The 72,089-nt window shown below is 35.3% G+C and overlaps 2 protein-coding genes and 1 long non-coding RNA gene across 5 annotated transcripts; all 3 read left to right on the top strand.

The window, feature by feature from the left end:
* The first annotated feature begins 46,094 nt into the window (after positions 1-46,094).
* On the top strand, positions 46,095-47,450 carry LOC132638384 (abscisic acid receptor PYL2-like). Its single transcript, XM_060355288.1, has 2 exons — positions 46,095-46,582; positions 46,811-47,450. The coding sequence occupies exons 1-2, from the start codon at positions 46,360-46,362 to the stop codon at positions 47,149-47,151; spliced, it is 564 nt and encodes a 187-aa protein (XP_060211271.1). The 5' UTR covers positions 46,095-46,359; the 3' UTR covers positions 47,152-47,450.
* An 8,204-nt stretch (positions 47,451-55,654) lies between these two features.
* On the top strand, positions 55,655-59,434 carry LOC132638383 (uncharacterized). 3 transcript variants are annotated; one of them, XR_009581705.1, is made up of 4 exons: positions 55,655-55,958; positions 57,164-57,248; positions 58,377-58,453; positions 58,932-59,434. It is a non-coding gene; the product is annotated as an uncharacterized LOC132638383 (long non-coding RNA). The 3 variants fall into 3 exon arrangements; XR_009581704.1 differs by lacking the exon at positions 55,655-55,958 and adding an exon at positions 58,583-58,690 and having other exon boundaries at positions 56,998-57,248; XR_009581703.1 differs by lacking the exon at positions 55,655-55,958 and having other exon boundaries at positions 56,998-57,248.
* Positions 59,435-64,349: 4,915 nt separating this feature from the next.
* Positions 64,350-66,320, top strand: LOC132637416 (uncharacterized). Its single transcript, XM_060354505.1, has one exon. It carries the CDS (start codon positions 64,350-64,352, stop codon positions 66,318-66,320), a length of 1,971 nt encoding a protein of 656 aa, XP_060210488.1.
* Positions 66,321-72,089: the final 5,769 nt, after the last annotated feature.

The following is a 72,089-nucleotide window of genomic DNA, read 5'->3' as shown; positions in this document are numbered from 1 at the left end:
ACCTTTTCCTCCATCACAATCTTGTCAACTTACTGGAGTAATGTCAAGGCTCCATCTATAGTTGACATCCTTCTTCTCGGCTGCCTGTTACAGTATTTTCAATGCTCTGGATGCGATCGGCTCATTTTTTCTGACCGCCTACCATAGTACGGTTCAAGCTCTGAGCCTATGATTGGTCCCTTCTTGGATAATTTTCAAAGCCCCGTACCTACGATTGGCACACGCTTCTGCCGTCTGTCGGAGTACCTGCAAAACTCTGCCTTCAATCGACACCTCCTCTTATATCTTATTGCAAGAACTATGCACACCTGATTCTCTTCTTTGATGAGATAAGTAGGCAGCCCTTTTGGGTTCGGTATTCATTATTAAAAAAAAAACAGAAAAAAAAAGTCCGAAAATTATTTGAAAATTAAAAAAGAAAAATCTTTGTTCTTATCTCTCTGAATGAACTACGCGCACCTGATTCTCATCAAACATGAGATACGTAGGCAACCCTTCTCGGGTTCGGTACCCCTTATTCAAAAAATACAAAAACAAAAAAAAAATATTTAGATTCATATCTTTGATTTGGTTGGTACCAACATAGTTAGGAATGTGCATAGGAAAGAAACAAGTAACAATCAATCTGATGGAGAGGACTGACTTCGTGGTAAACCATAGATTCTTTTAGTACCTCTCATTCACACTTTAAGTGACACTTGAAAAATTCTCTTGCATGCTTGTAAGATAAGAACAAAACCAACCTCATTGTTTCATGTGCATTGTGTGGTGAGATTTAGATAGCGTTCAATTGCATTGCATTGTGATCTAGAACTTGGCCTGAATGTCTGTTGAGGCGAAATTATGAGTAACACTCGGAATAGGAAAGGATCGTAGGCCTTCTTTGACCCGTTTGAGCCTTTCTAGCCTACCAAATGACATTATCCCTAGAATTCCCCCTTTGAGCCTAAAGCCTTTTCTTTGGCAACCACATCATAAGCCTATACCATTTCTGAGTGCTTACATGCACTATTCCTCTCTTGGCCCAACCTCCCTGAGCTAGTGTACTAGAAATGTGCAATCGCAGATAAAGATCCAAGCTAAAGTTTCCAATGACAAAAAGATACAAAAGTCCCATAAAAATAAAGACGAACAACGACTTCCAAAGCGAGAAGGAGCCAAAAAAAACATCATTCAGGATCTCGGGCATACAACCCGTCATTCCTCTTTATTTTTCACATTCCGGCATACAACCCGAAATTAACATCAGGACTTCGGGCATACAACCCAGGTTCATTCTCTTAATCCCCGAAGAGTCTCGGCATACAACCCGAACTCCAAAAAAAAATGAAAAAGGGCTCCAACTTGCAAAAGAAGTCGCACAAGTACAAAAGAAAGGGACAACTAAATGAAGCAAATCAGCGTCAGAGCACACAAATACCAAGCACAGACATAGTGCAAGGCTCAGGGAAGGATTAGTCACTCCTTACCCAAATGATATCCTACCTTTTTCCCAAGCCTACATTAAAAATCCATAATAAGCCTTACATGATCCTATGCCAAGGGTTTTCACATTAGTGGATACTTACATGACGACCAAGCTTATGGTATCACAATTGCATGCATTAAACATCTTTCTGAGTATGAGTGTACTTCTCTAGACGTCCAAAGGTTCAAAAATACTGAATTTGTGTGAAAAAGGGACTTTCTTTCTGGTGAGGGCACTTGAAACATGAGGATAGGTATAGTTCAAAACCTTTTCTTGAAGCAAGATGAACAAATCTTGTCAATACTTAGGTATGTCTGAGGTACCACTTGAAGCTGTAGGAATTATCCCGAAGTCAATCTCGGTTAGCTGGGAAGAAATTGATAGAATTCTTATGCGCAAAACTAATTGTTGGTACCAACTGAAGTCAAGACGTGATTCTCTTCACTTCTTCATTTTCCAATATTCTTTAAAACAAAAACAATGAAAAATACATCAAAAAAAAAAAAAAAAAAAAGCACCCACCTTCTAATGCGGGTATTTCATTTCCAGAACATTTTTACAGGCACCCACCTTCTAATACGGATATTTCATTTCAAGTACATTTTTACAGGTGCCCACCTTCTAATGTGGGTATTTTAATTTCAGTCAGGCGTCCACCTTCTAATGCGGGTATTTTAAATTTCAGTTCAGGCGCCCACCTTCTAATGCGGGTATTTTAATTCCAGTTCAGGCGCCCACCTTCTAATGCGGGTATTTTAATTTCAGTCAAGGCGCCCACCTTCTAATGCGGGTATTTTAATTTCAGTCAGGCGCCCACCTTCTAATACGGGTATTTTAATTTCAGTCAGGCGCCCACCTTCTAATGCGGGTATTTTACTTTCAGTCAGGCACCCACCTTCAAATACGGGTATTTTAATTTTTTTACAGGCGCCCACCTTCAAACGTCTGACTTCTTTCTCCGTACATATCCTTTTAGCAATTCTTTGTCGAGCCAAAATAGGCTACACGTCAACGTCTTCGTCCGAAAACTCTTTCATCGTCTCCTGTTGAAGAGGGACAAGCTGTTGACACCTAATTTTGGCTCGACGTGCTTAAAATTAACGTTTTGGGGGGTCCTGATTCGTAAAAGAGTGTGAAATACATTTTTTACACATTTTTCAACAATTTATTGATGATTATCCTTATTTTAGAAATTTTAATAATTTATTGTCATTTTTCAAGAATCATTATTTTGCACATGTACAACGTAATACTACCATTTTTGTGCAATTAATAATTGTTTCTTAATTTTATAGCAATACATTTTCATATATTACACATTAATATTTATATTTTATACTTACGTTATTATTTATACATGTATTAATTAACTATATTTTAGTACAGTCCGACAGTGCAGAGAAAATCGGAGCAAGTAATTTTTAAACACAAAGAAATAATTCGATCAAGTCAAGGTCTCGTCACCTTTTAGAAAGTTGACATTTGAGGTGATGGGTTGGGTTCTTGATCCATTGGTTAATGTATCTTTACACATGGGTCAAAAGGGGTAAGGGGACAAGGGGGGAGTTCTTTTATTTTTTGGACAAAAGAGGGCGTTCATTGATATTATAAGAAAAGGTGGGGGTTAAATTTTATTTTTCATCCTTTGTCTTCATCTTCATTTACACACATGCACACAACATTTTGCAAACATTTTCTCTTCCCTTCACCTCCCCCTCATCCGCTGCCAGCCCCTCCACGCCGGAGCTCTGAGCTCCGGCGAACCCCAACAACAGCAACCAAACACCACCACGCCACCCTTCCCCCATTTTTCCCCACGAATCACCACATCACCCCCCACGACGATCCAAACCACCCCCGCTGCCCCACTTCGTCTCCCTCACTCCTCTTTCCAGCCGCCTCTCCGTCACATTCTCTGGCGAACTCACGTCGCCGGAGCAATCCAAAACAGTCCCACCTGCTCGCCATTACTCCCTCCGTCCAACCTCCAAACACAGCCAACCACAACGACACCAACCACCCCGCCGTCTTCCTTCTCTTCCCCCCTTTTTTTCTTCACGCAGGAACTCCCACCATCTCCAACACCCCCATGGCTTCCCCTTCACGGTGGACTCCAAACCACCTCCACCACCATCCGTGAACCCCCACAACTCCCTCTTCCTCTCCAACCCACAGCTGCCGACCACCACCCCACTGCCCAGCGCAACCACCACAACGCACACCACAAACAAACAACACCCCAACACAGCCCCTTACTCTCATTTTCTCTAGGAAACGCTCAATTCCCTCTGTTCACCACTTCCGATCTGACCGGAAAATGCCATTAAACCCAATATATTGGGCTCTGTGTTTTTTAATTCTTGTTTTACTGTCAATATTTTGATTATTTCTATTACGTATTATTTTCGAGACAGATTTGTTATGCTCTTTTATTTATTTTGGATTTGTTGTGCTGCTTTTAAGTTCATCCATGACCTGTTGGGTTGATTTTATGCCACTGTTAAAACTTCTCCGGCTTGGTTAATGCCGTCCATCACTGCCTCGAGATGTGTTACTACTCGTTGGATTTCTTGACTGTTTTCTTTGACATTGTTTTATTGCATTTTTGGACTACTTGACAACGTACATTTTATATTGTTCCGTTTACACCAATACATATTTAGTTAAGTCAAATCTACATTTTGATGTTAGGTAAATACTAGGTCGCCCATTTATAAATCTTTTATTCTTTAAAGGCATTTTGTCTTTTCACTCATTTTTTATCCACAATTCCTTATATTTATTTTTTACCAAATACTTTTTTACAATTATTTTGTTCCTTATTATTTTGATAGGATATTCATTAAACAAACGCTCTTTTTAACTAAACGGTAGAAACAAGTTAAATAAACTTTACTTTGCTGAATAATTTTGTTATATAAACTCTTTACACCAATGAATATTCGTAGATTATTTTTTTACTTTCTTTATGCATTAATATACCTAGTTAAACAATTCTTTAGACATTTTATATTTGATATACACTTTTTTGTACTTGAAATATTTTCTTTATATGTTTAATATACATACATTACACATAGACACACATTCTTTACATACTTATTTTACATACTCTTATATTTTTATACACCTTCTATATTATTGTATATATTCTTTACACCAACTGATATACCTTTGTGCCAATAGATATACACTTGTTTTTACTAACAAATACACTACCATACGAACGAGGTATATTTTCTTTACACTCCTTTCTACATTCATATCGATATACATTCTTCATAAACTCTTGATACTTGATATACATATTTTTTTTTATACACTGTATACACTTGGCATATTATCACCTAGTATAGCTTTTCATGAAATCACAACATTTTGAAAACAAGTAATAGTAATGATAAACAGATAAATAATCCCCCTCTAGTGTTCAGTTAAACTAAGTTTAAGGACTGTCTTCGGACAGGCTCTGAGGGATGCTTAATACCTTCCCCTCGGGGTAAATAAAACCCTTATCTAGAATTTTATAGGTTTCGTGGACTAAAATGGCGTAGACACAAATACATATAGGTTTCCTATTTTTCCTTAAAAATTAGGTGGCGACTCTAACCCTTTCAAAACCAGTTAGAAGAACCGTGAAGTTGCAAATTATCTTGGACCCAGTTCAAAATAAGGCGTAACACCATCTATGGATATAACTGGCCTGCAATGAGCAAAACCATCAATGCATGGTTTGAAGGTCCAAAACATAAAATTGAAATATTACCGGCCACACAAGGTTGGGTGTCGAGCTTCCACTCTACAACAGTACTAGGATTGAATTTTTGAAGAGCTGCCATATACCTCAGCAACTGCTAGAAATAGCCCTCTCATGTACCATAAATCATCTCAAAAGTGCACCTATGCCCGAGATATCCCTTTCTCTTGCTTATCGTTTTATGATATACTCTCTCAACGTTTCTAATGAAATCATTGATGGGGAACTTGGACAAGTTTAAACAAAGCAATGATAATTTAATTGATGTCAAAATTATAATGAACTTGGTCCAATAGGTTACCTTGGGATTTCGGCAATGTCAGCAAGTAACACTTGACCAATCATATTTGTATCTAAATTAAAATGATCTGCTCGATTCTCTTATAACAAGTGTGACGTGGGTGGAATTTTGTGATAATCCACGTACTATCATGAGTAACAATAACCCGACGCATCCATTGACGATCTTAATCCCGTCGTCTGCAAACCAGTCTCCACATCTTTCGGGTTGAATCATCAACCCTAAACTCCCTCATTTCCTTGAAGCTATAAATTTTGACGACCCTTTGCAATGCCTTTTTGGATTCAATCATCATGCCTTTTGCAAGATGAACTTCATGATTTATAAGATCGATCGGTTCTTTTCATAATTTTTGGTTAATTGGCTCATCTCCTTTGGTGAAAACAAAGGAATTAGCACGACCTTGAAGATTGTCAAGATATGGAATCACGTGAGAATGCCACTGAATTAGGTTTTCTGCCATCTGTTCGTGCTGGTGAATTGGGCTTCCTGCCAGCGGTTCTTGCTGGTGTGGCCCGCTTTGCATCTTTTCTACTAATTGTTGTTCCTACCTATGAGGATGAACATCAACCTCATTATCTGATATATTTACGTCATCATCGTCGGATAGCTCTGCATTTGGTATATCATCGCTATCACTCGATGATGTTTCTATATGATTTGGATAATCATCACCATCTAGTAAAGACCTCTTCCTACACGAAAAATATGTAACATATTTTAAATACCAACATCAATATATATATGGATTATTTAATATCAAGGTGATGAACCTACCGATAATGATCAATATTGTCATTGTTTGAAGAAAGATCAACTACACCGAAATCAAGGTTTGGTACCACTAGCGAGTTTTGTGAATAATTTTCACTACAGAGGCAGTTCAAGTATTGTAAATACTAAACATCAAAACACTTATATTATTTAATTAATAAAAATATGCCTACCTGTAATAATCAACTGCACCGAACTGAGAGGATTGCCCACTATTACTCATATCAGGTGTAAAACCCCTAAAAAGATACAAAAAAATATTACTATTACCATACGTATAATAAACATGTGCTACTACACAAAATAATAATTAAAGGATATTTTCCAATTTTCCCCGTAATTTTGATTAAATTGCTGGCTTAGAGTTTCCAGCAGCACTTGACCACTCAAAATGTCCCCATAAGGACTCAGTCCGTATAAGTGTTACCATGAGTAGACTGGACTTGAGAGACTTCCTGATGAGTCCTGGCCAAGACTTCACTACGACTGTGAGGTATCTTTTCAACATACATTTCAAGAACATTGAGGGTGATTAACCCTCTATATTCTTCCGGCGCCCTCAAATATTCGCTCAAAGACTCATCATCAATGATATTCCACTCCCCATAAAGCACTAAACCTTGCGGTGCAATAGATATTGGATATCTGTCTATTACAGATAATCCATACTCACGATTACTTTTCATTCTTTTGTTTATGGCATTGATTAATGTTTCGTAGTCCAAGGTAGTTGGAAACTTAACATGGTATTGTGGTTTAATACTATAACGAACAATATTGTTATCATGAAGAGTTTCTCCATCCCAAATTAAAGAAACCTTAACAGTTGAAGGAGGAGAGGCCATTTTTTTTATGAACTTTGGAGTTGTTTTTTTTTTTTTTTCAAGAACTTGAAAAAAGATTAATTAAACTTATGAAATGGATGAGTCTTTACCTCATTCAAAATTCATATTAAATAGAAAAAACGTGAGCTAAAAGTGAACATTTAAAAAACGTGTGCTACTAAATAATACTACCTATTGCGCAGAAATTTCTTGCGCAAAAGATAGTATTGTAACTTTTTTTTTTAAGTGGTTATTTTGGATCAAAATGCCACTTTGTGGGTCAATTAAGTTGCGGGCTCCCAAAATAACCAAGGCGATAAACTGTTTTTGTCTCTTTAACTCAATTGTTATGTTTTGTTTTCTCTATGAAAACAAAGTAAAATAAAACAACAAAAAACACAAAAGATTATCGTGCCATTGTCCCAAAATCATATCTTCAAAAACCAAATCCAAACTCGAACAAGGGGAAAAAAAGAACTAGTCCCAAAACAACGACAAATTAAAACCAAGTTTGTTTTTAATTCGACTCCCATCTTTTCTTTAGTAATTGGCTTAGACACCAACAACTGAGGATGTTGAAACTTGTAACTTTGAAACTGCATCAACTAAATAACGTCGATCAACCTAGACGACGGTGGATGTGGCTCAATTTATTACTGTAGTTTGGTATTGGAATTAAACTCGTCCTGGATTTGGGCTTTTATGAAAAGCTCTTTAGGCCTACGTTAGTTGGACCTCTATGACCCATTTATATTTTGGACTTGAAGGCAACTTACAAATGTATTAGCGATTGTTATTGAAGTCCAGACCTGCTTCGCTCGACATAAGTTCTGTAACATTTATCTTTAAAAACTAAACTTTTGCTTCGCTAGGCATAAGTTATGTTGGAATTAACTTATGCAGCATAAGTTGGGTGGTATTTTTCAGATTTTGTTGAGTGTTGAAAGTTCTGCTATGTCCAGCATAACTTATGAGATATTATGATATATATGCCGAGCAAAATCTAAACTTATGCTACACGAAAAGTACTGAAGGACAAAAATTAAAGACCACCTGAAATAGGCGCATTTGTGCGAATGACCCATTTATAATTTTACATAAATGAACCACCCAAAGTAACTTTTAACATCCAGCATAACCGAACATGTTTTAGTCCTGGTCTAGCCAACAAAATGTTTGAATTGAATTCCATGAAAGTTGTATTGCATCAGCCCGACCCCGTAGCCAAATCTCTTTGAATGTAACCTTTTTACTTTGGGATAAATATTCATTTGATCGGACTCCCAACTTATTACCCGATTTAACTCTAATCTCACACTTTAGCTTATGGGCACAACCTTTTCTCTTCCTTATAATCTTCTCATTTTTCTTCGTTTGTTGCAGGAGCTTAGGTGGTCTGTCAGTCGGTCTTATTTGTCGAAAATTAAAGTGATGAATTTATCATATTTCATAACAGAGTTTCTGGTCCCATTATGTGTCTTGTTTGGCATCGTTTTCTTGCTTTACTGGTGGGTTATTTCTCATATACGAAGTGATACTTAGAACGTATAAGCTCAATTTCTTTGCCGCGAATATAAATGGATATGTTGAACCGCTCATTGAAGAATAAGGCATAAAATATTGCAAGCTAACTCTTATCGTTGATGTCTTCAACACGATATTCTTCTTGCTCGGTGCTCTATTGCCTCCTTGCAATGAAAATTGTTAAACATTCTTCTTATTCTTCTTTTTGTGTTTGTTGAGGGGAATGGAGATTGTGTTGTTGATGGATGTTCTAAGTTGAGTTTGTATGTTAATGTATTTTTAAGGGAGCAATGAGGTCTATATGATATTATATATTTTGCACACCGTGAATAATTATGTATATCAGTGTATATATTTTGTATATTCATGCATAACCATGTATATTCATTTATATATTAACAGTTATACATGATTATACATGAGTATATAATTGATAATTATGTATATTAGTGTATATATTTTGTATATTCATGCATAACCATGTATATTCGTTTATATACTAACAGTTATACATGAGTATATACAATTATACAATACAATATCTCGAGACTCCCTGAACTTGAAACATTTTATTCCGTGTGTCCCTAAATTATTTTTGGTGATAATAAACTCCATATACTTGGCTATTCGGTAGCTTTCAGTCCCATTGGTTGCTAACATGGCAAAGAGATTAGAGACGTGAGGTAGATGAGAAATCGCTAGATCATCTTTCAAGTGGACTATTTTTCAATCGCTAACTACGTATAAGTTATATACAATAGTTTATTTGTTATAATTGTGTATTACTCCTTAATGAGCCTATTTGGATGGGCTTTAAAAAAGTAGGTTATAAGCTGAAAACAACTTATAAGCTAAAAATAAAATAAAAAAATTGGGGTAGTAGATAAGCTAAGCCAAATGGGCCAAATTATTTTTTTTGGACTTATTTAAGCACAAAATGGCTTATAAGCTGGCCAGCCAAACACTCAAAAAAGTTGAAAACAACTTATAAGTTGTTTTCAGCAACTTATAAGCCAATCCAAACGGGCTCATAATATACCATACATAGTTTACCTCTAACTTTGTATTGTTCTTATTTATCTTTTGAACCAATGATTATTTATTCCAATTGTATTATTTTTTTTTTCTAGCAAATTTTGCATAAAATTCTTAAAACTTCATAGTTTAAATATTCTTTTTAGCCAAAATGATGGATTTTCAACTATTTACATTTTTTTTAAATAGCAACTTCAGCTGCAATGACAATTTGTTTCAACTATGTGTTCCTTCTTTTTTGGCGAAATATGTAAGGAAAACTTGGGTGAAACTCTATTGTGTGCATCCGAATTAAAAAAGATTAGCCTAAATAATGGAGTTCCCAACATGTTTTGTATTTACAAATTTGGCTTTTCCAAAAAATTAAATGAATTTAATAAGGTAAAAAATATACTCTTTGATTATAAAAAATACCACGTGGACATACTATATCTATGTGGCAGCGAGTGCATCACACTTTTTTAGGCTGAAGTCCTCGTGAGCGTGAAACTACCAAATAGCCAAATATTAAGGGGTGGGGGGGGGGGGGGGGGTACTTATGACCAAAGATTAGTTGTACACTAAATAAAAAGTGTCAAGTTAGGGTCTCAAAGTAGTATGACTACATGTAATTAGACGAGTTTTTTTTTTTTTTTTTTGGCTTCATGTAGTGTATATTCACTGTGTAATAGTGCATATCTAATGTACTATAGTTATAATTAATGTATATTTATGTATAACAATGTATAGAAGGTGTTCAATATTTTGAGTCTTTCAAGTGAAATAAGTATTTTCACTTACAAAATCATAAAATTTGGTAAAAAAAAGATTCAGGTAAAAGAAAGATTCTCAATTTTCTTATTTTCATGTTTGTGGAGAGTGAATATATATAAGTATTTTGTTTTTTATCTACAACTTCTTCTTTGTCCGAAAGATTGTAGCTCATATGGTTACATGTTTTTCATTTGTGTTGATCGTCAAATTGAGTTTGCTTAGAGTATGTCTTTAAATTTATGGGAACAACAAAAAGTGATAATGAGAAAAACGGTCGAGAATAAATGTGTATAGGGTTGGCTTGGAAAATGCAAAAGTAAAAATATATTTACATACTTGGTCGGACAGCTTCCCATTTCAGTACCGATTGACCATATTTCATTATATATCCCTACGAGTCATAAAAATTAATACATACAGTAGCTAATAAAATGTCACCGAGATCTTCCACCGATTGAATAGGCAAACATCAGTGTTTAAGGTCAACGACAATCCTCCCAGCAACAAGCCATCACCAATCAAAAAATAAAAAATTACTTACAGTTGATCCTCAACAGAAAGAATTGACCTTTGCCAGTTGCCAGCGCAATTCACATTTCATGATTCCCCAGTTCACTCATTTTTATTTTCCAGATTTGTAGCTTCATTCCTTTTTCCTCCTTCATTCTGTTTCATAATCAAATTTCATTTACCTCTGTGTTAAATATTAGTATACAAGTTGAAGTGATGAACAACCAAGTTGAGTTTTTTGAAGTTAAAGAATGAAAAATTCATCTTTGAGCATGCAAAGAGAAGTCATAGTTTTTTGTGAAGTGAAGCTTTTTGTTACTGTATTCCATCATTTTCTGGTGAAGCTTCATCTCTTTTCATGCCAAGATTTGTATAGTGAGTGAAGATTTGGGTGACAGAGAGGAGAGGTAATTCAAATTTGGGAATTTTGGTTTGAATTGACAAAAAGGCCCTCACTTCTAATGAGTTGGGCATTTAAGGAAATTAAAAGATGGGGAGAGTCATGTAGTAAGTTAACAAGACCATACATATATATATATATATATATATATATATATATATATATATATAAATCTCGTATGACTCATAATACTGAACTGCTATGATCAATTTCCACTCCCGTTTCTTTAACTATCTAGAAGCTAAAACAACTTATTTACCTTTTTGTACCCGCAGACAAGTTAAATATTATGATTGTCGTCATTATAGTGTCAAGCTCAACTCTCACCCATAGATTCATTGCAACTAAACAATTTTCTGAGTCAAAGATGCTGCGATTGTCAACTCCACTACATGACATCTGTCAAATCTATTCCACTATTGAACTATTTCAATTTCTTTCGAGTCCTTCTGGATCTCATAGTTAACTCAACTCATACCAACATGTCATAGTGTTCTGGTAGCACTTGTTCTCTTAAAACTCAATACATACTATACTTTTGGTACCTACAGAAACTATTTTCATATGCTCCCTGCTATGACATTAATATGAATGCTGCTGTGAACTCTTGGCTTCTTGATTTCTTAAAGACTAACCATAAATTGTCTACATCAAAGACTCCCCCAAAACACTTGTAGTGACCTTAATAGGTTTAGAAAAGCTACTTTCAAAACATCTTACTTTCTTGTGATGTATCAAGTCAGACTTCTATTATCTTCTTCAGAAAAACATCACATTCGTCTCGAAGTATTTTCTTTGGAACTGTAATAGGTGGGACGGTTAAGAGTCAAAACTCTATTATAGTATCCAGGACACAATTATATTCACCGCACAGGCTCTTCTCAAACATTCCCTAAAATTCCTCTTCTTACTCGATGATGCATAAAAGTCCTCATATTCCATGTCTTACTAAATTTGTAATGGCAATCACGCTCTGTTGTGCTAAGTCTCACATTCCATGCCTTACTAGTTATCACTGAAGGTACTCCCTGATATGATGAGTCTCTCACTCCACACTTTGTTGGCTGTAAAGGATAACCAACTTGTGTTGGTAACTATGGCCTGTTATGCTGACCTGTCGTTTAATACATGTCTAATTGTGATTGCATGGCCCATTGCACTAAGCCTTGGATCAACTTACTGCTGCAGATGATGAAAAGTATGTCCTTAGGCTAATATGGTTGTAAGGTCAATCTTGCTATGCTCTCCATCTAGCGGCATGAATTACTATATACGTCTTACACTATAAGTGCGGCGCTGATCCCTACATTTTATGCTCTCAATCTGGTGCTAGGATTATTTATTACCTGCACATGCTATATCAAGTGTTGCATAGGCTATCTCGTTTTACATTGTTGGTGCATCCTCGTGCTACCATGAAACATCAACCTATATGCCTTACACATCCCAAAGCAAATGCCTGGCGCATGTTCGTGCTCAGAAAAATAAATCACAATAAAGAACCTCATCAGGCATGATATCAACTAACGGTCGTATACTCAACAAGTGCACATAGCCAGCTAAAACACCTCTCTAAGGCACACTTTTAAAATGCGAATACTCGAAGGTTTAGAATCTCTACTGCCCAATAGTCTGGAACTCTCTCACGAACTCATATTGAACTTGTTGTAGCTATAGGTCAATCAGAAGATCCCACTATGACAATCATGATGATTGCAATGTCAATATCATATCTCTATATATAACATACTCGCTCCCTGAACTGACCTATTTTTTCTCGATGACTTGTAGTAGTCAATTATCATGTTTGGCTATGAGACTATGGTCTTAGTCTATGATTGTGCTGGAAAGTCCACTCTTTTTTTTTTTTTTTTTAATCTCTACTTGCACTTAGAAAAATTTACTAGATTATGCCTACTTTGTCTCAAGTATTAACTGTATGACCATAGTTCTTGTTTTGCATGTGGCCTTACTAAATGTGCTATTGATTGTGTAGACATAATTGTCACTTAACTGACTCTAGCTCTGCTTCCACTTCCAGAGACATATTGAGATGCTATCATTCGAACTCAAGTTAAATCTTCTGAGTCTCCTAGGTCTGTATTAGTACCTTGTACATATAAATAACTTCTTCTACCCATGGAGGCTAATAATCAACTCAAGATGTCCTCTGTATCTGGGCCTGTCCTTTAGCTTTGTCTCTTACATCTTGGAACGTCCTTGTAACACATTCTTAGTCACTAGCATTTGGATAGCTGAGTATGTTCCTGCCTCGGGTAGGGAAGAACATGAAGTGTATCACCTTCCTTACTTCAAGCTTTGTAGCAAGAGTGGGGAATGAAAGAAAGGAAACTTTCCTAAAATGTCTGTGTAGTCCCTCATTTATATGCGACATAGCCATAACCAAGACTGTACCAAGACACTGCTCCATGACTCCAACAAATTTGAAAATCTATGCTTTGATATCAAATTTATTACAACCCAAATCGGGATCTAGGTCGCGACAAGCTGAGGCAGATGGAGCACTATAATTTGGGGTTCAATTGAACCCCAAACTTTCGATGCGGGGTATAAATTTATGTGTAAAAATTTATTAAAATTACAATAAATAGTAGATATGAACTCATAACTTTAAAAAATACTATAGTTTAGTGCTAAAAATTTAAGAAGTTGAATCCCTAGCATTTAAATCCTAGATCCGCCTCTGGCGACAAGACACTCAACAAGCCACTATCTATTAGGCGAACCTTAGCTATAGCATGCTCAAGATGTAGAGAAGAAAGAAATACTACTTTTCAATAGAAATAATTGAGGAAACGTAACACAAAGTAGAGAAAGCCAACACATACAACCCAAACTGAGACTAAGTCGTGAAGCACTAGAATCTGAGTAAAGTTGATTTAAGACGCAACTCGATAAAGGAAATAAACTAAAAATAAAAGATGGAATTTAAAACCACCTCCGTTGTCTAGTGGTGGCTTACCTCGACTTGATAGGACTGACAACTAGATTGAGTCACCGGTCAGCAACTAAATCCCCGCCTACTGTACCTGCGTACGCGTAGTAACTGTGAGTCTAATTAAAGACCTAGCAATATCATCGACTCGCTTTCCCAATCTGTCACTGGGGAAAATCTTTAAAAATTGCCAGTAGTGCATGCAAATACCTCATCATAGCAATACCAGTATAAGTATGAAATACAAGTAAAGCAACTGAATTGAAATGATGAATACATATAATGAAAGTAGACATGATATACAAACTGCTAAGCTGTGATGGTGCCATAAAACATCACTCTAGCTCAAACCCATATGTGGAGCCAAGGGTGCGCTCACCCTAGCTAACTCGATTGTGGGGGCCATGAGTACTCTCACTCAAGCTGAACTGGCTGATTACACATAGTGGATTCCTTTCAATTATTTGGGACATAGCTCTAAGTTCAAAAGTGCCGCTAACAATGGATAAAAAGGTTGCTAACAACAACAACTAAATTCCATGTACTCTCTACTAATCAATAATGTTATGAGTTTTTTCTGGCTCTTGAAGTGTGTGATAATTTCATGTAAAAGTGTAAGTTGTTAGAAAGAGTATGTTTTTAATTAGCCAGTTGTATTATGTCCTAACATGTTCCCTAGTCCAATTATTTTTAACAGACCACGCATATGAAAAACATTTTTATTTTTATTTTTATAAGGATCAGTGATGAGACTCACCCAAGACCTCTTCGTGTGTTCTGAACCATGTTAAAATATGTGATTATCTCATCTAATTAAAAGTCAAACCGAAATAGCACATTTTTAGTTACCAATTAATTATTATGTCTAGACAATCATCAACGAGAATAAAGTGGAAGAAACAAAACGTAGTCTGACTACTTATTTAGAATTATCCCGTAAGCTCAGTTTTTGTACATATTGAACTTAGATCGTACGGTCTATCTATTTCGAGTCCGGAACCAAAATGCCCTAAAAAATATCATTTTGAACCAAAATATCTCAACAAAAAAAAAAGTTACAAAACTACCTTTAGCGCAGTATTTTACTGCGCTAAAGCACTTAACCGTAACGGATCCGTTAAGTGCTTTAGCGCAGTAAAATACTGCGCTATAGCAATTCGTCTCTCTCCTATAGCGCAATATTTTACTGCGCTATAGCAATTCGTCTCTCTCCTATAGCGCAATATTTTACTGCGCTATAGCGCTCCACTTTAAACCCATCGGGTTCCACCACTGGTCCCTCCAGTGGCCAAAAAAAAAAAAACGAAAACGCCATTGGAGGCAAATCCGAGGTGGTCCCCACATCCAAAAACGTCATTTTTTATTAAATTTCGTCCGTGAAAGTTTAGATTCTCGGTATATTCAAGTCAAGAAGCAAGAATCTAAGTTCGAATTTTGGGAAAAAGCGGCGTACAACTTGATTAAAATAACTCTACAAAAAATCTTCGATTAAGGTTTTCTACTATGAACTTTTGTTATTATTTTGTTATATACATTATATTCTAAGCATGCTTAACATTTAATCCTAGCCATTATCCAAAAAAAAAATCATTTTTTTTTGTTCTTGTTCGACTGGGCAGTGGCTTTTGCCACTGTTCCGTTTTTTTTTTTTTTTTTTTGTTTAATTCATTATTTGTTAAATGTTTATGAATTGTTAATTTGTTAAATGTTTATGAATTCTTAATTTGTTATATGTTTATGAGTTGTTAATTTGTTAATTATTTATGAATTGTTAATGGATTACTATTTTGTTAATTGATTATTTGTTAATATTGATTATGAATTTATTAGTTGTTAAATATTGTTTATGAATTGAAAGAAGTTGATTGGTAATGAATTATTATGTTGTTAACACTTTGTTTGGATGATTGTTATGTATTGTTTTGACATTTATCGTATTGTGTTGTATTGTATAGGACCAAATCAGTGGTTACATAAAATAGGACCTTTCGTCGTTAAATAACAATAAAATTAAAGTAACAATCAAAGCAAACATTGTATTTAAACTAACAACATAATATAATACACTAGGTAACAACCATCCAAACAAGTTGTAAATGATTATGAATTGTTAATCTATATAATTTTAAAAGCGTGAATATATATGTTAAATAAAAAAAGATTATCTTAAAAAGAATAGTTAAAGTTCTTCTTTTCATAAATACATAAGCTAACGAAAAAATGTAAAGTTTGTAGGAAAATATGTGGTCGACGAATATACTCTTTTAGTTTAATTTTATCATAGTTGTGTTGGCTATTTGGTCAACTAAAAATATATCACATATTCAAAATAGAGTTCTAAACAAATATTACTGCTGAATTTCGATTCCCAAACTAATTAACTTAACAAGTCTTTGCCATCACATAATTCAAAAGTAATAAACTTAAAAATCTTTGCCATCACATATGTGTCCTTACTATTACATATTAAATTTACTGCATATCCCATGTTAATTATTCACAAGATATAATACTACATAATTCACATATTCCCTACAAATTATTAATTAGTTAATATAATTTATCTTTCATTTCAAGAATAATGACTAATTTAGTTTGTACAGACCGGACTCTTTCATGGATCCGAATGTTCCCCCTGGGCCTGATGTTCCCCCGGCGCCCGATGCTCACCAGGGCCCGATGATCACCCGGGGCCCGCTGATAGATCAGTATTGTCTTTGCAAGACAATCATAGGTCAGAGTTATTATGGGTCGGTACTATAGGGATATCTACTAAGCTCCGTCCCCATAGGCTGCAGAGAGCGTGAACTCTTTTACGCGAGCACCCCCTACACCCTCGCCTGTTAGAGATATTGTTTCGGGGCGGCATCTACCGTTGCGTGTCTTTTGGTCAGGTACAACATGATTGCGCGCTCATCATGGCCATGGTTGAGCGGTGGAGGCCAGAGACACATACCTTCCATCTTCGCACTGGTGAGGCCACGATTACACTTCAGGATGTGAAGGTCCGCTTTGGATTTCAGGTAGATGGAGAGCCACTACACACTCGGTACGAGCCTCCTCCTGGTCAGACGTGGGCGATGGAGTTGACTAGGCTCACCCACTTCATGCCTGATGCCGAGGGCCAGATTTCGGGACAGTGTCGGGTTAAGATTAGTGCACTCTGAACTTATTTAGAGGGTATGGATCCAGTTGACGACGACACCCCGCAGGACGATGTTGATCGTCATGCCTGTTTGTACCTGCTTATTATATTCGGGGGCATCTTGTTCCCGAACTCATCGGGTGCCTTTGTCAGCTTACGTTATTTGGTTTTCTTGGAGCATCTGGACCGTCTGGGAGACTACAGCTGGGGTGGTGCTGTTTTGGCGTATCTTTACAGATGCCAGTGCCGAGCGTCTGTTGGTGTTGTCAGAGATGTGTGTGGATTTTTTGCTCTTCTCCAGGTAATATTTTAAGTGTGCCTTCCTTTAATGTAGACAAACCTGTTGAAATGACGCCTTAAGAATCGTATTTTCTAATATTGCTTACAGTTATGGGCGTGGGAGAGGATGCTGCCTTTTCAGCCTGTACCTAGGCATCACCTCGAGATTGACATGCCTTATGCGAGGAGGTGGATAGCGGGTTTTGACCGGGATGTGGATACGCACCACAATATTCTTCCATTCTGGGACCAGCTTGATCACATAACAAACGATGCGGTAAAACTATTTAAATTTAATTAATAATTTAATTAAACGTCTTTTTTACTTGGTGATCACTGATTTGTATTTGTATGTTATGCAGCTATTTATATGGACGTCGTATGCTGCTATATTAGATGGTTTGCCGCCCTTCTGTAGGGCAGGTCAGGGGGTTTAGAGGTCGTGGTGTCCATTGATACACCTGGAAATTGTAGAAGATCACATGCCTGAGCGTGTCTTACGACAGTTTGGGCATACACAGAGTATACCCCCTGACGTCCGTCATGAGCTCCGACACTACCAGCGGGACGATCGGGCTGCCATTGATGATGATTTTTTGGCTTTCATGGATGTCCATCTCCACCGTTGGGAGAACAGGTTGGACACTTTAGCGGTGATCGGCCATTTGACTCCCATTGAGCATTACATGCGCTGGTATCATCAGATCACACGCCGATTGATCGGCAACCCAGCTTTGCGTCCCCCTAGGGATGTAGGATACTCAGCACTCGCGGGGCAGTACGAGGCATTGGTAAGTTTATCGTATTTAGATTTATTTAATTGCATTAATTGTTACGTTTTAAAAAATAACTTTTTTTTTTCTGTTGAACACAAATGTAGCTGGTGGTCGTACAGCGTTTACGCATCTTGGGGTTAGAGCATATGCCTTACCCTGGGCTTGCGGGGCTTGCGGCGGAGATGGTACGGATATCCGAGGATGGTATCCGACAGGCAGGCGAGATTAGGCGCAGGGAGGAGCCTGTTCCGGAGGCTGAGTATCAGGCAGCGCCAGGAGGAGGACCGGGTGCTCCCAGAGGAGGAGGTCGTGCTGGCAGAGGACGCCGTGCTGCCGGAGGACGCCGTGCACGTAGAGGACGCGGTGCTGCTGCTAGAGGACCTGGTGGTGGAGGACACTATCTGGTAAATGAGGCGGATGAGGCCGATCCTATTCTAGAGGGCGTTCACGGTCTAGTCCATCCGCAGCCGTTCCAGGCCGGTGGCAGCTCACCTGGGGACTCACCTACGTTTACACCGGCGTTCTTACTTGCTGAGATACCCGGGTCTTCATCACATCCGAGCCAGAATGCATACATGGAAGAGCGCGATAACGTTGATTGGGCGGCATTACGCGCTTCATTAGCTGATGAGCGGTCTGTGAGGAATTTAGAGGGAGCCAGGATTCTTGACTTCGATGAGTTTTTAATCCCGATTAGTATTTAAAATACTTATTTGTTCATTTAAATTATTTATTTAAAATATATATATGTTACTCATTATTTAGTAATATTTTATATTTTAGGATTCGGCGCCAGCGGGTCTACCAGAACCACCCACTCAGGCGTTTTCTCATGGGTCTGCCGAGCCAGCGGTGTCTTCCTGTTATACCCTATTTTAACCGGGGTCAAAATAGTTTATAACATCCGGGTAATTCCGGGGTTAATTAAAGTTGGGAGTCGCCACCTAATTATTTATGGTGAATTAGGGCACCTAAGGTTAATTAAATTAATTATCTAAAGTTGATTTTTATTTTAAAGTCTACGAAACCAAAAATATTCTAGGTACGTGTTCAACTAATCTAGAGGGAAGGTATTAGGCATCCTTTAAATTCTATTAATAATGGTTAACCGACCGGACTTAGGGGGTTAATTAGGCTAAAAAAAAACAAGTATAATATTTTAAACGTTTGAAAAAATAGTTTGGAAGTGTTGCTAAAGTTATAAATAGATATATAAGAATGCTATTTAAAATAGGACCTGTAGGATATAATAATATACATAAAAGATTTTAGTTATAATAATATACGTAAAAGAGTTTAGTTATAAATTGAAAGAGCGCGGGATATGTAACGTTTTAAACATAGTTGAAAATAACTCAAAAGGGGAGGCCTTGACTAATTTTGTTTTAAGAGTACGGACAAGATAGGATTTTTCTTTCTCCTTTTTATTATGTTTACTAACTACGCCTAGCTAAAAGATGTACGTGATTGATTCAAACTTGAAGAGTTGTTTATGAAATATATTTGAGTTCATATTTATATATCAGTAATATCTTAAGATTTCCAATATAGTAAGAATGAAACATAATTCAAAAATATGTGTTCATGGCTTCACGCCCTTGAAAATCAATTGCTTTAATATAGATAAATATTATAGGTGCTATAGATAATTTAATACAAAAGAAGAAAATGGAACTATGAAATTAATTATTGGTTCTTCCTACCCATTTATTAAAACCAACCCCACTAATTCCGCTAAGGTTCACCTAATCTAAGCAAATAAAACAAGTAAAATGTTAGTCATGTAATTACAAATTAAATGCATGAAATAAAGTAGATGGGCGAATATAATTGATGGACTCAGCCCATTTTGAGGCTGCTGCTGTTCGCTGCCACTGTTATGGGCCTCGGCCCAGAATTTCTTTTTTTTTTTTTTTTTTTTTTTTTTTTTATCTTTTGCTACGGGTGGGCTAACCCGAGAGGAGGATTTTGTTGGGCTTTTAGCCCAACACCAAATGCAGAGGAGGATGAGTCCAAGACTCGTATGCGAGGTTCATGCAAAAAAATGAAAGAAAAAGAATTAGTACATAATCAATAAATAGGGCTAGACATGTATAATATGAATTCAAAAAAAGGGACAGATCAGTGATGTACGTACTATGTATATCTGAATATATTCCTTTGTTAAAACAATGGATTTAATCAATCGAAACCATCAGTGGATTTAGAGCAAATCAGTGAGTTTAATTAGTTGAACTATCGATAACCCTTGTTAAAACATTAAACCGATCCTAGTAATTCAAGCCACATAAGACTTACATTCACTCCTTCAACATTACCAAACCAGATTGGAAATGAACTAAGTCTAACAAATGACCATAGGTAGGGGAAAGGCGGATATTGAATCAGGTAGGCAAGTTTAGCTTTTTAATGTATCGAGTATAAACAATCAAGAGAAATGGATTCATGCTTTGCATACATGTTGCAACTAATGGTTAAAACTAACTCCTGGACTTACAAAAAGAAACTCAGTCATGCTAAACTGTTACTAGACTGTCAACAAGCCAACCAGAACTATAATTCGAACAAAATATGAAAAGGTGAGGGAATGCTCATGTTCCCTGCTAAAACAGGTCCTAGAACAGAGAAGCAGGGATCTTTATAAGGTTTTGTCCTATAATATTATAAGTTCAAATGAATATTCCCTTAATCCCTTAAATCAATTACAGTCAGCTGACCAACAAATTGCTATCCAACATTATAGCCTAATTATTTTATACAGGGGGCAGCGGATAGACACAGATTAAGTGGGTAAGGTACTGGCTATCAAACTAAGTTTTGAATCCAATGATGAGAAAAGAGGAATGCACAGATTGAAACTGGAAATCATTCAGATGTACAATAAGGTCAGTTAGCAGCTCAGATTTCTCATAATATAAAAAAGTGAACCCAATCAAACAGAGATTTCTATTTTTATTAGTTCGAACCACAGATATGCATATTTATCCCATATTGAACTAGACATAACTCTTATAGGCCTTAATCTCAATGAGTTTCGTAATTTGTAATTACTAAGCTACATGAAACATTTACGGTGTCATAGCGGTGTCATGCATCTAAGATAAACAAGGGCAAACAAAGATCGAACACAGATCCCTAACAATCTTATTTGACTTGAGCAATTAGCACTTAATTCGAACATGCTCATTTAACCAACAAGTCATATAAACTAACATTTTATCACATATTCAGCTAATTGATAAGTAAATCGCAAACCGACATGCTGGTTTACTGCTAAGAACAACAGAAAAACATCCTAATCCTACAAACTTGACTAAAATGCCAACAACACAGCCAGATAATCACACAGAAATTAATAATAAAAAAAACAACTAAAAGAGGGAAAATCACCTTTGTTGGGTGCAGTGAATTGGGGACGTCAAGGCCTCGAATCTACTCTCGTATTGACAGATTCGACACTCGAATCAAAATTAAAGTACTTCTGTCGTAATTAAAGTTCTTTTGCCGAACAGTGACGAAAGTTGATCGAATTGTGAAAACTTAACTTTTCAACACAAATCTCATCACAGAAAGTATTTTCTGATTTGAAAAAGTTCAAGACCATATTTTTTTGAAAACGAAAGAAACTCAAGACTTTAGAAAATACCCATGTATCACCAAATCGTCCCCCTTTTTTTTGTGAATCGAACCAGATCCTTTTTAAAAAAAATAGAGAGTAGGGATTCGTCTACCCTCCTTTTTTTCCCTCTCCGTTCGGCTGAGAGCTTAGAGACCATTTATAGGAAAAAGTTAGGGTTTTCTAGATTCAAAATTGGGCGGGATTTTGAACGGTATAGGATTTGAATTCTATCAAAGGGACCCGTTATCTGCATGTGATTTGCTGCAGATTCGCCCCAAAACGGATCGATTTTTTTTCTGGTCTTTGGAGATTTGTTGTATTTGAAGCGAGGAAATGGAAAGTCCTTTCTCTGTCAACGACAGAGCAAAGCAAATATAGGGGCGTTTTTATGTGGAAATGGGGTGGACAAGGCTACGATGGTGAAAGAGGGACTGCGTTTTACTAAATGGGGGGAAGAGAGATGAAGATGAGGAGAAAGAAAGGAAGAGAGAGAGAGGGCTGAAGAGAGGAGGTGCGGCGTTTGTCTTTCTTTGTTGAAGAGATTAGGGTTCCGTTTTTGGGTGTTGATGAATAACACGAAAGTGGGTCGGGTCGGGTAAAAGATGTGGGCTGGACGGGTCGGGTATTGGGCTGGATCGGGTGAGGTTGGGTAGTTTTAGTTGGGCTGGTTTGTTGTTGAAATAGGGTAATGGGCTGGTGCCGAAATTGGTTGTGGTGGGCTGATTATTTGGGTCATTATTTTGGCTGAAATTCCTCCTCCATATAAATTCCATTGGGATTTTAAAATCCAAATATAAAATGATGACGAGCCATTAAAAATTGTGATAAAGTAATGCTCGTAATGTTGATAGTAAAAATAATGAAAATGAAAGTAAGGATATTAATAATAGTAAAAATAAAAAATAGTAGTGAAAACAAAGTATTTAGCTCGTTAATAAATTTAAAAGCTCAAAAAAAAATTGAAATAAAGGAGGGACAAAATTGGGTGTCAACAGATGCCCCTCTTCGACCGGAGACGATGTAAGAGTTTTCGGGCGAAGAAATTGACGTAGTAGTCAATTTTGTTCTGACCCACAAATATGACTTGGAAGAACTTGAGAAAATATGGGTTAGGAGAATTGGTGGAAAATATTATGGGGTGGAAAGAATTATGACCGAACCCGTTTCGAATTGCCTACATGTCTCAGGTTTGAGAATCAAGTTGTATGTAGGTCGAAAGAAGCGGGTCGAGATTGACACTACGCTTTTTGACCCAGGGTTGAATTATGGTGAGACTGGGATATAGAAAAGCTACAAGATTGTGAAAGGAGTTGATTTAATAGAGTTTTAACGGTGGATATGAAAGAGAAATTTTGGATAACCCACGTATCACTGGTTTGTGGACGTAGGCGGAGTCGAGTTCGAGAGTAGATCCGTGACCTTTTCTTGTGAGTTTGATATTCCTCTTTAGCATATTTGCCCCAGTTCACCGCGTAAGATAAAGTTACACGTTGCGTTGTGTCTCTGTAGATTGTATTTTCTGCCAAAACTGAAATTCATGTCAAAATCAATAATAAAATCCGGGGTAAAGTTGAAAATGTAAAGTAAATATGAGTGTGAGAATGAAGCCGTGTGGCTTATAACGAAGCAGTGTGGCCAAATGTTGTCTCTGGTTGTCTTCAGGGACTTGAATGAATGCGTGATGTTTATGCTGAAGATGTAATAATATCTCTAGTTGTATTTGGCGACTTCAATGATAATAATAAAGTCTCCGGCTGTCTTCCGGACTCGATGATAAACGATGTCTGTGGAATTTTAAGGTAAAGTCGTTAAAGTAGGTAAAGTGGATGGTAAAGTAAAGTAATAAAGTAGAGAGTAAAGTAAAAGTGTAGCCGTTTGGCTTATGCAGATGAGGCCGTGTAGCCATATGATGTCCGGTTGTCTTCGGGGACTTGATGGTAAATGATATGCCGATGAGCCGTACAGCCTAACGGTGTCTCCGGTTGTTTCGGGGACTCGATGACATCTGTGAAATTAAGGTAAAGTTATTAAAGTGAATGATAAGGTAATTGATGAAGTAGAAAGTGAAGTAAGAGTGCAACCGTCTGGCTTATGAAAATGAGGTTGTATAGCCATATGATATCTCCGGTTGTCTTCGGAGATTTGATGAAGATTCCTGTAAAGTTCGGGGTAAATCGTTAAATTAGGTAAAGAGTGATGTCTCTGGTTGTCTTCGTAGGCTTTGATGCAGATTCCCTTAAAGTCCGGGGTAAAGTCGTAAGGTGGATGATGTCTCCGGTTGTCTTCGGAGACTTAATGATAATTCCTGTAAAGTTCAGGGTAAAGTCGTTAAAGTTGGTAAAGTGAATGATAAAATAGAGAGTAGAGTCATAGTGTAGCCATCTGGCTTATGCATATGAGGCTGTGTAGCCGAATGATGCCCCCGGTTGTCTTCGGAGACTTAATGATAATCCCTGTAAATTTCAGGATAAAGTCGTTAAAGTTGGTAAAGTAAATGATAAAGTAATTGGTAAAGCAAAGTGATGGTGCAGCCGTTTGGCTAATGCGGAAGAGGCTGAATAGCCAAATGGTGCCTCTGGTTGTCTTCGGAGACTTAATGTTGATTCCTGTAAAGTTCAGGGTAAAGTGGTTAAAGTAGGTAAACGATAAGATAATTGATAAAGTATGGCGTAAAGTGTTAGCATAGCCGTTTGGCTGATGATGTTGACGGTATCGTCACAGGCCAAACTAATGACACGTAATCCTGATTTAATTCATCTTCAATCTCGACAACCTACAAAACAGGTATATTTGTTAATAAAGTCATAAAGTTATTGTGATAAAAATAAAAATAAAGATAAAGTTGGAAATAAAGTCGTTTGGCTTTTGAGGCGAGGCCATAATGAGCCAAATGATGCTTTTCGGCCATGATTGATAGACTTGACCGTTGATCTCGCGGTTTTAGGTGCCTGCACTCAAAGAAAAATTCATAGTTTGGGAGGGGGACGTTGATTCGTGTTAACTCGAAGCTTGACGTTGTTGGCACTCCATTCGTCTTGTTTGTTTGGATCTTGTGATCTCCGTTCAAGCCTCGGTATATGAACAGTAGTGAAACAATTGAAGGAGAGTGTTTTGTTTGAAAGGTATATATGTAAGTATATGTATAAGGAAAGATATATATGTAAGTATATGTATGTAAATATGTGTATATAGGGAAAGATGTATATGTATATAAATTGTAAATATTTCTGCCAGCTTTAGATTGTGACGCTTCTGAAACAATTGAACGTCGTTTGTCTATAATATTTCTTGTCTAATAGTCTTAATCTTGTCGATGTCCGACCATTCTCTTGTCTATACCTTTTAAAATATGCCCCAGGTTTGACTTCAGGAGGGTACACTAGACTTATGTTGTGGTGTGACCGAACCTTGTATAGGTTGCCTACGTATCCCGCCAAGGGAATCAGGTCAGAACGTAGTTCGTATGGTACATAAAAAAATGGTTTGAAATTTTCTAATAAAGGAACCGAACCCGATATGGATTGCCTACGTATCCCACCACGGGAATCAGGTCAGCGTAGTTCTGTTATGTAAATGGTAAAAGGTTTGTTGGATTTTATCTAAATATGACTGAGTCGTATGTTGAAAGTCTACGAATCCCGTCGAGGGAATCAGGCCATGTATAGCTCTCCTTACATAAGGATTTTTTTGCATTTTCTGTTATAATGCAACCGAACCCTATGTGGGCTGCCTACGTATCCCGCCAAGGGAATCAGGTCAGCGTAGTTCGTACGTGTATTAAAGGAAAGGTTGCAAACTAGGCTTTCTAACCTAATGTCGTCTTTTGATTTCTTCTTGAATTGATAGCTTTCATGTTTGTGTCATTGTCTATTGGCTATTTCAATTCTTCCAAGGGAAATCTTGTCTTGTCCTCTAATTTATTTGTTATTCTCTCGAGATATATGTTGTTTATTCGTTCATTTTATGTCACAATCATAGAGTTGGCAGATTTGATAAATAAAGTAGAAAATAACAATAATAGATGATTAAGGAAAATCAGAAATGCATTCATAGTTTTTGCAATTTTAAGCTTCCAAAAGACGAGGCAAAACAACAAAAGTTTTGGGGCACGATTTGAGCCTCAACTGTAAAATCGTGCTATCTCAAAAGTTCATTACATGTTCAAATCTACCAAGACTCCCGGGGAACCAGGGACGGAGTACAAGTCCAATTCTTCAGAGTTGGTCGGTGTCTCGGTATTGTGAGTAATTGTAGTAGTAATCTTCATTGATGTTTGTCTTTGGCCTTGTGAGGTCAGCCAACTCAAGTGTCAACACAAATCAACTCTCTTTTTGGGAATAAAGAAAAGAGACATAAAAAATGCAAATGATGTTAGTCTCATTAACATGTCTAGGTAAACTCATGATCACGTAGAATCAAGTAAGTCATGTAGCAACTAATTCATCAAATAAAGTCAAACAAGTTGTCAAACAAATGTAAACAAGTATATCAAGCAATCGCGTCCTAATATGCATATGACCTTTTTGTGCTAGAGGTAGGCCTAACGTTTGTTTGAAGGATAAAGTGTGCCATAATATGTCATCCCATTTCTTTTGGTTAATTAAACAAAGTCTATTTCCCCAAATAAAGTACAAAAGTAATGTAATATTTATTACATGTCAAATGAGTACATAAAATGTTTCCTAATCTAAGTAGAGTAAATACAGTTTCCTATGTCTAAATTTCTAGCTCCATTTGTGATGTCACTGGTCTTTGCCAATTGTTGATCATAGATGTATTCCAATGTAAATCCATACCTGTCATAGAAACGTTAGTCATTCCCTCCCTCCTAAAGTTTAATTAATTAGAGCAAATAGTCAATATTTAGGCACAGCTATCCTTCAAACATGCACATAAAGTATGATTAGTGTCCCTTGGGGTCGTGAACCCACTTGGACGTTTGGGTAAAGTCATCTAATGGGCTTAATACACTAAGGGTATTAAACCTCCTAGGTCATGAAATTTATGCTCCTCATAAAGGGTGTTGGTTTAACTCTATCCTAGGTTGACTAAGAGTGGGTTCACTAGACGCAAGGTTCCCGAGCGGACAACTCGAGTGAGAAGGCTACACAGTCACACGGAAAATCCGGACACCCCGCGCATATTACAACTCTCCTAAAATTTGGGATTTTGAAAGAAATTTGTGGGTGCGCAAAACACACCTCGCGTGTACGTGTGATAGTGTGAATTTCCAATTGTGGAGAAAAGTGATACGGAATGACAGTTTATATCAAAACAATAACACATAAACAATTTATATCAAACAACGAAATAATAGCATATAAAAACAGTTAACAACAAATAAGGTAATTCAGACAAGCACAAAAAGCCTAATTAAACTAAATCCGTTATGGTTAAAACCTAAGTGATTCCCCAGCAGAGTCGCCAAGCTGTTATACCCTATTTTAACCGGGGTCAAAATAGTTTATAACATCCGGGTAATTCCGGGGTTAATTAAAGTTGGGAGTCGCCACCTAATTATTTATGGTGAATTAGGGCACCTAAGGTTAATTAAAGTAATTATCTAAAGTTGATTTTTATTTTAAAGTCTACGAAACCAAAAATATTCTAGGTACGTGTTCAACTAATCTAGAGGGAAGGTATTAGGCATCCTTTAAATTCTATTAATAATGGTTAACCGACCGGACTTAGGGGGTTAATTAGGCTAAAAAAAAACAAGTATAATATTTTAAACGTTTGAAAAAATAGTTTGGAAGTGTTGCTAAAGTTATAAATAGATATATAAGAATGCTATTTAAAATAGGACCTGTAGGATATAATAATATACATAAAAGATTTTAGTTATAATAATATACGTAAAAGAGTTTAGTTATAAACTGAAAGAGCGCGGGATATGTAACGTTTTAAACATAGTTGAAAATAACTCAAAAGGGGAGGCCTTGACTAATTTTGTTTTAAGAGTACGGACAAGATAGAATTTTTCTTTCTCCTTTTTATTATGTTTACTAACTACGCCTAGCTAAAAGATGTACGTGATTGATTCAAACTTGAAGAGTTGTTTATGAAATATATTTGAGTTCATATTTATATATCAGTAATATCTTAAGATTTCCAATATAGTAAGAATGAAACATAATTCAAAAATATGTGTTCATGGCTTCATGCCCTTGAAAATCAATTGCTTTAATATAGATAAATATTATAGGTGCTATAGATAATTTAATACAAAAGAAGAAAATGGAACTATGGAATTAATTATTGGTTCTTTCTACCCATTTATTAAAACCAACCCCACTAATTCCGCTAAGGTTCACCTAATCTAAGAAAATAAAACAAGTAAAATGTTAGTCATGTAATTACAAATTAAATGCATGAAATAAAGTAGATGGGCGAATATAATTGATGGACTCAGCCCATTTTGAGGTTGCTGCTGTTCGTTGCCACTGTTATGGGCCTCGGCCCAGAATTCTTTTTTCTTATTTTTTTTTTTATTTCTATCTTTTGCTGCGGGTGGGCTGACCCGAGAGGAGAATTTTGTTGGGCTTTTAGCCCAACACCGAATGCGGAGGAGGATGAGTCCAAGACTCGTATGCGAGGTTCATGCAAAAAAATGAAAGAAAAAGAATTAGTACATAATCAATAAATAGGGCTAGACATGTATAATATGAATTCAAAAAAAGGGACAGATCAGTGATGTACGTACTATGTATATCTCAATATATTCCTTTGTTAAAACAATGGATTTAATCAATCGAAACCATCAGTGGATTTAGAGCAAATCAGTGAGTTTAGTTAGTTGAACTATCGATAACCCTTGTTAAAACATTAAACCGATCCTAGTAATTCAAGCCACATAAGACTTACATTCACTCCTTCAACATTACCAAACCAGATTGGAAATGAACTAAGTCTAACAAATGACCATAGGTAGGGGAAAGGCGGATATTGAATCAGGTAGGCAAGTTTAGCTTTTTAATGTATCGAGTATAAACAATCAAGAGAAATGGATTCATGCTTTGCATACATGTTGCAACTAATGGTTAAAACTAACTCTTGGACTTACAAAAAGAAACTCAGTCATGCTAGACTGTTACTAGACTGTCAACAAGCCAACCAGAACTATAATTCGAACAAAATATGAAAAGGTGAGGGAATGCTCATGTTCCCTGCTAAAACACGTCCTAGAACAGAGAAGCAAGGATCTTTATAAGGTTTTGTCCTATAATATTATAAGTTCAAATGAATATTCCCTTAATCCCTTAAATCAATTACAGTCAGCTGACCAACAAATTGCTATCCAACATTATAGCCTAATTATTTTATACAGGGGGCAGCGGATAGACACAGATTAAGGGGGTAAGGTACTGGCTATCAAACTAAGTTTTGAATCCAACGATGAGAAAAGAGGAATGCACAGATTGAAACTGGAAATCATTCAGATGTACAATAAGGTCAGTTAGCAGCTCAGATTTCTCATAATATAAACAAGTGAACCCAATCAAACAGAGATTTCTATTTTTATTAGTTCGAACCACATATATGCATATTTATCCCATATTGAACTAGACATAACTCTTATAGGCCTTAATTTCAGTGAGTTTCGTAATTTGTAATTACTAAGCTACATGAAACATTTACGGTGTCATAGCGGTGTCATGCATCTAAGATAAACAAGGGCAAACAAAGATCGAACACAGATCCCTAACAATCTTATTTGACTTGAGCAATTAGCACTTAATTCGAACATGCTCATTTAACCAACAAGTCATATAAACTAACATTTTATCACATATTCGGCTAATTGATAAGTAAATCGCAAACCGACATGCTGGTTTACTGCTAAGAACAACAGAAAAACATCCTAATCCTACAAACATGACTAAAATGCAAACAACACAGCCAGATAATCACACAGAAATTAATAATAAAAAAAACAACTAAAAGAGGGAAAATCACCATTGTTGGGTGCAGTGAATTGGGGACGTTAAGGCCTTGTTGACACCCAATTTTGTCCCGCCTCTTCCCCGAAATACCTATTTATGCTTCTAACATTTTTTGGAAAATTAAAAAAAATATATATTATATTTTACTATAATTATTAGCCTTTTATCAATGCTAGCGTTTCACTATTTTATTACAATACTAATTATTATTATTATTATTATTATTATTTTTATTATTATTATTATTATTATTATTATTATTATTATTATTATTATTATTATTATTATTATTATTACTATCATTATCATTATTATTATTAATATTATTATAACTCACATTTTTATCATTTCAGCACATTTTACCGGCTTACGCACTCCCATCGCATTTTATCTTTGCATAATTAAATAATAGTATTTATTGACTGTGAATTTTTCAAAATATTATTGCACGACTATTACAACACCATTTTTTATTATCTGAGCACTAATAATTGCATATTCTATATGAAGTAATATTTTAACACAAATTATTTAAATAGGTCTTTTATTTAAATGTAGTAGCCCAATCAACTCATACTATTTTTCGGACCAATTCACAAAAATCAGTCCACATTTTAATTTACCTGACATCATTTTAATTCACTAGCCCATTTTAATACCCAATCCACATTTTAATTGTCCAGCCCACACCATAACCCGGTCCAGCCCACACCATAACCGGTCCGACCCATCCCTTTTCAAGATAAGGGAAACCCTTCGTTTTCTTTCTTTCCCCATCATCTCCGTCGCTTCTCCCTTTCCCGCTCCCCTCTCCACTTCTCCTCTCCCTCGCACCCCGCTCCTCTCCACTTACCCCTGTCCCCCCACGCTCCTCTGTCCCCCACGCTCACTGTCATCCCCCACTTAATCTTGTCTCCCCCGCTCCTCTCAAACAAACCCTAATTCGCCCTATATATAATCGTTGTCCAAGTCAAGAAGAGGGGGATTTTTGGGGTTCATAAAATTACCTCAAGAAACGGAGGATTTGGGGATTCACAGGATTACCCCAAGAAAGATTTTTTTCAGTGAAACCCCTATTTTTGGATCGAAAATTCCCGAAGAACAAGTAGTTCTGTCGAAAACCCCTACCCTTTTCCGCTCAAGATACGAAATCTGGAACCCCATAAAACCTTTACCAAAGAAGCTTTTTAATCGCGAGAAATCCCTGGAAAATAAAAGCGCTGAAACAGTTCCTGGACCATCTGAAACCCCCCTTTGAAATAAAAGTTCGGAGTCACCCTTAAAGTTTCCAAAATATCGAGTTTTATAGTGGTTTAAATAATTCAAAAACACCGAGTCCAAATATTAGGATATTTGTTTTTCCTGTTTCGGTCTGCTTTTGTTTGTGGTTGTGAATTCAAACAGCTTTGGTTCAATAGTCTTCGAGTGTAGACCTGGAGCCCCGCATCCCATTTCGCTGCACCCGAAGAAGGTAATTCTCTAGTCTTTATTTTGCTTGCATTTCCTGTTTGCTCTATGTTGTCTTAGTTTGTCATTCTGTGATTACCATATGTTAGTTTAGTTAAATTAGTTTGGTTAATAGATAAGTATGTTCACACGTTCTGTGTTAATCTGTTTGAGTTGTTAATTATGTTCATGTATGATGATTAGTTCAGGTTCAAGCTAATAAGGTTTGTTTGTGGTCGTTTACATTGTTTAGTTTCAATCTGGATGATTTAAGTTGGTATAGGAAGTTGTAATCTGAATTTCAGACTTTATAATCTCCTTCATGCGATCCTTAATCTAAGATAGAGTATGTGTTGGCTTTGACGAATCTGTTTCAATATAATTAAGATGTTGTTTTAAGCACCGACAGTTATCAAGATTTTCCTTCTAAAATGTTCGAGTGATACATATATGTTTAGTGCAAATTTGTTGAGTATAATCTAGCAACTAATCCTTGCACACTGTTAGTAGGCCTTAGTTGGTGTAGTTAATGGTTTTGTTGGTTTGATATAATGCTATGGGTTTATTTGTTGTTTTAGCTGGGGCATGTTGCCAGCCTGACAGAGGTGTGACATTTAAATCATGTTGTTAATAAATACTAAGCCCAGCATAGTATGTGCAGCTATTTAAATCATATTATCAGTTTTGGCATGCTAGCTCATAAGGTTTGGTATATTTTAAATCAGATTAGTTGCACCTAGACATGTATCATGCCCAGTTTGTTAACAAATGTGATATCAACCTGCCTTCCATCATGTTTAGCTCACTGCTTGACTCAATCATCAGATTAGTATTGTGTCATTTTCCAATGTAATTTCAGCTTTGCTTTAAGATTTGCTATCTTGTTGTTTAAATAATCTCACACTCTTGGCATGGTTTGTTTCAATTTAAACTTGTCCATGACTGCTTTCAAGTTTTGGGTTTAGCTTGTTTGAATATGGTCGAATATGATTTAATCAAAGTGAATATGAATCAGTAGGCTAACTATGTGGTCAGGCCTAGGATGATTTGCTTATTAATCATGTATGTTGGTTAACTCCATGAACTATTAGGAAGAATGATATTAATCCTTGCTTGTTCTCTAAAATCTGGGTTGGTTGACATCTAATGAGCTTTATGTTCAGTTGTGATCTAGAAGTCTACCAATCATGTTAATATGGTTAAAATTTGTTATGATTGGTCAGCCTATTAATTGCTTATTTCAAATCTGGATTAATGGGTTGTTGGATTTGATCAGTATGGTTAAATATATATTAGGTAATGCATAAACTTTCCTGTTTGATATCATGTGTATTAAGCTCTTTGTTCTCTTTTAAAAAAAAAAAAAAAAAACTGGTGTGAATTGATTTTGACTGCTTGAGACATGTCTGAACCTGTTTAGATTAAGTTAGAGTCATTGGTGACCTAGGTGTTTGACATACAACAATGATTTCTTTGTGGTGGGTTACTTGAGTCAAGAATTGTTCTTAAAATGTGTTGTTGTTTGGTTTCCTGTCGTAGTATCACAAGTCGCAGAATGAGCCTTCTTTTTTTTAAAGAAAAGGGATTCTCGATTTAAATTTAGCATTTGTGAACCCGCAAGTTTTGAATCATCACATTTTTATCTGATCTTTATCATATTCGAAGGTGCGAGATACGCTTCCATTCCCCTTTGTTCATGAAAACTCCACTCTTTTTTTCAGTTCCTAAAACAGTTTTGATATAAGCTTATTTTTAAGTTATTACATTCTGGTTTTTATCTTCTCTGTTGAATCTGTTAAAATTTTGAGACTGGATATTCCAAGTGTCTATTGACACTTTATGTTTCAGTCGTTTGTTTAGAATTGTAAGTTTGGATTGTGGCTGTTGGTAATATATTTGCATGCCTGAATGAATTTGAGTGGTCGGATGTGTGGACTTATTTATGAAGAAGTTCAAATGTATGATCGTCAGTTGGTGTGCCTACTAATCCAGAAATAAAAGTTCAGTTCTGATTGAGCATGATATAACGCCTGCTTCGGTCAATTGTTCCTTTATATGCTCTTACATTATAAATATACTGGGTTTGATTATCGTGCAACATCGGGAAGACGGGGCGTAAGCTTTCCAATATCAACCTTCTATACATCTTTATAAGTGCGTATACGTGAAATATACTCTAATATACGTAATAAATACATAAGTTATTCATTCTGAAAACTAGGACTGCCTTATTATTTTTGGGCCTATTTCACTGTTTTCATATTTCCGACATGTTTTGGGCCTGCCTCATCCTTGTGACTGTTATTATTTCAATTGGGCTTGAATCCATTTTAGTTGGCTGTTTTGTTTAGTATTCGGGCTTCATTGCCCATTTTTATTCGTTTCATGTGTTATCGATTCTATGGCCATCCCTTCATTTCTTTGGTTGAATGTTTCATTTGTATAGGAATATTTGTCTTTAAATTTTTCATGTGTGATAACCGTATACTAATCCTTTTCCTTTTGTTTCATGCATGACCATCGCATCCGAGTCCAAGGGACTCATCCCTCCTGCATTCGGTGTTGGGCTAAAAGCCCAATGCATTATTCTTGAGTCATTTTCCCATCAGGCCTACTCGCAGCAAGAAAAACAAAATATTTGGGCCTTGGCCCATGTAGATAACAGCAGCAGCCCGTAGCAATACAGATGAAATTTCTGGGCTGAGGCCCAACAACAAATAGGTCCAACAATTCCCAAATGGGCTGGCCCATTCGATATTTCTTTACTTCTTTTATTTTATTTTGTGTCTTTAACTTGTATTATGTGACTAACTTTTTATTTTGTTGTTATTTTCTTAATTTAGGTGAACGTTAGCAAATTTAGTGGGTTAGCTTTAGTATAATGGGTAATAAAATTTAAGAGAGAGACTCAATTAATACCATAAGTTTCATTTTCTTCTCTTTACATTAAAGTTATTTGTAGTATCTTAATATCTACTTTCAGAACAATTGATTTTTAAAATAGAATATGTTGAATCAAAGGAATTATGTTTTATTTATTACTATACCGGAAAATTAGACGTCACTAACATACAACTATTAATCCAAGTATATTTTATAAACATTTTAGATTAATTCGATCTATACATGTTTTGAGCCGAACATAGTTAAATAAAGTTAATAAGAAAGAGAAAGAAAATTCATCACCTTTTGCATTCTATTTATAAAATAGTTTAGATTAAGTAGGTAGATCTAACCAATTGAATTTTAAAGCTTCATTTATATTATTTTAAATCTTTTGCATTCTATTCATAACAAGTCTAGATTTTCTACGCCACTATACTCATATAATGTCATTTTATTTCAAGTTTAATTGGCTAGGTTTTCTCTTAAAAAGCTTCTATTTATATACAAATCGTTATATTTTGCAAGTCCCATTTTTTTAATAAAGTTATTATTTAAAGCTTAATAACATTTACAAGTTTTATTTTTAAGTGGACTACTGTGTATCTTTACAAGTTAGTCTAAAGAGCATTATTATCTTTCCTTAAAACCTCAATAGCATTTACAATCTATTTTCTTAAGACTTAAGGCATTATATTTAATCTAATTAATTAACCTAAGTTTGGTCGGACAACCGTAAGTTAACGGATTCTAAAGGATGCCTAACCCCTTCCCTTTAGGATAATATAGAGCCCTTACCTAGAATCATACTGGTTAAGCAGACTATTAACAGAGGTTTAGTTTTAACTTTACCTTAGTTAACATTTAGGTGTCCTAATTCACCGTTAAATTAATTAGGTGGCGACTCCTTAAAACAAAAAAATAGGAATCACCAATACGTCGTACTCCTAAATCGACCCGGTTAAAATGGGGTGTGACAGGCCTCGAATCTACTCTCGTATTGACAGATTCGACACTCGAGTCAAAATTAAAGTACTTCTGTCGTAATTAAAGTTCTTTTGCCGAACAGCGACGAAAGTTGATCGAATTGTGAAAACTTAACTTTTCAACACAAATCTCATAACAGAAAGTATTTTCTGATTTGAAAAAGTTCAAGACCACATTGTTTTGAAAACGAAAGAAACTCAAGACTTTAGAAAATACCCATGTATCACCAAATCGTCCCCCTTTTTTTTATGAATCGAACCAGATCCTTTTTAAAAAAAATAGAGAGTAGGGATTCGTCTACCCTCCTTTTTTTCCCTCTCCGTTCGGCTGAGAGCTTAGAGACCATTTATAGGAAAAAGTTAGGGTTTTCTAGATTCGAAATTGGGCGGGATTTTGAACGGTATAGATTTGAATTGAGTCAAATGGACCCGTTATCTACATGTGATTTGCTGCAGATTCGCCCCAAAACGGATCGATTTTTTTTTTCTGGTCTTTGGAGATTTGTTGTATTTGAAGCGAGGAAATGGAAAGTCCTTTCTCTGTCAACGACAGAGCAAAGCAAATATAGGGGCGTTTTTATGTGGAAATGGGGTGGACAAGGCTGCGATGGTGAAAGAGGGACTGCGTTTTGCTAAATGGGGGGAAGAGAGATGAAGATGAGGAGAAAGAAAGGAAGAGAGAGAGAGGGCTGAAGAGAGGAGGTGCGGCGTTTGTCTTTCTTTGTTGAAGAGATTAGGGTTCCGTTTTTGGGTGTTGATGAATAACACGAAAGTGGGCCGGGTCGGGTAAAAGATGTGGGCTGGACGGGTCGGGTATTGGGCTGGATAGGGTGAGGTTGGGTAGTTTTAGTTGGGCTGGTCTGTTGTTGAAATAGGGTAATGGGCTGGTGTCGAAATTGGTTGTGGTGGGCTGATTATTTGGGTCATTAATTTGGATGAAATTACTCCTCCATATAAATTTCATTGGGCTTTTAACTTAATAACTAGTACAATATATATATTATGTGTAGAAAATGAAGGACACAAAATCCAAAAATAAAATGATGACGAGTCATTAAAAATTGTGATAAAGTAATGCTCGTAATGTTGATAGTAAAAATAATGAAAATGAAAGTAAGGATATTAATAATAGTAAAAATAAAAAATAGTAGCGAAAACAAAGTATTTAGCTCGTTAATAAATTTAAAAGCTAAAAAAAAAATTGAAATAAAGGAGGGACAAAATTGGGTGTCAACACTTCCCATATGACTACCGAGCCACAGGTAAGCTTTTTATTAAAATTTGTTTTATTTAATATAAGGTCAATATTTAATATACATATTTGATTGTTTAAAGTACTTATTTTAAATATGTATGTTATTTATTATTTCATTTTTTTTCATATTTTAGGATTCGGCGCCAGTGGATCCACAGGAGCGACCCATTCAGGAGCATTCTCATCAGCTTGCCGAGGCAGAGGTGTCTTCTCATGAGACTACCGAGGCGCATGTAAGTTTTTTACTTAAAACTAATTTTATTCAATATAAGGTAAATATTTATTTAATTTTTATAATCTTTACTTGGACTTCGAACAGCATCTCGTCTAGGAGACTACCTTATATTCACCACCACACCCATCTCAGGAGCCTACTCAGGCGCCTGTTGACACACAGGTTTGATTAAATAAATAACGTTAATGTATTCAATATAAATAAGAAATTGTACTAATTATTATATATTTTTTAGGTTCATCCTTCGGCGCCCGCGGTGGCAATTCCTGACGAGAAAGAGTCCGAGTTTCCAGACCCAGGTCATCATGAGGTTCTGCCCGTGCGAGCGGGACCAGATCCCAAGAAGAAGCATATTCTAGTCAAGGGCGCACGGGCCAGGGGAAGAGATGATGATCATGACTTGGAGCGCCCGGTTATTAAGAGGAAAAAGGGTGATGGAGACGATGACGAGGGTAGTGGGGATGGTATGAGCCTTAGGCCTAGGGATAGTCTCCGGCATACTACACGTGGGACCCATCCTCGATAGTGTATATACATTAGTGTTGTACAATTTATCGTAAATATTATATATTTTTTGCATATTTATAAATATTATCTTAGTCTTTATTATTGTTTATAGTTTCACATCTTAAATTGATAACAAAAAAAAACGTGACACATTCGAAATAAAGTTAAGCATTAATTTAAAAATAAGACGAAACCCTAAAAGATAAATAACTTAAAGCTAATGACTACAAGTCTTCAAACAAAAAAGGACTTCGAGCACTTTTCAACCACTAAAACGACAATCCAAAGTATTGCATATTCTTGATGTATTGAGCCTATTTTATTAATTGTACAAATATAAGTAGGGTTCTATATAAAATATTTAAGTTCTGGAATCTCAAAGCATGATTAATATACGGCTAAACTATGTAAAAAGGAGTGAAAATGTAATAAGAGGCTGGTTTTGAAAAATGGCGGAGCGCTATAGCGCAGTAAAATACTGCGCTATAGGTGAGAGACAAATTTCTATAGCGCAGTAAAATACTGCGCTAAAGCAGTCAACGGGTCCGTTACGGTTAACTCCTATAGCGCAGTAAAATACTGCGCTAAAGCAATAACGGGTCCGTTACGGTTAAGTGCTTTAGCGCAGTATTAAAGGTAGTTTTGTAACATTTTTTTTTGTTGGGGTATTTTGGTTCAAAATAATTTTTTTGGAGGCATTTTGGTTTGGGACTCATCTATTTCATACCAACAACTAGAACTATTAAAAGTGTTTCGCGATGAATGGTCTGACACCTAGTGCTCTTTAAAGCTTTGATTATAACAGTATTAGATTTATAAGTCATACATGATCATTTAAAATCATGATTTTAAAGTCATAAATGCTTAAAATCATGTTTGGATCGACATTTGCAGATGTGATAGATGTTAGAGATGATAAGACAATTCCTCCTTGATCATAACTATTCCTGGTGAAAGTGTTAGGTGGTATGAGTCAATCGTTTTATCTTGTATTAATACTTAGAATGTACTAAAATATCTTTGTCTTACTTAGACTAATTTAAGATACATACTATTGAAGATAATGTCAGTTGTGTAGGAGCTGAACTAAGGTCAGGATTAATGATGCTTAAATTAATTTCAACTCTGATAGGACATTGTTAGTTTTCCTACTAAAACAAGTTTCTTGTGGATCACCGAGACATGATCCGAACTGTACTGGCCTGTTTATTAAGGAGTATCTTTTATAAGTTTTCAAGTTGTTTATAATAGATCTTCTCTGTTGTAACGTTACCTAAAAACAACTATAACTCGATCTAGAGGTAATTTCTTAAATGGTCACTCATCTTAGCAAATTATCTAGTAAAGTTTTTTTCTTCCCCCTCATATGGTCATTCAAGATTATACATTTGCCTTACAAAATTACAATGGCTAGAAGTCACTTTAGAAATTTTAAAAAAAGGCCAAAGTAGTCCCTTAAGTTTGAATTTTCAATTAAAATAGTCCTTATTCTATAACATAAAATACTAACAACATTTTATTATATAAAATAGTACAATTATAGTTCAGGTCTAACTGTGGTATTAAAAGTAACTTAACACACAAAAACATGTGATTGATAAAATTAGAAATGAAATAGCCTATATACACTCCATTTGTTTGGAAACTTAGGAGTTGAACAACCCAACTTATACATTTTATGAGTACTCTTTATTTTGACAAAATAAATTAAAGTGGTTAGTTTCTTCTACGCTAGAAATTATTGTCAGAAAATTTATGATTAATAAGGAAGACAATGAATTCCTTCAAACAAACATCATAGGTGTTACTAGGAAAAAAATCATATATAAAGATTTTAAAGGGTTTTCGTAAAGAAAAAGACATAGATGCATATTGAAGGACATCAAGATAATTATATAAATCTCCAACCAAAAAAAAAAAAAAGATGATTATATAAAGGGAAAAGGGTCAAATATACCCTTCTACTTTGTTTTATTAGTTAAATATACCCTCCGTTAGTGAAAGTTAATAAAAATACCCTTAACATCTTCAAACTTCACACGTATGCCCCTATTTGGATGGAAATCCCCAAATCCTCTCAAATTACCCAATTTCAAAAAAATTACCCACTTTTTTTTGATCCGCCCTGCCCGACCCGCCTATCATCATCATCAAGCTTTAGCTTCATCCTTTTCCATGGAGAAAAAAAAAAAAGCAAGAGCACACCTAAATGATAAAATCCCAAAACTCGCCTCAAATTTTATCTTTAAATCCAACTCCAAATCTTGGTGGAGCGAATCTTTGATTCATTTATATACGTCCCTCATTTATATACGTCCAGACTCACCGAAAGGAAAAAAGAAGAAGAAATGTAATTCCCTTTTCAGCACTAAAACGTCTTCAGGGTATAGAAAATTAAAGCTATGCCATTACCATATTTTCCTGAATTTACGACTTAATCTTGACAATTGACATTGTTTCCATTTCAAAAATAAAAATAAAAATCATATGAACATTTGAAAACTTTTTCTAAGAAAACTAGCTCCCCTTCCCAAACAGAATAATTCCTGCTTAAACCATCACTCAAATAATTGTCACATAAAAACCCAACAACGGAATAACTAGTTTCCAACTCATAGAAAATTCATACATAAAAAACAGAATCTATCAATACTATGAACATATATTTTTATTTTCTATGTAATATGCCCTTTGGAGTTGGATTTAAAGATGAAATTTGAGGTGAGTTTTGGAATTTTATTATTTAGGTGTGTTCTTGCTTTTCTTTTTTTTTTTCCATGAAAAAAGATGAAGCTAGAGCTTGATGATGATGATAGGCGGGTCGGGTCAAAAAAAGTGGGTAATTTTTTTGAAATTAGATAATTTGAGAGGATTTGGGAATTTCCATCCAAATAGGGGCATAAGTGTGAAGTTTGAAGACGCTAGGGGTATTTTTATTAACTTTTACTAACGGAAGGTATATTTAACTAATAAAATAAAGTAGAGGGGTATATTTGGCCATTTTCCCTTATATAAATCATTTGACATCATATGAGGAGATTCTATATCATATGTACTATTTTTTTTTAAAAAAGTTTTCAAATATAATTTTTGTCAATCTTGTAATGTTATTTTGGTGAAAATTATTTTTTCCCTCCAACCCTGCTTAAAAAATTAAATATCTCTTCCAATTTCGAACAATAGTTATTCCTCCCCTTTATCCGATTTAAAAATTTTAGGGCCTATTTTCCATCAACGTTAACACTCTTCATTTCCTCTTCTTTTAAATATTACGTTTTTTTTAATCTATATTATGGACTTACGTATAGCCTATAGGATCAAAACAATCTAATTTACAAAGTAAAAAAGTGAAAAATAGTTGGAGGACTATTATTTTTTTGTGTTAAAAAATATTAAGGATGTTTTGACTCAAAGTCCAAACTTAAGCGGCTATTTTGACCTTTTCTTAAAAAAAAAAATTAAAGTGACTTTTAGCCATTTTTACGTTGTAAGACAAATATATAAATTTGAATGACCATATGAGAAACAAAAGACAGATAAATAATTTTTGTGGATAACTTGCTTAAGTTCAGTAACCATATGTGGAGTTGACTCAATTGATATGCAAAGAGCTGTTTTTACTTTGGATAAAAGATCTAAAACCAAAACAATTACTACCTAAAGGGGAAAAAGGAAAAGGTAAATGAAAAGAGAAAATAAAATAACTATTGCAAGAAGACATTAATACACAAAAATGCATACATCATAAATTAACAAACAGACAAGAAATCTGTGTTCACCCCCTGAAAGCCAATAACAATTGAGTTCCCTTTATTATTTTTGTGTTTGTTTCAGTGTGAACTTTTTCTTGTCAGTGTGACGACATATGGTATTATAGTAGCATTGTTTAAGAGATACAAGTTGGCAAGTGGCTAAGGAATGCACCGATTTTCATGGAGTGTTTGAGCCAAATCAGCCAATCAATAGTTTGAAGCCGCTTTCACATATACATCTTTGCTTCGGTAAAAAGGAAAACACGCCAAACTATGCAACCATAACTTGTCAAATCCTTCTGTTTTTCTGTTCCATGGCCAGAAGTATGCTTTAATTTTCTTTTTACTCTACCTGTGGACTTTGATTTGTTAATTTTCTTAAAAAGGAAAACACGCCAAACTATGCTTTAACGACATATTGATTTGTTTCTTTCTATAACTGCAAACGCTGTTCTCTCTCTTGTTTTGTCATTCTTTATCACAATATATAACGTACGTATGGGAAGGGAAGAATATAAGAAATAGAGTTGGCATTCAAATTTTTACCAAGAGAACAAAATATTGTAGTTGGCATTCAAATTTTGTGAGCGATAAAAAAAGATATTAGCAGATGCTTTCTTTTTATTTGTATAAGTTCCGATAAATATAGATCATTATACTTATCTCGTATACCTATGTCGGTAGACGATGATTTGTTTATAAATAACTCTGAAGTAAAGGATTCTTAATAATATTTTATTAGTGGCCAGGATATTTTATTACTCCTAAACTTAGACACGATTTATTGTACACAAAAACACTTAATAGTCCTAATTGTTATCCCTTTACTTGTTACTATGTGTTAAATATTGTTGGGTGTTTTTGTAGCAGACAACAGCTCTTGGATCCAGATTAAGACAGACTTTTGTCAGATGAATCCGTCCAAATTCTTATTCTCAATTTGAATATCTAACATTTTGCTTTTCTCTTTTCTTTGATAAAATTGAGATTATATTAAGTGACATTACTGCATCTAGAATTCTGGGCTGTTTCTTTGATATAAAGCAACTATGAGTTGTTTTTGTATATCCTTTTGTGTCATACAGAAGCAATTTGAGTTTCTACAATAACCGCGCTATGCATAACTGTGAAGGGGAATAATTATATAAACTAGTCAAAATTTCCATATATAGTAAAGTGTTGGTAAGAGTCAAATCTATTAAAGAGAACCAAGTTACGTTTGACAATTGAGTCATACCTCTACCTCTACGAGCACCACCGTCATGTCAATTAACTTATTCTTACTTGGACTTTACTTTAAATAATAATAATAAAAAAAAAGGCAGACGGGAATTAGTTACAAATTTTGTCATCTAACCCGCCGTAAAAACATTTTTTTGTGCCGAGTGCCCTTCAAATGCACTGGTCTTTAATTTTTGTCCCTCAAATTATTGATCGTTAATTTTTGTTTTTCACCTAAAACTCCTAAGTTCTGGATTTAAACTCCCGCTCAGTAAAAAATTTTAAAAAAATTTGTGAGGTAGAACTTGGAATCGCAAGGCAGAGTTTTGGTCAAAACTCTACCTTAAGATAGCGTTTGAAGCTCTGCCTGAAGCAGACAAAATTCTGTTTGCAGGCCTAACTTTGATCCGAATAGGCCTAACTTTGCTATAAAACTCTGGCTTGCGATTTTGTTTTTTACTGAGTCGGGGTTCGAACCTCAAACCTCATGTTATTAGGAGAAGGGCAAAAATTAAAGACCACCAATTTGAGGGGCAAAAATTAAAGACCAGCCCAAAATAAGGGTATTCTTGCGAATTGCCCAAATTGCTCCATAGTTAACATAAATTTTTGATAATTTATTGCTAAATAGGATTAGCGACAGATTTTTATTATTTAACTACATAACTTTTCCGTCATTAATTTATATTTTTCTAATAGTGGTAGGAGGTAAAAATTAATCAAATTTCTTATGGTGTCTGGGCCCGTTTGCGCAAACCTCAACTACTAGACACCTATTATCTTCTACCAATATAAGTATCAGATAGATATATGTCCACCAAGGTTTGCCTCTACCTAAAGTTTCATTGTTTTAAATCCACTTCATTAATTATTAGCTCACACCCTCCGATACATAACACAAAAACTAATCGTGCAAAGAATAAAAAAAAACCTATGTTGATGTTGGTTCTAGAAATTGGTGTGTGTGCGTTTTTTTTTTCTTTTTTGCTTCGGCAAATTTGCAACCATATGCTATTAGAGAAAAGTTCTAACAACTACCTCATAGGTGCTTTTTAGTTTTGCAAGAGCTGAAATTTTTCGCTCTATAACTATGTCCGGTAGAAAATCTTTCTTGAAAATTTTGAAAAATCTTTGCAAATATTCCTTTCAATACTTTCTGAAAACAAACACCGATCCTGGTTATCTCACATAGGTATGGAGTAGAGAGAAGGAAAGGAAATTGTTATTGTACCGTTATTTTAAATACAATATGTTTGTTTTGATTGTTACTTAAGTTTTGTTGTATCGTATCGTTAAATTCACTGTTATGTAACGATAAAAAGTCCAATTTTGTGTAACGATGGATTTGGTTTGATCCGTCGTTACGTTATTTCTCTTCTCATTTTATCTTTACTTATTATTATTATCTAATAATTATATTTTCTTCTTTACCCTACCTTTTTATAGCAGTTCTACTCCATACTCTACTTTTTTTTGTAGGTTTATCCTTCAAATTAATTATTGATGTATAACATTATATAAAGATGGGAAACAATAAAATATATCCAAACATTGTATTCATCAAAACGATACAACACAATACAATGTAATACGATACATTATCAAACAATACGATAACAACCATCCTAAGTACAGACGTAATTTAGATGAATGCTTTATCTGATATCAGACAGAACTTTACCTTGGTTGAGATACTCCAAAATTCATAATTTTCTATTTCATGTCTTTACCAAATTAGTAGGTTATTCAATATATATATAAACTATTAAAAGTATATAGATACATTTAATGTGTTATAAATTTTCAACTACGGTCATCTAATTAAAGTCCTTCACAATACATATCTTTAATTTTTACTCATATAAAATGAATATGACAATTAGGCCCAAGAACAACAAAAGTAGGATAAAACCTATTAGAGAGTTCTAGAAAAAGATCTAGATCTCCCTAAGAATATATATTTCCAAGAAGAGGGGTTTAGACCAAAAAAAAAGACATCGATTCAATAATTATTATTTTAGAGTACGTAATAATATAGTAGTAGTATTAAAAATAATATGTGGGCGATGACACCATGGGTAAAGAGCAGGCCCAGTACAAAAGCTGAATGGGGGTGGAATCCTGCAAAATGGAGTTTGGATCACGCGAGTGCAGTTTGTTCTCACATGATCCACGAATCTACAACACTCCTTCCCGTCTTTTCAACGATAGCTGCTATACCAGCATTCCTTTTTATGTTGACTTGTTTACCCTTTTCTTTTACATAAAAAATTCACAAACTCAATTGCTAGGACAACAACAACATATCTAATAAAATCTGATAAATGAATCTGAGAAAGTAAAATGTATCTTACCTCTACTTTTAGAGGTTGAGAGGTTGTTTTTTTTTAAAAAAAAAAATTTATTACATAGGGGGTAGGGGAAAGGGAAATGGGGGAGGAAATTATAATGTGAGGATTCGACCCTCACCAATAAGATGAAAGTTCAGGTAGCCAACCAACTGAGCTACTGGATTCCTACCTGATAGACCCTTGACTGTTTGAGGGTTGCGTGGTTCACGATTCAGTTAGGCAAGTACTGATATGGAGTGGAAATTATTATTCGGTAAATAATAATTTGAAAAATGTAATTTCATAAATAATGATATAGGAATTACTATAGGTATGAATAATATTATAGTATTATAATATAAGAATTGTTACATGAATTACCTAATTTAAGAGTATTATTATCTTTATATACTCTTAGTTAGTTATTGCAAATACGTGTGTTCTTATCCATGTTCTGTTCACTTGGCATTAGACAACACACAAATTTTAGCATAAGTTATGTCAGTATTAGTAATTCAAAATTTGGTTTTTGATATTAAACTTTATATATAAGTTATGTGAATTAATATTGAAGCCGAACATTGCTTAGTTATACAGAGATTATATTAATGACAAGACTTTTATACCGAACAGTAATGTTGTATAAGTAATGCGGAGTTCGATGCCAGTGTAATTTTTCTCATCCCTTAAATTAAAACAAAAAGACTCAAATATAAGTTTTATGTACTTTATAACTGAAAGATTAAATTGTTAGTGTTTTCGTGGATACAATTAATAAATGTATTTTATATGTACAAAATCATAAACAAGAGTATGATTTAAGATACTTTATTTTTTGGAGAGTACATGGTTAGAATGCCTGAACACGTAGGATGTAAAGTAGTAGCTCTACTACACTCTATTATTGAGCTAAATCCAATCCTTTAATTTAATTTATTAAACACTATGATGTGCTCTATTCTTTTCATGTATGTATATGCACAAAAAGAGAAAATTTCTTAACCTATCTCGTCTTAAAATGCGTGATTAGCGTAATCTTTATCAATTATTGGCTAATACTAGCTTAAAATAAGTGTAAACATAAGTATACCTTAAGTAGTAAGCAGAAGAATCTAAGGCCCCATCCACCCACCCCCTCACTATAAATACTTTACTTATAATAGCAAGGTGTAAAGCATCTTTCTAAAATATACTTTTAGGCTTTTACCATTTTTTAAAAATTATTTACATGACAGAAACAACAAAAATAGTAATTGTGTGCATGTTATGTCCTTCCTAAATCTAGCCATGTCTTGGTCAATCATACTACTATAAATCTTCATTTATTTTTAAATCCCTTATTTTGGAAAAAGACAATATCTCACTTCTGACAGGTTGGTTATAATATGGCAAAGCAAGGTCATATTTGTCCAAGATTCCAAAAAAGAAAATTCTGAAAAGCAAATAAACAAACCAAACACCTTCTAACCAAACCCCATATCCTCCCATTACTACTTTTTTTCCTTCTCTATTTTCCAAAGCAAATGAAAGAAAGCTGACTTCTATTTGTTATTTCAATCACCTTCAAATTATAAACCAAGCCAGAATTAGCCATTTTTTCATATGCTTTTTCTGGTTTTGGTCATCAGAAAATACACCATTTTCTCCTCCTAATTAACCTGTCGAAATTTTCGAAAAATCATGTCTCGGACTTCTCAAGTTCCTCAAGGACTTAAGCAAGAAGAATTCATAGAGTTAGAGCCATTGATTCGAACTTACCATACCTTTGAGCATTTACCGAACACTTGCACTTCTCTCATAACACAGCGTATTGAGGCACCCGCAAACGTTGTCTGGCCGTTCGTCCGACGCTTTGACAACCCCCAGAAGTACAAGCATTTCATCAAGAGCTGCACGATGACAGGTAAAAAGTTTAAGGCCTCTTATTAAAATTTAAAACATACCGTCAGAATTTACTGACTTGCTTTATAGCCTAGTGAGATCGCTAGGAGTCTTCCCTACAAAAACATGTTCAATTCTCATTGTTTCCCTTCCCTTCCCTCCCCCCAGATAATGTAAAGATTTTGTAATAGTAAAAAAAGAAAGAAAAAAAAATTACTATTGACTTTAGATCCTGAATTTGTCTCTGCAGGTGATGGTGGAGTCGGAAGCATTAGAGAAGTGTCGGTTGTGTCAGGAATCCCTGCATCGACAAGCACAGAGCGGCTAGAGATTCTAGACGATGAGAAGCATATTCTGAGCTTCAGGGTGGTGGGAGGCGAGCATAGGCTGAATAATTATAGGTCTGTTACATCGGTGAATGAGTTCGAGAAAAATGGGAAACCTTACACTATAGTATTGGAGTCATACATAGTGGATATACCACAAGGAAATACTGGGGAAGACACAAAAATGTTTACTGATACAGTGGTGAAATTGAACTTGCAAAAGCTTGGCGTCGTGGCAATGGCGGCTCTGCATGGCCACGAATGAAGCTGCTAGTGATGACTACTGGTGGTGATTGGCGGTATCTGTTTTCTTATATTTTTCTTCTTCAATTTTCTTTACAAATAATATTTGAAAGAAGAAAATCTCTTTCAATTTGAAAACTATTTCTTAGTGGTTAACATCGTTTTCTTGCAAATTGGAAATTAAATTAGTTTGTATATTTTTTTCCTAGTTTTATTTCTCGTTGTTTTGGTGACAGTTACTACATTATTAGTTCTTGTTTGCCAACTATGAGTATCAATTTCTTTTCTTTAATTTATTGAATTATTGGTTCGTTGGGTTCATACATGATCCTTTATATTCTATCAAGTTGCAAGTTAGTTACTTCTAATTTAGCATTCTTGCGTGCTTCAGTGGACATTTCATGAAAAAAACCGGTACTTGAATTGGATTTTTATATTTGGACAAGGTACTTGCTAGTTGTTATATGTCAACCTAACTTTATATTGTAAAAATTACTTACAAAGTAAATATATAGAATTTAGACTCATTTTTCTCTTATTTTTCATATAGCTTTTGTTACGTACGCTTCATACCACAATTCAGATAATTTCTTAAATATCGAAATACGTAACCTTAATATGTACGCATCAATCGGTTCATATACTTTGAAAATATTCTCACCATATTGCCTGTGTACACAGGTGCCTGAGCAACTGAAAAACCAACAACTTGAAATTAACTGCTTATACGTATGTTAAAAGCTAAATATAATTTTGAAAAATGAACTTCGTTTCCTATATAACTCTGTTTAGAACGAATCTTGTGGTCGATTTTAAATTTAGTGAAGTTTTCTCTAGTTCTCCTTTAGTGAACAATAATAAATAGACAAAAGTGATCAAAGTTGGGGCATTGAAACAATAATTGAATATACGTAACTTAATGAGATGATGCAGATATAATATACACTTGACTAATTTGTAAGAGGTTAGCAGAATTAACGAGATCGAATTGGATATGTGTCTTGACTACTAATCTGCGAATTGATTCCTGAATATAGTTTAATTAGTGGATAATTCTTTTAACGTCAACTTCTAGTGAAACATTTCTCTTTCTTTAAAGATCAATAGAAAAGAAAGTTTTTCCTTACTATTATAAATGAAGAGTGGAACAACTTTATATATGCACAAAACAACATTATAGCCCCTAGCTGATCTTATAATAAGCGATAGATATGTGTGGGTGTTACATGTTGTCTTGTCCCCACTCTATATATGAATGAAAAGGCGAAGGCCTTATCAATATATTGTGTACTTCCCATATATAAAGAGAAAGTGTTGAATTTATAGCAAAAGTTCAATTGTTAGACTTTATTGCAAACCATAAAATCGAGTTGTTAGAAATGAACTTTTCCTTGTGCATGTCCTCTAGAAAATCCTTTGTCAAACTCTAAATATTTCAAAGACAACGATAGCTAGGGATAGATATGAATATGAATACCTTGAGAGACTTGTGACTTTTCCTTAAGGAACTTGTGATATTAAGATGCCTTTAGCCACTTACTTCTTCACTTTTGATTTCATATTATCTAAACTTTGAGGTTCACGTTTGGTATCATTATGAGCAGCCGTCTCAAGAATCTTGTCCACTCATAGTCATAGCTAGATCATGAGATTAGCTGGGAAAAATGATTAATGATGGTGCTTAACAAGTTTGCTTTTCTTGTGTAATTGATACACCTCTGAGACACTATTAATTTAAACACCGATATCTTTCAAATTAGGTTGGCTGAACACATAATCTCACATCTAATCCATTATGTGGACTTGCGTATTAATTAATTAATAGCGTGTTTGATCAAGTTTCTGGAAGTTAAATGTGTTTATTTATTATAGAAAATTGCTTATTTTAGAGAACGTGTTTGACCAAGTTTTTAGAAAAAATAAGTACTTTTGAGTAGTTGCAGCAACTGTTTTTTTTTCTAATAAAAAAGGTATTTTTCTCCCAAAAGTACTTATGATTGTGAAATCTTAACTAAACACAAATTAATGCTATTACTTTGACAAAAGTATGCTTTAAATTAATTAACAAACACAAAGTTCTAAAACAAAAAATACTTTTCAAAATAAGCATATTTTGACACAGCTTGGCCAAACAAAATTTAGTAACTCTTTGATTTGTTTTGTACTAATCTCACGCTAAGTAGCCTATGTATAATTGTACTAATTAGACATTGACTATTCTTTCAACAAAAAGGGTCAAAAATACCCCCTAACGCATTAGAAATGACATAAATTTTCTCTCCTTTCACTAATTGGATCGTAATTATCCTAAATGTTAATGTTTGGGTTCAAATATTCTCTTCCACCTATATATTGGATCCCAATTGCCCTTAATGTTAATCCTGGGGTAAAAAAAAAAACTTCTCCTTTTAACAAAATTATGAAATGACACATGTGGGCTCACTACAACACAAGGCATCTGTAGCTACGATATCTAAGCTACAAATTTAAAAAGCGTAACTATTGCCTAGTAATAGCCACAAAAATTTGAATTCCGTAGCTATTTACAAATTCGTAAAATTTCTTTGCTCACGAAAATCAAATTGGCAAAGCTAATTTCTATTTTTGCTATAATTGCTAACAATCGTGGCAATAGCTACCGAAATAGCTACAACTTTATTGCTACGATAAACTTTTATAGCTGATCATAACTTTTTGCCACACGATAAAAGTTATTGTAACAATAGTAACCTTTTAGCCACAATAAATTATTTGAAACAAAATATTGTAGCTAAATCAATAATTTTGCTTCAGGTTATAAAATTTGTGGCAATAGCTAAATGATATAGCCACCAATGTTTTGCTAAAAAGAAATTTCGTAGCTAATTATTAATTTTTTCCACGGATTGAAACTTACTGTAGTAATAGTAACCTTTTAGCCACAATAAATTATTTGAAACAAAATGTTGTAGCTAAATAAATATATTTGCTTCAAGTTATAAAAGATTGTCGCAATAGTTACATAATATAGATATAGAGTTTTTGCTATAGTAAAATTTAGTAGCTAATTATTAATTTTTGCCACGTGTTGAAATTTATTGTAGCAATAGTAACCTTTTAGCCATAAAAAGTTACTTAAAATAAAATATTACAGCTAGATAAATATTTTTACTTCGAGTACTAAAAAGTTGTGGCAATAATTGGCTTAATAGATGTAATTACTTGTCATGACAAAATCATATAGCCACATATTTACTGTTATGATAAAATTTCATAGCTAATAATTAGTATTATTTAGCACGAATTGAAATTTGTTGTAGCAATACTAATCTTTTAGCCAAATTAAATAATTTGATTTCCTACACTTGTAGTTAGCATAAAAATAGTATGAATATAATCATAACAAACACATTAAATTAAATGGCTGCAGAAATACAGTTGTAGCTTAGAATTTTCAATGTAGCTTTTTCATTCACCATTCTTCAGAAGTTACAGCTATAATACCAGGGAGGGTTATAACTATTTCCATACCGCCATCTATGAAAAAGTACTAGCTTTATTTACTATTTTGAAACAAATTATAACCAAATATACATGCACATTCTGTTACCATTTTCAAAAAATTATACCTTCACATTACACAAGGAAGAAAATAATATGTCCTTTTAAATGAAAAGATGCCAATACATGGCAAAATGAATTACAACAATCACCAAAAATCAATGTCATTACCAAAATTATTTTGAAAAAAATTATCACCATATATTCCTGCACATTACATAAGGAAGCACAAAATACATTGTTAAAATGACAAAATGCCAACACGCGACGACATGAATAACTAGCCTCACCAAAAATCAATATCATTATCAGGACTCGACATGAATAATGATTGTTTAGTTTTTTAATTGACTGCTTATGGGGAGTAGCAGAAACTGTTCTTCAGAAGAAAAAAAAAACTTTTGCCCAAAAAAAAAAAAATCAAAAGCACTTTTGAGAAAAATACATTTAGAAACACTTTTTAAAAACTTGGCCAAACACTAATTGCTCCTCAAAAGTATTTTTTAAAATTAATTGGTCAAAGACAAACTGCTTTTCGCTAAAAAAACTATAAGTCTTGTTCAAGTTCATCTTCATAAAGTGCTTTGAGCATTCTTATTTAAATACATGGTTCTATTTAATTCAATTTTACATGGTTTACTTGTAAATTTTAAATATAATTCAATAAATAGTTAGATTATATCTAATATATTTAACTGACTACTTATATTGTATTTAAGCAACAAATTAACTTCACTAAGGCAGCTCAAGCTTCATCCGGAACAAGTGCTTCAAGAATTCATGTTATTTGATTCGGACCTCTGTTATTGGAATAATATCTTTATCGATCTAATGTAATTAAATGTTCATATATAGTTCGATTCGATTTAACTTTACGGAATCATACTTGTAAGTGTGAGTTTTAAATATTTAAATAGATAGATAATATTAAATATTATCTAAGTCCAGCTCAAGCTTCATACTAATCTTGTACTCCGAAAATTGTTATTTGGCTCGAATATATTGTATCGAAATAATACATTTTAGTGTAATTAGAGTTGTTCATCGTTCGATGCGACATACATGCATTGTTCCTTAAAGAAAGTAGGAAAAACAAGTCCTACAAGTGACACCCTACCAACCATTCCCACCACCCAACTCCCCCCACGCCCTACCACCCAACTCACCCCACCCACAACACCACCCCTCCCCCCGAATTTGGAAAGTTTTTTCTTTAGGAAAACAAGTATTTTAAGAATGAGGAAAAGGACTTCCCTAATGAAAGTAGAAAAACCCCGCATCGCCCAATTCCCACCACCTTGCACCACCACCAACCCCCCCCCCCCCCCCGGGACCCCAGACACACCACCCTCTAAAAGAATTAATTTTTTCTTTTTTTAAAAAAGTCTTTTTCTTTGATTTTTACACCAGTCAACCCCCCCCCCCCCCCCCCCCCACCTCTTCCAAATTTGGGAAATATTTTCTTTAGCCCCTTCAAAAAAAAAGTTTAATTTTTTTTTTTTAAAAAAAAGAGTTTTAAATTTTTGTTTGGGTGGTTGTGGGATGGTATCACTCGAGTTCATCTTGATCAAGTGCTTCGAGAATTATCATTGAGTCAAACCTATTCGATCAAGACAATACTTTATCGATCTAGTGTAATTATGTGTTGATCGTTTTATTTAATTCAATTTAACATTAACTCTATTATTGGAATTTGGAACATTAACTTTATCGATTGGATGCTCATATTTAGTTCGATTCGAGTTAATTTAACGAGATTTTATTGTAATTGTAAGTTTAAAATAGTACTTAAATAAATAGGCAATTGTGTCTAAATTGCAATATATTTTTTATTAAGAAAATTCTTAGCTAACCTTTTTTTTAGTGTTCTGTCTATTAGGAGGGAAATACGATGAATTCACAATAATTTTCTCTAATTTACGAAATTAAAAAGAAAAGAGTTGTGGTGAAATTTTGAAAACAAAAAAGTTCCCTCCAAATTATTTCCCTCTTAATTTTTTATGCCTAAATTATAGATTTCTTTTCTTATTAGAGCCTTAAAAACCCTAAAAGATTAAGCACTTTAAAGATAGAAAAAAAATCACTTCACTTCTCCATCTCCAATTTTCCTAGTTTCAACTTTTGTTTTCAAGGCGCAGTAAGGTAATTGTATATCCTTTTCTTTGTTGGTTGCTTTTTCGTTATGATTTAAACAAAGATTTTTTGGGTCTTATGATATCATAAAGTAGCCACGTTCTTGTTCTTATTTACAAGTTTGTTTAAAGAGTTTTTCTAATCAAAGTTTGTTTTATGATATCATACAGTGGCCACGTTCTTGTTCTTATTTACAAGTTTGTTTAAAAATCACTGCTTTATCATTCAGCAAGTTGAATTTTAACTACAATAATTTTCAGTTTTATTTATTTTATTTTATTTTTAATTAACCATAATGCATTACAATCTGGGAATTGATCACATGGTCCTAAAAGGACTACATCAACTGCTTGACTTGAAATCAAAAGGAGAGCCAAACAAAAGAATCCAATTAGTAGAATGGATTTGTTAATAGCCATTTTCTCAAATCAGAGGCTTTTTTTCGTCTATGTGTTTTTCTATCTAGTTTTGTGTGCATTTTCAGTCTTATTTGATGAAACTTCAAAGTGTTTTTGTGCCTTACAAAAGCTTGTTCACAACCAGATATGGGTAGGAATGGTCTTCGGAAAAAAACTAGTCGGTTGACTGATAATGGTAATATGGAACCTTCTAAGAGTGCTCAAACGACGCCGGTTAAAGAAAATTTGCCCACACAACAGGTGGAAGAACTTGTTTATCCGGGTACATATTGAATTCATTATTATTATTATTCCTATTTTCAATTAGATAAATTTGCATTTTGTTTAATCATATATAGCTAACTCATGTTCAATAATTTTGTAGGAAGCGTGGACACGCTAGGTGAGATTGAAATTAGCTACCATTATGGTGGTTATTTTGTATTCTCGCCTTCTAGAAAATATGTAAACGGGATCGAAATATTAGTGAATATTTCGGGGGTAGACCAACAAAGGTACAACTCATAAAGCAATTAGAATCGACAAGAAAGGAATCGAACGAGCGTGTGGAAGAAGTTAAAAGGGAAGTTAAGAAGCAAATTGAAGAAACGAAGAAAGAAACGGATAATAAGATAGCAAAGTTGGAGAAACAACGGGCAGCAAAATTTCAAATGTTGGTTGCAGCTCAAGGCCGACAATCAAATGATTCAAATCTAACTGTAAGTGGCTTATTTTTATATATTTTAATATTACTAATCCAATAAATATGTGATCTCTTTATAAAATATTCATATTAAGAAACAAAGCTTAATTTTTCAACGAATAGTTTATTGTATCATTTTCTTATTTGTTTTCTTAATTGTTATTGCAGCTTGTGGAGTAGTGATGGAAGCATCAAAATCGATGGGGACATGAAGAATAATTTTTTCTCTTGCAAAGTATATTGATGTGTTTGAATAAAGTGATGTTTCACTATTTTGGATGACATTGTTGAACCTTTGTTACGTCTTTTTTCTAATTTATTGCATTTATTACACAATTGAAGATATATTGCTACGATATTGTCTATAAATTTCATGTCGAAAATTAATTCTCAGCTACATTATGTGGCTAACAATGTCGGTGACAAATATTTCAATTAGTAGCTATGAAATTTTTGGATTTGTAGCTAAACGTACATATAATTGCCACACAAATGAGAATATGGGTACACATTTTTATTTCCGTAGCAAATGAAAAAATCTTTTGCTACAATTTTGTCTCTCATGACAAAAAGTATACACTTGTAGCTATGAACTTTTGAGTTCGTAGCTAGACATATACTCCTATAATTGCCACGTATCAAAACATGGCTACAAATTTACAATTTTCGTAGCAAATGAAGATTCTTTTTAGGTATAATGCTATTTATTTCGTAGCTAAAGGTATGGCTTCATAGCTACAATATGAAAATATTTGTGGCAAATACTTTAACTCATAGATATGAATTGTTTAGTTCGTAACTAAATATGACTGTTATTGCCACGAAACTAAGCTATAGAAATAGCCATAAAATTTGAGTTTGCGTGGCAAACATATTAAATCTTTTGCTACAATAAAATACCTTGTGGCTACAATATGAATACAACTACAAAATTTGTTCGTCGTGGCAAAAGATTAAAGTCACTTGCTATGAGTATATTTTCCGTGGCAGGAATTTTCTATCTTCGCAGCTACAATACAAAAAAATTCGTAGCAATTAGTACAAGTGCTTAGCCACGGACCATGTAAAGTCTGTAGCTAACTTTTAGCTACGCTACATTTTGCTACGAATGCTACCGGAAAAAAAATGTGGCTAAAGTGTTTAGCCACGGAAAATTTCATCTTTAGCTACAACGTATTCTGTAGCAATAGATGCCTTGTGTTGTAGTGGCTTTAATTAAATAGGTGTCGTTGATTTTTTGGTCCACGTGGCCCCAACCATACATAACTCGATCCATCCGGGTAAGGCTAAAACAACTAAAAACCGTTTGTTTGTACCTGTTCCTTTGGGCTTTGGGGCTTTACTTTCACTACTAAAAAAACTGTATTTTCCGACCTAAAAAAATGGACCTCAGTTGAGGTCGGAAAATAACCGACCTCATGAGGTCGGTAAAGTCGTAATATTAATTTTTCGATATTTTTAAAAATAAACCAACCTCATGAGGTCGGTAATATTGTACCAAAATTTCAAAAAATAAAGTACCGACCTCTGTAGGTCGGAAATTCATTTGATGCTAAATATTACAATTTTATTTTTAATTTAAAAGAAACCGACCTCACGAGGTCGGTTTATTAAAAATAAATTTTAAATTATTTTAAATATATTGACCTCATGAGGTCAGTATTATTTTAAATTAAAAATAAAATTAAAAAATAATATACATACCGACCTCATGAGGTCGGTATAATTACCCAAATAAAATAAAATACAGACCCTCAATTAATCATCTTTCCCCTTTCTCTCTCTCTTCCTCTCACCTTCTCTCTCCCCCATCTCTCTCTAACCCTAATAATTAACGAGCTGCCACATCGTGGTCGGAAAATACAGTGACGGTCGCCGCCGTCTACATTGCCATCGCCGTCCACGGCCTTTTTCCTTTCTCTCTCTTTTGATCTCACGTTTTCTCTCCCCTTCTCTCTAACCCTAATAACGCCACCTCCTAGTCACGGTCGGCACCTGCCAGTCACCATCGCCGCCGTATACAGTTGACGTCGCCGGCCTATGTGACAATTTCAGGTATGCTTTCTTTGTTTTCTTCTTTAAGATTGCATGTAATATTTTGAACGACTATTCTTCTTCCTTGTTTCTTAGTTCTTTTGGTTACCCAGATCCTTATTCTTGTCTTGTTGGAATACAATTTAGTTGTTGCGAAATACCATATAAATTATTTGTAATCGACTACAAGGGTAGTTATTATTGTGGAAAGTGATTAAATGTTTACATTGTCTTTTAGGTATATTTGGTTAATCTTATTTCGCGATTCTCTGCTTTTCTTGGGGTATCTATATTTTTGTTCTTTATTTTTACATTTCTATATGCAGAAGAGCTAGTAGGGAGATGAAGTAGATTTTTTGAGAATCAACCATTATAGTATGATATGATTAGATATCAAGTGGGTTGCTACTTTTGTTGTTCTGTTATTTTTCACTTAGGTCTTTTGTCTTTATGAGATTATGTAGTTAAGTATCTTTTTTTGCGTCTTTAGCAACTTCTTTCCTAATTTAATTGGTGATTATCAGGTTGGGTTTGCTCAAGTTTGTTGTTGATTTGCTATAGCTAGTTTCCTGAAATTTATGATTGGTTGGTTAAAAAATAATTGATCTTTTGCTCAATTGTTTGCAGTTGTATATGAACAATTTGCATTTGGTAGAATGTATGTTCATTTGGTTTTACAGAGATCAAGTGTCATTGTACACACATGTTTACTGCCTTTTATGAAATTACACTTTTGTTCCTTAAATTTTCTAAGTGTTTTTGCTTTGAAAGTTAGAATCTTTAGTCTGGATTTTGGCTACTATCAAGTTTATCTAGTATCTATTTTATCAGTTTAACAAGCAAGTCTTTTGGTTTCGGGATTTTTCTTTTTCTTGTGTGCTAAATTTGATGTTTAAGAATTTAAGTAAAGAGTGAAGTCTATGTTACACTCCCTTGAACAGTTTATATTGACTTTCAACGCTTTTTTGCCTTTGGGAGTGGCTGGAATGCCAAAGGAAAGTTCAGAATATCATGTTATGAGTTTGCTGGTAGTGATGGAATGATTTCTTCTGTTGGATGACACAGTAATAATGACTAATGGTTCCTTGCAATCTGACAGAAGTTTATCGGAAAAGCTAAAGTTTCTGGCTGCAACAGTCGCAGCTATGAAGTTGAAAGATTAGTTTTTGTTTTGCCTATCCAGTTATTTTGAAGCATCACGTGTTCTGTTACTTGATATATTTTAGGATGGAGGTACGCCAATTGATATTTGGAAGTCAAGGTATTCAACTTCTTACTATGGATGCAGTGAGAGAGGCCCTCGTTTTGCTTGTACGTAAATGCTTTTGCATGGTTTCTTCAGATATTTTCTGTCTTAACTGTTTGTGATGTTGTCACTCTTATCATGTATTGTGTTTAGGCAATGTTATTTGGTTGGTCATAATCTGAAGGTGAGGGCCTAGAGATTTTCAATTTCGATGCTCTAGGTTTCTTGAGTGGGTTATGGAAATCAGTTACTTACATCTAACATTATGATTTCAGCTAAAATGTAATCATATGCTCTACAGACAACTAAAAGAAAGTAGAGTATGCCTGATTGAAACGATTGAGTGAGAAGAGGTAGTGGAGAAAATTGGCTCCTCCATGCCAAAAGTATATAGCCTTTGTTTTATTTCGAATGGAACGAAGTGAAAGAGAGTTAGCTTGTCTGCATCCAACTTCTAAGGATTGATGGTTTTGTTTTTAAACATTTTCACTTTTGTTTCCCATGCTCTTTTATTCCCAAAAGGAACTTAGATAATCTTTTTTCGTCTTTGACCATCACTCATCTACCTTCCCCTTTAACTGCTGGCTAAAACATAAAGAGAAGTCCTGTTTCTTGAGTTGGTGAACTTGAACTGAAGGTTGCGTCTAATATTGGCTATTGAAGTGTAGATATAGAAGCCTGGTTAAGTTGGTGATCAAGATATCTAAACAAAACCATATGTAGAATGGAGTTAGCCTTAGCTAGTATTGTAGACAGTTTATGAGGGTCTAGGTGGTAGGTTTTGTTCTTTTGGCTACTACTTGTAATTACTACTGAAGTACACTTTTGGTGTATTTCTTTGTTTATAATAGATATGTTAACTGTTTCAAAAAAAAAAAAATAGAGCTAGGCCTTATTGTCATTTATAGCATCCTCATAGATATGTAGAAGTGAACAAATTATTGTTAAGGTCCGCCCTTGCATTGGATTCTGCTGTTTCTTGTTTGATATGTGACACAAATAGGAGTTAAATCATAGTTCTTCAGAAATTTGATGTGCACTTTCACTTAGTCATTTTGATAATTTGCAAAAGGTTTTCTCCTGCTTATTTAGCTTCAAAGTTCACTCTTATGCTTCTGCATCTCATAATTTCACTAGGCTTCAATTTTTACTGAGAATACCTTGGTCTATAACATTTCCCAAATGAAATGTAGCTGCTGTGAGTGTGCGTTCTTCAAATGGATATCTACTTATTGCAACTAGCGGAGGACTCAACCAACAAAGAACTGGAGTAAGTATGCTGTTCTTGACTTGAATCATTCATCAACTAATCTTTGGTATCTCTCAAACAGCTTGTGTTTGCTCTTTTAATACTGTATTTTTATAGTCTAACATTTGGAACCTATCTCGTGCTTACCAGATAACTGTTGATGAAAAAATCAGCCATGAAGCTAATAACAATGAGAGCCTTAGACCACCACCTCCACACCAGTAACCAGAAACAGCCTGCAAATCTGTTTCTAACAGTGTAATTCAACTCACTTCCTATGTAACTAGAATAATTGATAAACTGTAACATTGCCAAGCACTGCTCCACTATATAAATTCTAAAAGAATTATTATTAAACTTGTAACTGCTCTGCTGTCAAATAATTTGTACTACGTAGTTCGTTGATTTTAGTTAAATAGGTGAATTATTTAAACAAATTTTGAAGCTATCCCTTTTCTATTTATTTATATTTGCGATACTTACATATATTATTCTATAGATGGCAGGTGAAAAGAGGAGTAAGAAAACAAAAAAAGCTAAGGAGACGAGGGTTCCCAGAGACCACCAAAAAACCTTATGATTAGAAATAGAAGCCCGTCGCCAAGTCTCCCATCATGCGGCGCTCCATTGCCACGTCTTCCAATACCGAGTCGTTTGATAGAGTGTCAAACACACAAAGGCATGTTTGAATGTTAATGTTGTGGTGAATTTGTGGATTGTGTAAGTGTTTTGTGGATGTTTGCGAGAGGTGAAGTAGTCTAATGTTGTAGACTAACTTAGTGTAGATCTACTAGTTTAATGTTTTGTGGATGTTTGCAAAGGTTGTGAAGTAGTTTAATGTTGTGTAGATGTTTGCGAATGTTGAAGTAGCTTAATGTCTCTTCGGAATGTTTGAATGACGTTTTGATTCAACTTTGAAGTAGTTTCGAATTGAATTTGACGTATTGTTGGTTGTAATATATGTGTTTGTTGAAGTAGCTTAATGTTTTATGTTTTGCAGTACTTTGGTGAATTGTTGGCAGCTATTTGAGCCGGTTTTAGTTGAATATAAAGTTGTTTCATCTTGACAGGGGGCGGCTGGAATAGCAGCTGGATCCTACCAATTTTTTTGGAGAATACCGACCTCATAAGGTCGGTTTTCTGCAAAATTTTTCAAGAAATTGCAAATTACCAACCTCATGAGGTCGGTTTTATGCATAATATTTCCAGAAATTGCAAATTACCGACCTCATGAGGTCGGTTTTATGCAAAATATTCCTAGAAATTGCAAATTACCGACCTCATGAGGTCGGTTTTCTGCAAAATTATCTAGAAATTGTAAATTATCTAAAACAATATATCATATATTCATATAAATTACCAACCTCAGGAGGTTGGTAAACTCAAATCATTATATTATTAATATAATTTACAGACCTAATGAGGTCGGTATTTTATTTAATTAATACCCGGCTAAAAAAACATTACCGACCCACTATTTTCCGACCTGATTTTGAGGTCCGTTTTGAGGTCGTTTTTTGCCCAAAACTGACCTCATGAGGTTGGAAATTGCCATTTTTTTTGGTCGGAAAATCCTGTTTTTTTAGTAGTGTTTTTTGATTGAATGAATTCAAAAGACAAAAATGTCTTCTTCGTTTGAAGCTGCAATATTTGGTTCAAAGTTAGTGCAAACAAGCTCCAATCGATTTTGCATCTACGTTCAACTCAAATTCTTCATGTTTAACAGTGGTGATTCTAAGATAGCTAGCCTAATAATTACCAAACGAATAAATTCGGATGAGTTATGTTATTTATGGGCTGGATATATTAAAAGAGAAATTGTCACTTATTAAAATTTTCTTTATTTTATTTTTATGGTTCGAACTTCGAACTCGATATAATATTAGCGTGGACCAATAATAAGTACCACCTATTTAGTACCAGGGGCGGACGCACGTTTCAGATTGAATTTTGAAAATGTATATACATTCATAATACTAGGGGCGGACGCACATTGTATGAAGGGGTGTCACCCGACACGGCTTCGTCCGAAAATTTTAGTAGATATATATTACATGCAAAAAAAAAAAAAAAAAACACTGGCAGTAAAAGCCAGTTAGTTCAGCGGTGACGGCAGCCTAATGTGTCTGAGATGTTGGGGGTTCAATACTTAGTGAGCAGCGCACCTTTTTTTTTTCTTCCAGTTTTCTTAAAAATATTTATAGCCTTATAGCTAGTAGCATGGTATTGAATATTAATTGAGAAACTAAAGTTAGTAATTGACCTACATTTCGTGGGAGACTGATAAGGAAATTAAAAAGATATTGGTTATTCAAGCATGCTTAAAATATGACTTAATTTAATTATTCATTCTCCTGTTAAATTTGTAATATTTTGGTGCGAAGCTCCCGTTAGAGTTTCTTCACATTCATTGTTTTTCCTTTGTTTGGTGAACTTTGTGAAATTATTTAAAAATTTTCTAAATTGTTTTTTTTTTTTTTTGAAATTGTAATTAAGTGGAGATATTTTCCTATAATATTTTGCAAACTTTTAAAACCAAATTTAACATCTCAAAATTCATCTTGCTTGGAAGAAAGAGGAAATAAGTTTTTTTTTTTTTTAAAAAAAAAACATTGATAAGTGAGAGTTGATTTAAGTTCCTTAAAAGTTGATCCCCGTAAAAGATTCACATTCGAAAATATTATCAATATGACCATGATGCACGAATAAAAACACATGTTAAAACACATAAATTTCAACCTCGAATCACAATTTTTCTCAAAATAGCTTTTATTGTCAATTGTGTCGTTTTAATCTTCGATGGTTTGTTGAGTATGATAGATTGGAGTATTAGTGTTACAAAAGATGCAGCCTTTTAATATTGTGTCGTTATAGTGATATACTCCTTTGTCACATCTTTAAATACGACACTGCTTATGAAAAATTCTACGTACGCCACTGCATAATACTATTTATGACTTAAAGGGAGAGTTCAGGAGGTGATCCGAAGGACCGAGATGATTTCAGACATGTTAGTTGGCCGCGATCTCCCAAGAAAAGGAATTTGTGGGCTAGTGCTATCGCGTTTGTGGACCACAATCATGCTTAATGGTTCTTTCAGCTAATTACTGCAATTGAGGTGGAGGAGCACGATCACGTTGAAGGACTGATATGATATAAATTAAAATCATGACGAATTTTAGACTTAGTGTTTGTCATTTTGGGAAAAGAGAAGCTCACTGTGATGATCCATTAAAGGGAGTTCTACTTAGATCACTAAAGTAAGAATTTTCTTAACACTTGATGATGATTATACTTGATTTGTAACGGCTTTTAATTAACCATAGAATCATGAGTTTCAAGAGGCTAAATTTGGGAATATATTTTGACCTAACTTAACTAGGAAATTAGGAATTTGGCCTAGCTAATTATGTCAAAATTAATACTCCTTTTGTTTCAATTTATGTGAGCGTATTACTATTTGGGGAGTCTACGAGGTGATTTTTTGACCAAATATTCCTTGCATTTTTTCTAAATTACTTGATTTATAAATTATTATGACTTATAATAATTTTTTCTAAATTTTATTTTTACAAACTCAAAAAATCTATGTGAAAATTTAAGGTCAAAGTCATAAAATTTGACCCTCGTACTCCCAAAAAGTTCAAATAAATTGAAACTGAGGGAGGATTTGATTATATAACAACAACAACAACAACATACCCAATGAAATCCCACAAAGTGGGGCCTGGAGAGGGTAGAGTGTATGCAAACCTTAACTCTACCTTGGGAGATAGAGAGGTTGTTTCCGGTAAATCCTTGGCACAAAACCAGCAATTCGAAGCAGTAAAAAAGGCATGACCAAATACTATAAAAATCAGGATAAAGCTGAGTAATAGCTGATTATAGAATTACGATCATATGCTTATGGATTTGTAACATCTCAAACCTTTAACTTAAGCTTTGGCCATGATTCTAGACTTAGAAAAAAAAAACAGATAAAGAATGTGGGAATTGAAAATTTCTCTTCAGTTGTCAGATGGAGATTTATGCCCCAAAATATGGACCGTATTTCAGTATACGGCCTGCATTTCAAATCGTAATGTGGCATCTAAATCACTGTGCATTCTAGAATTTGGCTCGGGGAATCTATATTGTTAAATACAAACCGTATTTTGGAATACGGCCCGTAAACTGTGATTGTATTTGAGGAGGAAAAACAAAAGCAGTGCTTCTGTTTTGAATATATGTTAAATTACGGTCCAGGTTTACGGACCGTAATTCAGAATACGGACCGTATTTTGGTCCGTATTTCTCAGCCCGCACCAGAACATATAAATACCTGGTTTCAGTTCAAATTTTATTTTTACCAATTCCTAAAGTCCTAACACGACTTATTTCTCCTCTCCAACCCCAAGAACTCTAAGGTAAGCAAGTTCTACCAATTCCAATCAAATTCTATCATGTATTTAGATAATCTAAGATAGAATTCATTGTTCTTAACCTAGGACTTTCATGAAAACCCACAGATAAGGTTTGAGACACAGGCTTTTGGGTTCTTCTCAGAATTCAGACTTTCAGATTGAGGATTGTGAAGCAAATAAGGTATGTGAGACTAACTATCTACGTGAGGTAATGTTCATGATTCTCCCTACGTCGCATTCTTCATACTTATCAGTAAATTGACTCAGAATACAGTTTAGCCCTAGTTTCTTGAATAGTTGTAGCACCGTTATCTTTTAGGCTTATAGTTTCAGAATTCGTTCATGATGATTAATTTGAATATCACTAACTCAGTACGTAATCAATAGACTTGTGAATTGTATCTCATGAGTCTCAGTATGAATGGTTAAGATTTTTATGAACAGTTACCAGTTTTATCTACATAATCAGTAATCAGTATCATGTTATCAGTTATATCTCAGTCTCACTGCTTGTTATTGAATACCTATATTAGGGCATCAGGCCCACAAATATGGACCTAAGGTCACATATTATGTATACGTATACTTAGGCATCATGCCACATATTTTGCATGCATATTATTATTATTGGACCTAAGGTCACAGACAGTAAACAGGTTATTCATTATTCAGGACAGGGAGTATCCATATCTTTACTTCTCTGTTCAGTCCAGTTATCAGTATTTCAGTTCAGTTTCGTTCAACTTATTATTTCATTCGGTTGCTTTACATACCAGTACAATTCCAGTATACTGACGTCTTATTTGCTCGGGGCCTGCATCTCATGATGCAGATACCGATATACAGGGTGCAGACGCAGCTCGCTAGGAGGCCTTCAGATTCAGTTAGTCAGTGGTGAGCCTCAGTTCTCCGAGGCCTTACCTTTATCTTTATATTTAGTCAATTAGTAGACAGTATTTCAGTATTAAGGTATGCCGGGGGCCTTGTCCCAGTAGTCAGTCAGTATTTCCTTATTCAGTAAAGGCTTCGTAGATTACAGTCGGTCAGATATTTCAGTATTTTGTTGGATTATTGAGTTAGCCCTTTTAGCTACTACCTATTCAGTATTGCAGACTTTTGGTATTTCTTCGGCACAAATATATTTCAGTCTGTTATTCTCACTCGATTGACATGTGTTTATCATACATAGATATCAGTATACCACATGTTGATCTAGCCAGCCAGTTGGTTCACTCGGTCACATGCAGATAGGCACCGAGTGCCATGTTACACCCAGGCCATGGTTGGGTGACAAAGCTTGGTATCAGAGCCTAGGTTCAAACGTCTTAGGGAGTCTATGAAGTCGTGTCTAGTGGGGTCTCATTTATGTGTGTGTGCACGCCACACATGAAAATAGTTGGCCACCAAGACATACAGGATTGTTTCACTTCTTTCATACTCTAGATCGTGCAGTTAGAACAGTACCTCAGGAAGGTCAAGCCTTCTTAGCTTGCGAAATTTCGTATTTCAGAAAAATGCCTGCAAAGAGAAAGTACACCAAAAAGACTGCAGCTACTAGTCAGGAGGCTTTCATCGAAGCCGATCAAACTACAGATTCGCAAGCTCGAGAGATGCGCACGAAGGCTCAGGATTCAGACCTCCTAGCTCAGGGGAACCCTCCAAGGGATATGCCCCCGGCTGCACATCCCCAGGCGCCAGCTCAAACTCCCCGCTCTTCTGAGACGGATGTTGGCGGAGCTATTCAGTTGCTCACTCAGTTGGTAGCTGCTCAAGCCCACGGTCAGGGGTCATCAGGGTTCAACTCTAGGACTCAGGAATTTTTGCGCATGAAGCCCAAAGAGTTCACAGGAACAAACCCAGATGCAGACCCTCAGAATTTTATCGATGAGTTGCAGAAGATTTTCAGGGTCATGCAAGCTACAAATAGGGAAGCAGTGGATTTTGGTACCTTCCAACTCAAGGATGTAGCTCACTTATGGTATGAGTCATGGGAGATATCCCGTGGTGAGGATGCTTCTCACGCTACTTGGGAGGAGTTCGAGACCGCCTTCATTGACCATTTTCTGCCAAAGAAACCTAGAGAGGCTAAAGCCTGGGAATTTGAGCATTTGAGACAGGATAGCGTGAGTGTGACCGACTATTATGTCAAGTTCTCATCACTGGCCAGGTATGCTCCTCACATGGTCAAAGACATAAGAGCCCGAGTCCGGCGGTTTGTGTTGGGACTCAGTCTAGAGCTTTACGGTCCTGCAAAGATAGCGGCCCAGAACAAAGACATGACCATCACTAAGATGTTGACTTTTGTGAAAGAGAGTGGAGATGATCTGAAAATAGCAGAAGAGAGACATAAAGAACAAGATAGAGAGTTCGCAAAACGAGCCAAGTCCACAAGCCATTTCAGTCAGGGAGGTGATGGCAGACTATTTCAGAAAGGTAAATCAGCAGGACCTGCCCATTCTGCAGCCAGTGCCCTAGTCTCGGAATTCAGGAATGATCAGAAGAACAAGAATTCTGGAGCAACAGGCTCCCAATCTCAGTCCAGCATGGGTAACAAGGGTTTTCAACACCCCGTCTATAGTAAGTGCAACAAAAGGCATCCGGGAGTGTGTCGTTTAGGTATGAATGGTTGCTTCGGATGTGGGCAGCCAGGGAACTTCTTGAGAGACTGCCCATCAGTGAAGCAGGGCAGTGTAGCACAGTCCACTAGTTTAGCGGCCCCTCGTGCTTCTCAGGCTCAGTCAGGGCGCGGTGCGGCTAAGTCTGGTAACACAGGCCACATGTATGCTTTAGCCGGTCGTCAGGACACAGAGGCTCGAGCAAACGTAGTTACAGGTATTCTATCAGTCATCAATTTCAGTGTTTTTTCCCTTATAGACCCAGACTCTACTCTTTCTTTCGTAACCCCTTTCATTGCTAAAAAGTTTGGGGTAGAACCCAAAAAGTTGCATGAACCTTATGAAGTGTCCACTTTAGTTGGAGAATTAGTTTTAGCCAGATGCATCTATAGGGGTTGTCCAATCAGAATTTATCATCATCTCACCACAACAGATCTAGCAAAACTAGAAATGGTAAACTTTGATGTAATCATGGGCATGGATTGGTTAGCATCTTGTTATGCCACAGTAGATTGTAGAGCCAAAACAATTCAGTTCAGATTTCCTAATGAACTAGTCTTAGAGTGGAGTGGTGATTCAGTAACAACCAGGGGTAGATTTATTTCCTATCTTAGAGCAAAAAAAATGATCTCCAAGGGGTATATTAAACACTTAATCCGAGTCAGGGATGCAGATGCCCAGATTCTAACTCTCCAGTCAGTACTAGTTGTCAGTGAGTTTCTAGAGGTCTTTCCAGATGACCTACCCGGATTCCCTCCCGATAGGGAAATTGACTTTGGGATTGACCTGTTTCCTGGCACTAAGCCGATATCTATTCCGCTGTATAGAATGGCCCCAGCAGAGTTAAAAGTCCAGTTAAAAGATTCTTGATAAGGGAATTATAAGGCCAAGTGTCTCATCTTGGGGTGCACCAGTCTTGTTTGTCCGAAAGAAAGATGGGTCCTTACGTATGTGCATAGCCTATCGTCAGTTGAACAAAGTCACCATTAAGAATAAGTACCCTCTTCCCAGAATAGACGATTTATTTGATTAACTTCAGGGTGCTCAGTGTTATTCCAAGATTGACCTCAGATCAGGCTACCATCAGTTAAAGGTTAAGGGAGTTGATATCTCGAAAACCGTTTTCAGAACCCGTTATGGTCATTTTGAGTTTCTTGTCAGGTCTTTTGGGTTGACGAATGCACCAGTAGCTTTCATGGATCTTATGAACAGGGTCTTCAAGTTGTGTCTTGATTTGTTTGTCATTGTATTTATTGATGATATCCTGGTACACTCCCGAGTGAGGCTGACCATACAGAACACCTCAGAATAGTATTACAAACACTCAAGGATAGCCAACTTTATGCAAAATTCTCAAAGTGTGAGTTTTGGCTAAAGTCAGTGGCATTCCTAAGCTATGTAATTTCAGGAGAGGGTGTTAAGGTTGATTATCAAAAAATTGACGCTGTTAAGAATTGGCCCAGACCAACATCAGCATCAGATATCAGAAGTTTCTTGGATCTGGCAGGTACTGCAGGCGTTTTGTAGAGGGGTTTTCCTCAATCTCAGCTCCGTTGACCAAGTTGACTCAGAAAAAGGTTAAATTTCAGTGGTCAGATGCATGCGAGCAGAGTTTCGAAGATTTGAAGAAAAGGTTGACTTCTACTCCAGTTTTGACGCTACCAGAGGGAACCGAAAGGTTCGTAGTCTATTGTGATGCTTCAAGAGTTGGTATCGGTTGGGTTTTAATGCAGCATGGTAAGGTTGTAGCTTACGCATCTGGACAACTTAAAGTTCATGAAAAGAATTACCCGACTCATGATTTAGAATTCGCAGCAGCAGTCTTCGCACTAAAGATATGGCGTCACTATTTGTATGGAGTGCATATTGATATCTTCACCGATCATAAAAGTCTACAGTATATTTTCAGGCAAAGAGGGTTGAATCTTAGACAAAGAAGATGGCTCGAATTGCTTAAGGACTATGATGTAGATATTCTCTATCATCCAGGGAAGGCGAATGTTGTAGCTGATGCTCTCAGTCGGCGTTCTATGGGAATTTTAGCCCATGTCGATGCAGATAAGAGAATTATGACCAAGGAAGTTCACCGTTTGGCCAGTCTTGGGTTTCGACTTTTGGACTCCGAGGATGGTGGTGTTGTTGTTCAAGATAGATCTTAATCCTCCCTAGTTGTTAAAGTGAAGGAAAAGCAGTTTCGTGATCCCTACCTCTTGCAGCTGAAGGAGGGGATTCACAAGCATAAGACGACGGCTTTTGAACCAGGGGGAGATGATGGTACCGTGAGGTACCGAGGTAGATTATGTGTCCCAGATGTTGATGGGCTCAGAGAGCGAATTATGACAGAAGCTCACAACTCCAGGTATTCCATTCACCCAGGTTCCACTAAGATGTATCATGACCTTAAGGAAATTTATTGGTGGAATGACATGAAAAAGAATGTAGCAGACTTTGTGGCTAAGTGCCCCAACTATCAGCAAGTGAAAGCCGAACACCAGAGGCCTGGTGGCTTGGCTCAGAACATTGACATTCCTGTCTGGAAATGGGAAATGATCAATATGGACTTTGTATCAGGCCTACCTCGTTCAGCTAGGAGGCATGACTCTATTTGGGTGATTGTTGACCGGCTTACTAAGTCAGCACACTTTTTGCCAGTCAAGACCACAGATTCAACAGAAGATTACGCCAAGTTGTATGTTAATGAAATTGTCAGATTGCATGGGACCCCAGTATCTATTATTTCAGATCGTGGTGCTCAGTTCACAGCGAACTTCTGGAAATCCTTCCAGAAAGGATTAGGTACCAAGGTTAATCTCAGCACAGCTTTTCATCCTTAGACAGATGGTCAGGCAGAACGTACAATTCAAACTCTTTAGGACATGTTGAGGGCTTGTGTTCTTGATTTTAAAGGTAATTGGGATGAGCACTTTCCTCTCATCAAGTTTTCCTATAATAACAATTATTATGCCAACATTGGGATGACACCATTTGAAGCTTTGTATGGGCGAAGGTGTAGATCACCAATTGGTTGGTTCGAAGTTGGTGAAGCAGAATTGTTGGGACCAAATTTGGTCTATCAGGCTATGGAGAAGGTCAAGCTAATTCAAGAGCGTCTGAAAACGGCTCAGAGTCGCCAGAAATCTTACACAGATGTGAGACGGAGGGATCTAAAATTTGAAGTTAACGATTGGGTGTTCCTCAAAGTATCACCCATGAAGGGTGTTCCTCAAAGTCTCACCCATGAAGGGTGTTATGAGATTTGGAAGAAAGGAAAACTCAGTACCAGATATATTGGACCTTACAGAATTCTGCGGAAGGTCGGTCTAGTAGCTTATGAACTTGAGTTGCCACAAGGGTTGGCTGTTGTACACCCAGTGTTTCATGTGTCCATGTGGGGAAAGTGTATGGGGGACCCATTGTTGGTTGTCCCAACTGATAGCATTACAATTAAAGATGATTTAACTTATGAAGAAGTCCTAGTGGAAATCCTTGATCGTCAGGTTCGCAAATTGATAACTAAAGAAATATCATCAGTAAATGTTTTGTGGAGAAGTCAGAAAGTCAAAGAGGCTACATGGGAAGCCGAAGAAGACATGGAGCCTGTTTGGATGGGCTTATGCCTATAAGCTGCAAACAGCTTATAAGCTAAAAAAAATAAGTTGGGGTAGTCTAACTTATTGTTTTTGGCTTATAAGCTGTTTTCAGCTTATAAGCTGCTTTAGATAAGCTAAGTCAAATGGGCCCAATTATTTTTTTGAGCTTATTTTAAGCACAAAATGACTTTAAGCTAGCCAGCCAAACACTCAAAAAAATTTAAAACAGCTTATAAGCAACTTATAAGCCAATCCAAACGGGCTCATGAAGTCCAGATACCCTTATCTTTTTGACGAGTCAATAGAAACTGGTGAAGGTAACGTACTTTCTCCTCTCAAAATTTATCCTTCTATAGTTTCCACGTTTTCAGTATTCAGCCAGTTAGACAGTCAGCTTAGTAGTTATTCAGTTCAGCAGATAATTCAGTTCAACCCCTTTCAGTTTAGTTTGCATGTGCTCGTGCCAGTTAGTGTGCACATGTTTCAGTAATTACCTTTAACCAAAATCTATCATTCGAGGACGAATGATCCAAGGGGGATATTGTAATATCTCAGACCTTTAACTTAAGCTTTGACCATGATTCTAGACTTAAAAAAAAATAGATAAAGAATGTGGGAATTGAAAATTTCTCTTCAGTTGTCAGATAGAGATTTACGCCCCAGAATACGGACCGTATTTTAGTATACGGCCCGCATTCCAAATCGTAATGTGGTATCTAAATCACTGTGCATTCTAGAATTTGGCTTGGGGAATCTATATTGTTAAATACGGACCGTATTTTGGAATACGACCCATAAACTGTGATTGTATTTGAGGAGGAAAAATAAAGCAGTGCTTCTGTTTTGAATATATATTAAATTACGGTCCAGGTTTATGGACCGTATGTTGGTTCGTATTTCTCAGCCCGCACTAGAACTTATAAATACCTGGTTTCAGTTCTAATTTTATTTTTACCAGTTCCTAAAGCCCTAACACGACTTGTTTCTCCTCTCCAACCTTAAGAACTCTAAGGTAAGCAAGTTCTACCCATTCCAATCAAATTCTATCATGTATTTAGATAATCTAAGATAGAATTCATTGTTCTTAACCTAGGGTTTTCATGAAAACCCACATATAAGGTTTGAGACACAGGCTTTTGGTTTTTTCTCAGAATTCAGACTTTTGGATTGAGGATTGTGAAGCAAATAAGGTATGTGAGGCTAACTATGTACGTGAGGTAATGTTCATGATTCTCCCTAAGCCTCATTCTTCATACTTATCAGTAAATTGACTCAGAATACAGTTTAGCCCTAGTTTCTTGAATAGTTGCAGAACTGTTATCTTATAGGCTTATAGTTTCAGAATTCGTTCATGATGATTAATTTGAATATCATGAACTTAGTATATAATCAATATAGACTTGTGAATTGTATCTCATGAGTCTCAGTATGAATGGATAGGATTTTTATGAACAGTTACCAGTTTTATCTACATAATTAGTAATCAGTATCATGTTATCAGTTATATCTCAGTCTCACTGCTTGTTATTGAATATTTGTATTAGGGCATCAAGCCCACAGATATGGACCTAAGGTCACATATTATGTATACGTATACTTAGGCATCATGCCACAGATTTTGCATGCATATTATTATTATTGGACCTAAGGTCACAGACAATAAACAGGTTATTCATTATTCAGGACAGGGATTATCCATATCTTTACTTCTCTGTTCAGTCCAGTTATCAGCATTTCAGTTCAATTTCCGTTCAGCTTATTATTTCATTCAGTTGCTTTACATACCAGTACAATTTCAGTGTACTGACGTCCCATTTTCTCGGGGTCTGCATCTCATGATGCAGATACCGATATACAGGGTGCAGACGCAGCTCGCTAGGAGGCCTTCATATTCAGTTTGTCAGTGGTGAGCCTCAGTTCTCCGAGGCCTTACCTTTATCTATATCTTTATATTTAGTCAGTTAGCAGACAGTATTTCCGTATTAAGGTATGCCAGGGGCCTTTTCCCGGTAGTCAGTCAGTATTTCCTTATTCAGTAGAGGCTTCATAGATTACAGTCGGTCAGATATTTTAGTCTTTTGTTGGATTATGGAGTTAGCCCTTTTGGCTACTACCTATTCAGTATTGTAGACTTTTGGTATTTCTTCCGCACAAATATATTTCAGTCAGTTATTCTCACTCGATTGGCATGTGTTTATCATATTTAGATATCATTATACCACATGTTGATTCAGCCAGCCAGTTGGTTCGCTCGGTCACATGCAGATAGGCACCGAGTGCCGTGTTACGCCCAGGCCATGGTTCGGGGCGTGAAGGGATTATTTTGTTTTATAATTTATTTTGTGTTTTGACTAGTTTGATCAAGAGTTGATTTTTTGTTGATTTTCCATTGACTCTGACCTAAGCTTGACCCGACTAGTATATTTAACGTTGCTAATCGATATTATGCATAGTTTGATGCCACTGGAGATCAACTTTGTGGAGATTTTCATATTTCTAATTTAAGATGTTTGCCAAATTCAAAGTAAGTTAGACTTTAGCCTTTGGATTGCTTGCTTTTCCAAAGACGTGATTTGTAACGTGCACAAATTGCTTTTAAACTGCCTAGTTTATTGTGGGACGAGTGCGTACTTCGACATGTATACTACTTTGAGGTTTGAGCTATTTACTTTATGTTGTAATCTCTCATGACTATACATGTTATTGTTGAGTTGCAAAAATATCCCAGTATTTTATTATTTGAAGCGTGCTAGAGTTTTAAGACATTGGCATATGTGTTTTGACCTGTTCATGAGATATTAATCAATTCATGCTATTTGCTTGTACTAAATGTCGTGCCTTGTTGAGTTAAATTGATACTAATATTATGACTTTTGGTCTATCCGTCTAAACGGTGAGCGTCCATGAATTTGGTCTAGTCATTTTCTTGATGAGGGCACATGTGAGCGATCTAACATTCTTATTTGCAAAAGACCATCATTTGGCCTTGAAGTTCTAGCTTCATACAATCTACGAGTTGGTCTAATGGTGTCACGATTTAAATTCACGT

This window comes from Lycium barbarum, chromosome 4, assembly GCF_019175385.1.
Source record: "Lycium barbarum isolate Lr01 chromosome 4, ASM1917538v2, whole genome shotgun sequence".
Classification (NCBI taxonomy): Eukaryota; Viridiplantae; Streptophyta; class Magnoliopsida; order Solanales; family Solanaceae; genus Lycium; species Lycium barbarum.
Note: the sequence above shows the minus strand (reverse complement) of the source record. Positions and strands in the feature narration are given on the sequence as shown.

Coding starts and splice junctions, on each gene's coding strand:
- LOC132638384 (XM_060355288.1), top strand. CDS start 46,360: ATGTCTCGGACTTCTCAAGTTCCTCAAGGACTTAAGCAAGAAGAATTC. Junction 46,583..46,810: donor CAAGAGCTGCACGATGACAG/GTAAAAAGTTTA, acceptor TTGTCTCTGCAG/GTGATGGTGGAGTCGGAAGC.
- LOC132637416 (XM_060354505.1), top strand. CDS start 64,350: ATGCCTGCAAAGAGAAAGTACACCAAAAAGACTGCAGCTACTAGTCAG.